Source organism: Urocitellus parryii, chromosome 3, assembly GCF_045843805.1.
Source record: "Urocitellus parryii isolate mUroPar1 chromosome 3, mUroPar1.hap1, whole genome shotgun sequence".
Taxonomy (NCBI): Eukaryota; Metazoa; Chordata; class Mammalia; order Rodentia; family Sciuridae; genus Urocitellus; species Urocitellus parryii.
The window spans coordinates 19,051,046-19,123,134 of NC_135533.1; the positions used below are offsets into that span (position 1 = coordinate 19,051,046).

The 72,089-nt window shown below is 40.8% G+C and overlaps 1 protein-coding gene and 2 pseudogenes across 1 annotated transcript; 1 reads left to right on the top strand and 2 right to left on the bottom strand.

The window, feature by feature from the left end:
• Positions 1 to 15,443: 15,443 nt before the first annotated feature.
• On the top strand, positions 15,444 to 15,948 carry LOC113175599 (protein yippee-like 5; annotated as a pseudogene).
• Positions 15,949 to 30,902: 14,954 nt separating this feature from the next.
• LOC144253979 (dual specificity protein phosphatase 18-like) lies at positions 30,903 to 31,468 on the bottom strand (annotated as a pseudogene).
• Positions 31,469 to 33,684: 2,216 nt separating this feature from the next.
• Akr1b10 (aldo-keto reductase family 1 member B10) lies at positions 33,685 to 45,525 on the bottom strand. Its single transcript, XM_026379918.2, has 10 exons — positions 45,395 to 45,525; positions 43,890 to 44,057; positions 42,573 to 42,689; positions 41,367 to 41,444; positions 38,281 to 38,403; positions 37,934 to 38,040; positions 37,435 to 37,516; positions 36,454 to 36,537; positions 35,548 to 35,630; positions 33,685 to 34,133 (listed from the first exon to the last, which is right to left on the bottom strand). The coding sequence occupies exons 1-10, from the start codon at positions 45,458 to 45,460 to the stop codon at positions 34,091 to 34,093; spliced, it is 951 nt and encodes a 316-aa protein (XP_026235703.2). The 5' UTR covers positions 45,461 to 45,525; the 3' UTR covers positions 33,685 to 34,090.
• Positions 45,526 to 72,089: the final 26,564 nt, after the last annotated feature.

Genomic DNA, 72,089 nt, shown 5'->3' on the forward strand with positions numbered 1-72,089 from the left:
GAATGAACCCAGGGGCACTTGACCACTGAGCCACATCCCCAGCCCTTCTTTGTATTTTACTTAGACACGATCTCATTGAGTCACTTAGGGCCTCACCAAGTTTCTGAGCATAGTTTTGTATTTGCAATCCTCCTGCCTCAGCCTCCTGAGCCACTGGGATCATGCACACGGGCCACCATGTCTGGCTCTGATTTTACAGGTTTTGTTTTCCATTCCATTCCATTTGTAATAGGCTCTTGTTTCATCTAAATTGGATTCTCATTCCCAGTATCTTACTGCCATGCCTTTTCCCATTGCTCTCTCTACTTGGAGAGTCTTCTTTTTCCATACCTTTAGTCATTCCCCTTTCTGGGGGGAGGGTGCTGGGGATTGAACCCAGGGCCTTTGTGCATGCACAGCAAGCACTCTTACAACTGAGCTATATCCCCATCTTTTCTCCATATCTTTAAAAATCATACTCAGCTTGCTCAGATAGTATCTCCCTCATGAAACCTCCTTTGATCAGTAAACCCACCCCACAGGTTCTTTTCCTTCCATGAGCCCCATAGTACATAACTAAAACTTTTGTATAGCAAATGTTATTATTTCCCAGTCTCTGACACCAGTTCACAAATTATGGTGTGCAGATTGAACATTTTGTTCTCTGTGTTTATAAGGACGGATTCCTGGTGGTTACACATTGCACAATGTCTTATTTTAACCCATTTCCTAAATGGAAAAAACAAGTTGAAGCTTTGGGAGGCAGTCACATCATTCTGTTCTGCAACACTTGAGCATCTAGTTATTTGAAGTATCTGTGATTGTTAGTGTACAGTGAGAGAAGAGCTTATTTCTCTTCCACTACTGCTTTCAGAGATGCTAATGTCAGCTAGGTGCTGTGGCTCATTCCTGTAATTCCAGTGACTCAGGAGGCTGAGGCAAGAGGTGAGGCCAGCCTCACCAACTTAGCAAGACCCTGTCTCAAAATAAAGAATAATAGGAGCTGGGGATGTAGTAGAGTACCCTGTATCCATTTTCCAGTACCAAAAACAATACTATTGTCTCTCCTTACTCTCTGCCTTGGATCTACCATGGGTAAATCAATCTCTTTTAGGTATTTGAACAGTCTGATTTTTTAGGTACTAAAATCCACTTTCCAGTTTAAAACTTTAAACATAATACATTTCAAAGTGCTCCCGTTCCCTGAATCCAGAACTGACGTGGGGTAAAGAACTTAGCAGAGGGGGGTGTGTGGTCTTTCCTTCACTCTCCTGCTCTTTGCTTTCTCCTTCCCAGCTCGTCCTGCCGAGGACGTCTGCAGTCATTCCTGGTGCACTGCTGGAGTATCTCCTTGGAAATTTGGAAGGAATTAGGCCTACAGTAAGTGATGTGAAGATGCTAGAAATTCTTTGACAGGGATAGGGATCAAGAGGCTTAGAGAGGTAGGCGTGTTAGAACTGACTTACTATGCGACACCAAAGAACTACCGTGTGATGACGTTTCCCAGGAAGACGCAGAGGACCTTTTATTCATTCTTTCATAAGGAATGCATCCATGAGGAGGCAACGGCTTCTGAAGATACTCAGTGTTGTCTGTCCCATGGAGGCCAGTTATTTATTCATTTAATATATTTATTTATTATAACCCAGGAACTTTTTACCGCTAAACTAAGCTACATCCCCAGCCTTTTTTTTAAATTTGAGATAGGTTCTCACTCAAGTGCTTAGTGCCTCACTAAGTTGTTGAGTCTCAACTTGTGCTTCTCTTGCCTCAGCCTCCTGAGACCCTGGACAGACACTGTCACCACCCTTGGCCCATGTAAGCTAGTATTGACAGGAGATAGCCCTGAGCAGCTGGGCTCACTGGAGTCAATAGAGATGATATTTGGAATTAGACACAGGGGCAGCATAAAGTGTCAGAAAGAAGGTTGGTTCTGTGAATGAACTGTCTTAATTGCCACAATAAACCTGAAGGAAGACAGGTGGATGTAAGTATCCTAAGGGACAACAAAACAAGGCCAGAGTGACAACTGTTGGACTTTGACTTCATTAATCTGTGACAAAGGTGAATAAAAAAGTGATATCTTCATAGCAAGATATATGGGTATGCAATAAAGTATTGCTTAATTTATATTAAGATAGAGTGAGTCAGCACCACAAATTAAAATCATGGCCACTTGTCCAGTTTTGATACCTGAGTCAGTTTTCAGATTTAAAATGAACTGATTGAAAGGCCATGTCCCCCTTGAGGAAGTTCCCTGCAGCATCATTGCAAGTAGTTACCGTAACTATTCATGATCCTTCCTCAAAGGGCCAGTTGCCATTTATCCAGAGTAAGTTTACACTGGGAAAAGTGAATACCCAGGCATTTTTAGGGACAAGAATAAGTTATCATGGATACCAAGTGACCCAAAACAGCATCAGTCTCCTAATTTGAGTGGGGATGCTTAGAAATCAAGTGATAAATTGAGTCTTAGCCCAAATCATATGCCTTTGGACTCGTTACAACTGAAAGAATCTTTCCCTGGATTCCAGTGGAAAAAGTTAAGTAGAATCCCCTAAAATGCCTCTCTGATCTCCTTTCCTGGGCAAAGGTAATAAATTTAAGCCATAAAGCATCCTGTTTTGTGTCACCTTCAGAAACTAACAGAATACAAGAATGAAATAGGTCTAGTGGCATACTCTTGTAATCCCAGTGACTCAGGAGGCTGAGGCAGGAGTATCTCAAGTTCAAGGCCAGCCTCAGCAACTTAGCAAGGCCCTGTCTCAAAACAAAAATTAAAAGAGCTGGGGATTTAACTCAGTGGTAAAGCCCTTCTGGGTTCAATCTCTGGTACTAGAAGAAGGAGAAGGAGAAGGAGAAGGAGAAGAAGCAAATACAATTGACTCAATAAGTGAGGTTAAATCTATACTTCTTTAGGACAATGCAGGAGTTCTATTCTCTATGAAAACTCACTCAATTTACCAGGGGTCCTTGCTTAAACTAGGTAGATGATGAACAATGACAGTAGTCCTTGACCACCTGGACATTCTGGCCATTGACTCACTATTTTGATGACACTACTGACCTGGTAGCAGAAAGAGGCTAGAGCTCTGAATGCCAAAGAAAAATGTTTGTACCTCAGATGATGGACACCGACACCCAGATGATGGAGAGAAACCTTACAAAGACTCCGAGACCTGACACATCTATGGAATTTTAAGATATACAAAATCCTAGCCCAGGAGTTGGCAAACTACAGCTCACTGTCTGTTTGTTTGTTTGATCTGCAAGAATAGTTTCTGCATTTCTACATGTTTTAAAAAAATCAAAGGAATACTATTTTGTGACATGAAAATTATTTTAGACCTTACACAATAGGTTAGGTATTACAAATGAAGTCTTGTAACACAGCCCCATTCATTTGTTTACATATGGCTGCATTCGAGTTCCAACAGCAGAGTTGAAGATTGCAACAGAGACCATATGTGGAACTCACATCACAAAATACTGCTGCTCAGTGAGTCGTAACAGCATTTCATATGCCAAGCATATTTGTTTTATTTTCATTTTATTTTATACTAACAGTACATATCCTTCAAGTCAAAACAAGAAAAATAGACTTCATCCAGGTACTGTGGCACACACCTATAATTCCAGCAACTAGGGAGGATAAAGCAAGAAGATCACAAGTTCAAGGCCAGCATGGGCAACTTAGCAAAACCCTGTCTCAAAAATAAAAAGGCTAGAGGTATAGCTCAGTGGTAGAGCACCCCTGAGTTCCTTCCCCAGTACTGAAGAGGAGGAAGTAGGAGGGGAAGAGAAGGAAAAGAAAAAGAGGAGGAAGAGAAGAAGGAAAAGAAAAGTAAACAACTTCAGATGTTGCCGTTTTAACTCACTGTACCATGTGGCTTGTTATTACATTTGATGGGAAAGCATGCATTTATTATATATTGACATTATAACCATGCTAAAACTGTATAATATGTCAACATCACCAGGCTAAGCACTCATTACAGTGTTTCCAACTCACAAGGAAGAACAGGCAGAAAAATTTAAAATGGAAGTTTAAAATGGCATATTTCATTATAGGAGGATTTCTTTACAAGAATTACAAATGTAAATCAGGCATGTAGGTGCACACCTATAATCCCAGTGACTCAAAAGTCTGAGGCAGGAGGATCACAAGTTTGAGGCCAACCTCAGCAACTTAGAGAGACCTCTGTCAAAATAAAAAAGGCTGGGGATGTAGCTCAGTAGTACAGCACATCTGGGTTCAATCGCCAACAATCACCTTCTAGATAGGTTGGTCGACAAAGATATTTTAAGAATCAAAAGGCACCAGGAGCAGTGGCCCACTCCTATAATCCCAGCAGTTTGAGAGGCTGAGGCAGTAGTATCACAAGTTCAATGCCAGCCTCAGCAACTTGGCAAGGCACTCAGAAAGTTAGGGAGAATCTGTCTCAAGGAAAAAAGGGGTAGGGATGTGGCTCAGTGGTTACGTGCCCCTGAGTTCAATATCTGGTACCAAAAGAGAAAAAAAAAAAAAAAGGTGAAAATAGTTGCTTGGCTCAAGAAAAATCAAGTATTTGAAACTATTTCCCATTTAAAAAGTTAGTTAACCCACCAATGTAGTATCAACTTCATCCCTTAAAATCACCATTAGTGAATTTTCAACATTCAAGTCAATTCAACCAATATTTTATAGACAATGTACTGGTAAATGTGAAAAATTTTAAAAATAGTGTTGAAATGTGGCCCTAAAAAAGGGCACTCACCTCTGAGTGGAGAATGTGATGGCCCTTATAACTAGCTGGCCCTGAATTCTTTGACCTTTGACTTTAATGTCCTTCTTCAGTCTTTTTCATGTACACACAGACAGGGCCACTCCTGTGGTATTATTCTCACCCACTACTCCTCCATCACTAACATCTATAATTTTCGAGGGGAAGATGCGTAGTGTCTCACTGAAGGGTTCTTCTGCCCAGAGGAATCTGAGCCACTCCAAATACCCACTTTAAATCTTAATTTTACAAATAATTAATCTGCCCTAAATCTTAATATCTCAAATAATTAACAAATAATAAAACACAACACTCAGAAATATGTTTACAAAAGTGAAGCCCCTCATAGATCTAGTCCACTTGGGTTCTTAAACTAGACAAAGACAAAATGGCTCCGGTGGCTTATTTAAGGGGGTACATCAAAGGCAGGGGTAAGGTTTCAAGAGTGAAGTCTTGCTTTGTGATGTCTTGCATTGACATCTTGGCAGGTCACACCCATCTGGAGTGCTGTGTGGGATATCAGGCAGAGCTTGAAGGGGTGCTACAGGGAGTTCACAATGCCAGATCTGTGATAGTCAAGCCAAAGTGACTCCATTTTGTTTAGTAACTCCATTTTGTAAAACAACCATGCCAAGTGGAAGGGTCATGACCAGGGCAAGATGTTCTTTTCCTTTTGCTATAGAAACCTTTAAGAACACGGAACTACCTAATGGGGCATTGTTTCTGTAACTAGGGTAACAGGGCTCTGTTTCTGTAACTGAGGTGACTGGGCTAACTGTGATTGGCTAAGCGTCCCTCTGCCTGACTGCACTCTCCCGCTTCTCTAACTTGGCTTGCTTGCATTGGCTGGACCCCTAAACGTCCCTGTTGCAGTGAAGCCCCCTTGCAATTGTTCAGGGCTGATCGGGGAACAACTTTATGTTCTGGTCAGCCGCCACAGGTGTGCTTCAATAAAGGCTTGATTTGATTATACGTGAGTGGTCTGGAAGTCAATTTATGAAACCCAGGACGAAGCCTTAACTATAACATCTGGGGGTTCATCCAGGATCCATTTCTTCCCTACCCTCACGTCAAATTTGCCTCCGATGACGGGCCTTTGGACCTAGGCCCCGGAGTAGAGGGGAGCTCCTGAGAGACGTTCCTCAGCCTCGCTCCATGGGTGATTCCAATCCGTCCTAGGACGCTGAGAAGCCTTCTGCTGGCCTGTCAAATCTGATGAGTCAACTCCTCTGGGGACAAGGTCACATTGGACGCAGTTGTGTACACCAAGTACCAAGACAGGACACGACATTGTCTCCCTGGAGGCCTCCCTGTGGGGCCTCATCTGTGGTCTCTGCCCCACTAGAGGTTTCCCTGTGTGACCTCACTGATTGTTTGTCCTGTGTCTGACTTGTTGTTTGCTGTTTGTCATTAATCCAGTGTCTGTCTATCTTGCCGGCTGTGTTCTGTGTCTATCTTGTTTGTCTAGCAGTGTGTTGTGCGGGGGCCTTTCTTGTTTTCATAACCACTCTTCTTTCATCAGGACTCCTTCGCTCCACCGACATTGTGGGACAAGGAAGTTCTACAGAGAACTGGCCTCCCTAGGTCACATCTGACTCTGGTTTCTGTCTTTGTCAGTGTCTTTGTCTGTTGGTTTGTTTTTGTTTGTCCCCTTTGTGTTCTGTGTTAATTTCTACCTCAGTTTGTTTCTAATGTTAATGGTTACAAAGGTTTTAACTGTGCTCACTAAAGCTTGCATTAAAATGTAAAGTGCTGTCAACAGACTAAAAGAATTGTCAAAAGTAAAAGCTAAAGGTAAAAAAGGCATTCCAGAGATTGCCTTCATTTAGGAACTGGGCCAGATGGTCAACAGGGTACATCATGTCAGTTCCTATAGAGGACAGATTAAAACTGAAGTGTTTTATAAAATTATTATTCCTGAATTGTAAAACAAAGCATAATTTTGTCTAGGAAATTTGGCTTTCAGTATTTCAGTATTTTCAGTATTTCTCAGTATTTGCAAGCATGTATTAACTCCCAACTATTAAAAATGGTCTATTTTTCAATGTCAGGCTAAAATTTGGTGACCACTATCCAAGAAACCAGAAAAACCAGTTTGAAATGTAACCTCAACCTGGGGGACTCTCCCAAGGAGACCAATGGAGCTGTGTCTTTGGGAAGTTCTTTCAGGGAAAAATAAGGCCCCTTCATTTGTCTATGTTCCCTTAACACTCTCCAGCTTTGATGAACAGGATGACCTCAGGAAAAAGGTCAGAAAGGCTTTTAAAATTCCATATTTGTTAAATTCATGATTTTGATCTGACATTTTTAGGTTAATATGTTTTTCTGATTACACTCTGCTTTATTCTAAGGCCAATTTAACAAGGGTTAACTCTCAATCTAATATGTTTTTTAAAAAATAAACTACAAGGCTTTTGTTTGTCTGTTTGCTTTGTGTGGATACACTGGTGTACTGTCCATCTATATGTATTGCCATGTCTATATATATTTGGTACCAAAAATTGACATATGAGCTCATAAAAAAATGGATACAAATACTTTTGTTTAATGTGATTTAAAAGGTTCAATTTAAATTAGGAAAAAAATTAAAATAAAAATGTCTTTAAAGTTGTAAGGGTCCAGTGAAGAGACCACACAAGAGACTGGCTTCATGCAATTGTCAAAGGGGATTTATTGATTCAGCATGCTGAGGTTCCAGGCTCACTCAGGAAGATAGAGCAGCCCAGAGCCCAGAGCAGAGGTCAAGCAGAGCTTAAGTACACTTTTTGGGGAGGGCGGGGGGGGGGGGGGGCTTTGCATACATCAGAACAAATCATCATGAGGCGAGGGCAAATTGAACAACAACTCTGAGACAGGATTAGTACATTCATTGGCGGGAACAGATTGGACGGAGGTGATTGGTCACTCCTAAGCGGGGTACACATTCAAACTGATTGGTTTTGGGGCCTGGATGCCTACATGCCGAGCTACTCAGAGCCCTTAGCTATTAAACAACCAGGGAGTCAGTGGAAATATTTACTGGGCAGTTCGGGTATTGTCCTAACAGCTACAGGGATTACAGGTTCTGGGGGTAGCAGAGGAATTTTAACAATACCTAGTCTTTCACTTTTTAACTCAGGCCTTGCAGTTTAGAAACTTTACAATGCCCGGTCTTTTACACTTTAACTCAGGCTTTACAGCTTAGAATCAGCTTAGAAATTTTACCTTTACAAAAGTTACTAATGCACAATTTTGTTTCTAGGTGGTTAAATAGTTCTTAAAATGTTAATGTCTATAAAGTGTCTGATATCCATTGTCTCTAAATTACTAATGCTATTCAATGCACTTGTCTGATACCTTGTTTTTAAAAACGATATGTAAATTACATCTGAATGTTTGTGAAATTAATCATGGATGTGTTTGTTAGAGATATCTGATTGGTTTACAAAGTTAAAATGCTGTTTAATATTATATCAAATACTCTTAATTCCTTAAATTTCATAAGGTAAAATGCTTAAATATTGTTGGCGTTTTCATATATTGGTAAATTAAAAAATTTAAAATTACTTTATGTTATCACGAGAACAAGGTTACTATAAATTAAAAGTCCCAACAGGTATAATTCTACATAAGGAGTCAAGAGGTTTCAACTGCATTTCAATTAAAGTACTGTAAATAACAAAATATTTTATCTTATTAAAATTGATTAATTTATCTAAATTCAGAAATTTATAAGAGTTGTTTTAAAGTTACAAACCGAAAGAAGGTTCAATGGATTAAAAATTATTAAAAGGTTCTAAATATAAAAATATATTTAGTAAAAAAATGTTTCCAGGTTAAAAAGTCTTTATGTGGTAAATTATAATACATCTAAATAAATAATAAAAGGGTCTAATTAAGTAATATAAAGGTCTATAAATAAAAGATAAATATTAAAAGGTTTATATGTAACTAAGTTGGTTATGTATGTAACCCAAATAGTTAAAACTATTCAAGGTTGTTCCCTAAGGACAAATATTAATGTACTGATATATTTATATATTAAAATGACAAAAACTTCTAAAAATATTAATTACACTGTGTCTGTTAAGTTTCATTCTCTAGAGCAACTAATCTTGGAGAAATTAAGGTTTGTACACCTGTGGTTAAACAGCGTTATTTTAAAGTATTGTCCTACATTACAGAGTCTAGATTTTTCTTTAAAAGCTAACCTTGGTTAATATAAAAACATCAATAAAAGTGTGGTACATTACTCTTCTTTACAGATTAAATGTATTCATATCTTTCAGGTATACAAGTCTTTAAGGTAAAAGATCTAAAATAACATTTTATCAAGCTGGTGTTCTCCAAACTAAAGTTGTCTGTAATTGTAATTTTAAACTTATAAGGATAATAGATGTATTGGGGATTTATTTATATTATTTGATGTTTTGTAACCAAACCGTATGTTACCTCTTACATTGGGATATAAAAATTTAAAGGTATTTTAAAAAGTAATGAGAGCCTGATCTATTTAAAGGTTAATATTGTAAAACATTTTTTTGCCACTTTTCCACACAAAAGGAAAGTTAAGAGCTCTCAGCCTTTTCTTGATTCCTGTTTCAGATATATGTCATATTGTGTTAGCTAACATTCATACAGACTCAAAAAACAATATATGTAAACTTTATAAAATGATATCTAAAAAGAGAGATAAAGATCAGCTTCAGAACTGAACACTTCACCTAAGATTTGTAAAAAGCCCTGCCTTACTTGAGATAAGGCTCTGCCTCCTACCTTACAGCATGTCAGAATGACTTCAAAGTAGGCCAGACTTCAGTTGATTTAAAGTTATATTCAAAAGATTGATTTTATTATAAAGATTACTGTTTCTCAAATAGGAAATATAGTGTATAACTCAGCCAAGTTTCAAAATTATATACAAGCTAAATATGTTTTGACTATTGTTAATTTCACATGTATTTTCATTACAACTGAAAGGAAAGTGACCACAACACTTGGAGTGACCAAGAGATATTTACTGTGGCAGTGTCTGATTAACAGGAAAGGAGGAGAAGAGGAAAAGAAAGAGAAAAAAGAGAGGGGGGGTCCAGCAGAAGAGAGTTTTTATAGCCAAAATCAAATGGGGTCTCTGGGTCTGCAAGCTGCCTTGTTGGTGTACAGTGATTGGATCATAGAGTAGTTGCTAAGGATGTCATCTTCTGCTTTCAGGCTGACCGGACAGGGGTCAGATTCGGGATTCCATTGCACCAGACAGATGAAAGTCAAGTGTTCAACCTTGAGTAGGGTTGAGTGTTCAGCCTTGAGTGGGATTGAGTGTTCAACCTTGAGTGGGGTTGAGTGTTTAGACTTGAGGCAAACAAGCAATAAGGAACCAGACAGGTGAGGGTCAAGTGTCCAGGCTACCCTGAAGCTAACATTTGTTCAGCCTGCTCTGCAACTAACAATAACTGATGCCTGTTAACATTTTACAGAGGTAATACTTCATAAACACAACCTAAATTAATTTGAGATATTAAGCCATCATTATGTAGACAGATAATAATTAAAAGGGATTAAATTAACTATAAAGGAGTTAAAGTTATGGCTCAGCAATAGAGTGCTTGCCTTGCATGTGTGAGACACTGAGTTCAATCCTCAGCATTACAAAAATTAATAAATAAAAATATTGTTATATAAAAAAATTAACTGTAAAGTTATAAACATTAAAGTTAAAGTCCAGCATTCTTAGTTTAAGACTGGCAAAACTGACTTGCTGGATGTTTAAGGCTAAGGCTTAACCATTTAGGTTAAAATAAAGGAGCCAAGAAAACCAATATTTGGCTCTTACCCTCTGAGTCAGCCAGAACCCAGGAAAAGGGGAAGAGCTTTGCAACTCCGGGCCACATAACCTCCGGATAAGGGAGATTAATGAGACCATGGAGAACAGAAAGCCAATGGTGTGCATGCTGCAAAAGAGGAAGGTCATTGAAAAGGGGATACATGCCTGATGCTTCCAAGGGAAGCCACATGGTCAGCAAGACCTTGACCCATCCTAATGCAGATGACACTAACAGAGCTAAAATGCTGCTCACAAGTTTCCCAAGAATGTCCTCCAAGGAAACTCAGCTGACTCTTACAACAGATAGAAACAAGGTCAGTTTGACCAGCTTGGTGTTAAACCAAAGCACAGCCATTCCTGGGCATTTAACTTAAAATGTACACTTGTGTTAGCAGCCCCCAAAATAAGTAAGACTGGAGGCAAAAGAAGACAGATTCTTAGGCAAAAATGCCTGATAACTATCAATAAAAACTGCCAGAAGTTTTTAGTCAGCTTAATGCCTACAGATATTTCTAACCTCCTACACAGATAGATGTAATCAGTGTTTATTAATATAATTATCTAGCTCTAAGTAACAAAGGGATCTTTACATTAACTAACTTAACTATTTTTTGTGTCTACATTCCTGATAACTCTGACAATGTTAAAGATTTATGTTCCCTAAAAAAGGGCCTTATTAGGCTTTGTTAGGCCTTGTTATGGGGACAATTTCTCAGGTCTTCCACCTCCTGGTAAACAATTATTAATTTCTATCATTTTCATGATATTCATGGACAGGTTTTCAGATGCTACAACTGCTATTTTTTATTAATCTTATTTCAGTACTCATGTCTTTTTGTTTCTCTCATAGAAGTGCCCACCCCCAGGTGAATTTACAACCTGTTCTTCCTGAACCAGATTTTTACCATGGATTCCTTAACCCACTCAGTTTCTAAAAAGGGACTCAAAACTGCTTGTCCACTGCACATAGCCCCCTCTCAGTTTGAAGCAGCAAGGACAGTCATCGTCCTTGTTTCTTACAGCAGTAGGAGGTCACTATCATTAGAGGGGAAATTATGGTCAGTATAGATGTTCGCCAATATGTCTAGCCCAGGAAGATATACCTGGGGAACTACTCCCAAGATCACTCTGGGTGATCTCCAGCTTTCACAACCCAAATTATAAATGGGACAACTCCCTGTTCACCAAAAATTTTGCTTCTCAGGTCACACTTCAACTATGTATCACAATTCATCTATTTCTTCAAACCTACTATTTTGATGGAGTGAAAGGAAAAGAACACCTGAAGTTATTAGAAGGCCAGGGCCCCCTGATTTACTGACACAAATGGGCTGCCCCCATTTTAGTTCCCCTCCTGGTTGGTTTGGGAATAGTTGGATCTACTGCTTTAGGAACTGCAGCTCTTATTACAAGCTCTAAAAGTTTTAAGTCCCTCAGCTGCCTAATAGATATAGACTTTAAAAAAAAAACTAAAAAGGTCAATCTCCAAACTAGATGTTTCACTAGGCTCTCTGGAAGAATGACCTGATGGGATCTAGATCTTCTCTTTCTAAAATAAGGAGGATTTTGGCCCTAGGAGAAACTTGTTTCTATGCAAACCATTCTGGGATAATAAAAGACAGTTTGGCACTAGTGTTAAACAGGTTAAAGGAAAGAGAGAAAACACAAGAAGCTTCAGGTAATTGGTTTCAAAACCTATTCTCATGATCCCCTTGGTTGAATACCATGATCTCAGCCATGGGCCCCTAGTCCTTCTCCTGATTGGGATTACTGTAGGAACCTGCCTCTTAAAAACCCTCCTAAACCATATATACATAAATGTAGGGAAGGTCAAACTTATGGTCTTGTGAATCCAGTATGGTCCCTTAGAAGAATTGCCACAGTCTGGCTGGGCACAAAATCATGAGCCACTCACAGCCTTGTAGTGTAAGAGGGGTCCGGCGGAGCGTCGTCCGGCGGAGCGTCGGAGGGAGAGACCACACAAGAGACTTACTCCATGCAATTGGCAAAAGGGGATTTATTGGGGATCCATTCCAGAGCGCTGGGGCTCCGTGCTTACTCAAGAAGGGAGAGCAGCCCAGAGCCCAGAGCAAAGGTCAAGCAGAGCTTAAGTACACTTTTTGGAGAGGGCGGTGGGCTTTGCATACATCAGAACAAATCATCATGAGGCGTGGGGAAATTGAACAACAACTCTGAGACGTGATTGGCACAATCATTGGCAGGAACAGGTGGGGCGGGGGTGATTCGTCATTCCTAAGCGGGTTACACATTCAAACTGATTGGTTCGGGCCCTGTGAGGAACTGCACAGGGCCCTAGGCTAACTATCTCAGGAATTCCAAGTTCTGGGTGTAACAGAGGAACTTAATAATACCTAATCTTTTACATTCAAGCTTTCCAGCTTAGAAACTTTACCCTTTCAGTAGATTCAAACAGCAATTCTTTATTCCCGAACTGTCACTGGCCCTCTACACGCACGTTCTGGGAAAATCCCACCTCCACTGGGCTCTGCATCCCAAATACTCTCTGAATCCCGTGAGAACTCAAAGGGAACTCAAGGAGTGGGCGCCTGAGGCAGCAGGATACGCCCTATTCCCAGCAGGATCCACACCCTAAACTTGGAACCGCCCTAAACCCGGATCCGCCCTGGTCCTTGAGCAGGGTCACCTTTCTCAAACATTCATGCAATGTCACTGCAAATGACCTGGGTCCAAGGCAAGCCCATTTCCACAATGGAGAGTCCTCCCTCTAAGCAACATGGAGTAGGCTGACAAGGAAATTGCCATGCGTCATTCCTACTTGGCTATGGCTCTCAGCAAAGAATGGGAAGAAACTGAGGCCTAATGATGTGGGGAATGTGATAGTCAAGCCAAAGTGACTCCATTTTGTTTAGTAACTCCACTTTGTAAAACAACCATGCCAAGTGGAAGGGTCATGATCAGGGCAAGATGTTCTTTTCCTTTTGCTATAGAAACCATTAAGAACGTGGGACTACCTAATGGGACATTGTTTCTGTAACTAGGGTAACGGGGCTCTGTTTCTGTAACTGGGGTGGCTTGGCTAATTGTGATTGGCTAAGCATTCTGCTGCCTGACTCTGCACTCTGCATTGGCTGGACCCCAAAATGTCCCTTTTGGGTTTTCAGGCTTATAAGGAGCGCCCTTGCAATTGTTCGGGGATGATCAGGGTAACAGCTTTACGTTCTGGTTGGTCGCCACCAGTATGCTTCAATAAAGGCTTGATTCAAGTATATGTGAGTGGTCTGGAAGTCAATTTATGACCCCTGGACAAAGCTTTAACTATAACAGATCTATCTCCTCAGGAGGCTACTATGTGAAACAGTCCACACGCAGCCCATAGACAGCTAGTGACATCTAACTCTGAAAGTCTTTTAGGCTATAAACTCTTACTATTCTGTATTTCTTGTGCCTCATTGTTTTTTTTCTTTACCATCATCGTGATCTCTCCAGACCTTTTGAATGCTTGATATCTAAATCTTTTGCTTTTGTCCTTCCTAGCATACACGCAATGGACTAGCAAGGTGACCAAGGACCACTAGGTGGCAACAGAGTCCTAACTAAGCTGTCAGACACTTACACTGGGTCAGGTAAAATAACATTTGTAATGGAAGCCTCATGTTTGAAGGAGCAAGATAAACAAGTGGAATTAAACTGAGAATTAAAAAGCCAGGTTTAGTACTGAGTGCCTGTAGTTCCAGCACTCAGGAGGCAAAAGTGGAAGACCAGCCCAGACATCATAGGAAAACCCTATCTTAAAATGAAAACAAAAAGGTTTCAGCAGGGCATGGTGGCACAGGCCTATAATCCCAGTGGCTCAGGAGGCTGAGGCAGGAGGATCATGAGTTCAGAGTCAGCCTCAGCAACTTAGAGAGGCCCTAAGCAACTCAGCAAGACTCTGTCTCTAAACAAAATACAAAAAAGGGCTGGGGATGTGGCTCAGTGGTTAAGTGCACCTGGGTTCAATCCCGGAACCAAAAATATAAAACAAAGGATTCAGAATACTGGCAGATCAGTCCACCAAGGACAAGCTGAGCTTGAGCCCCAGGCAAGTGTAAACCAGAGAAGTGGCTGTACCTCAGCTGTGGCGGAGATGACATGTGCTCAACTTCATTGTCTATTACCATTTTAGACCTATTCATGAGGTTAGTCTTCCCCAAGATCCTGTCTCAAAATAAAATAAAAAGGACTGGTGATATAGCTCAGTGGTAAAGTTCCCCCAGGTTCAATTCCCAGTACCAAAAATTTTAAAAATAATAAAATATAAAGGGATGGACATGTAGTTCAGTGATAGAGCATCTCTGGATTCAATTCCCAGTACTGGGGGCAGGGGAGTACAGCAGGAGGAGAAGGTGCAGTTTCTTAATGGCAGCAAGCCTCCAGGAATGCTTTGTTCTTAACTCTTTACTAATACCACTGCTTAAAGTCAGTCTTCTTGTCTCTATTTTTAGGCAACCAGGTGCCCCAGCAGAAAATTACAAAAGTCCGCACATTGACTGAGCTCTAAATTCACAATATCTTACTTCAGTGGTGACCACAAGGCTATTCAGCTTTCCTTCTTTTTATCTTTAGTTAACTCCTTGGGGTATTTCCCATAGAAAGCAGTGCTGAACTTCTCCAGTCCCCATAAACCCTTTCTCACATTTCAGCTCCCCCAATCACAGCAGATGGCCTTACATCCTCCCCTCCCTGGAGTGCTGGGACCATCCATCCAGTAGACAGAGCATACTTCTCCACTGTAGACAGAACACAGAAACTACTCAGTCCTACATGGTACACTCTCAAAAGTTGCATGGGAAAGACATCAGAAATTCATTCCAGCTGGAGAGCAAAGAGCTGCAGGCAGCATGGATCTCATCATGGCTCAGGGTTTTTCAGCTATCAAAATGGGCAGAATTCTCCATTGTCATATTGGTGGTACCTGTCTGTTTTCTTGCACATGCTGTGACACAATACTAACTGCTCAGAACTCAGCTTGACTCAGTTCACAGACCTTTTGAATGCTTGATATCCAAATCTTTTGCTTTGTCCTTCCTAGCATACCCGCAATTAACCAAGGACCACTAGGTGGCAACAGAGTCCTAACTAAGCTTACTTACTCACTCAACTTACTCCTCTGAAAGATAAATTACACAGGTGCTACTGCTATTAAGTTTTTCTTTTTAATAAGGTTAACCTGAAGGACAGTGAAGTTCAAGATTTGTCATGCTCACTGGCCACCACATGGTTCAGGATGTGAGCTGCCAAAACTGCAATAGCAAACTGAGATGGATCTGTGAGTTTGCTACTAAAGACAGCCAGCATTATAAGGAAGGCCATGTGATCCTGGGTGGTGCTCTAGTTCAAGAGAGTGAGGGCTTTGAGGAGCATGTGCCATCTGATAACTCTTGAGGAAAGAGATAAATCCATCTTTTCCCAGGTCTCTTTCATTGAAAACAAAAGTCTACTTACATACACTGTCACCTTAGCATCAGAATAAGATTCATGTCCTGAAGAACAAGAGGTTGTGAGGATCTATGATGGAATCTTTCCTTTTTAATTTTTCCATCAAATAGCAGTGTGTAGAGAGAATATCAGGTCATTGCTATTATATTTCCCCCCTTTTTTATATATATCTTGAAGCAGAAGAGTCTTCAGCTCTATGATGGGCTATGTGAGAAAAAAGTCTCAGCCACTAAAGTGAAGACTATGTTTTTTGTAAATTTTGAATGAAGAATAGGTCAAGAGCAGAATTTTAAAAGTATTCGAGCTTCATTTTAAAACTTAAAAAAAAAAACAACAGTTATTTTGTTGCCAAAAGCTCAGTCCTTGTCCCCAATGCCATCCAATAACAAAGTCATGGTTTTGAGAAAAAGGGAAAAGAAGGTTTATTGCTTTGCAAGCAAAGAAGAAACACAGGAGACTCCTGTCCAAGAGGCTGTGATCCTTCCCTTCAGCAGGAACATGGGGCTTTTAAAGAGGTGATTCAAAGGCTATATTCCACCTGTTCCATGTTGCAGTTGTAATTCACTTGTTAATTTGAGAGATGATAATTTCTGAGATCTTCTAGTACCATCCCTAAAGTCTGGATTTCTTTATTCCTATGGTGAGTGTGTGCTAGGATGGGGGAGAAAGGTAATCCTGTTTCCCCTGAGATTTGGGAGAGGGAGAGATTAGGAAGGAGCAAGGAGAGAGAAGAGAAAAAAAAAAAAGTCCATTTTAAAAATAAGTCACAGCAGCAGAGCAGCAAGGGCTATATTCAAAGCATAAAGTGGACCACTGTTACAGTTTCACTTGATTTGCTAAGTTCAGAGAAGAGATCCAAATCTGCCCAGCACTAAAGGCTCAGTGTTAGCCTGGCTTGTGCTGGCTAGTGTGCCATATTCTGGTTGGAGATGAACCGTAGAACCAGAGCCCATTCTTTTTTTTCAGTCTTGACCCAAAGAAGCCACCATTCCTAGTTACTTCTCACCACATAACTGGTGTTAATTGGAAACTTTCTGAAACGGGGCAAAATTTCTTGGTTGCCTTTTTTCCATGTAACTTAAGCATAGAAATATAAGTAAGTAATAGTTGTGTGTGTGTGGGGGGAATTCCACCCTCTTCAATGGAAAGTAATCAAATGGATATTTGATAGCTCCGAATCAACTTACTCCTCTGAAAGATAAATTACACAGGTTAATAATTAGAGTGATTACTAACTCATGGGAATAGGTAGAGTCGTAGCCTTTACAAATCTCATCTGGAAAGACAGTGCTTTCCAACTATTCACGAAGTAATTAACAAAGTAACACAAAATCTACTTTAGCCCATCTATTCCTTTCAGTTTCAACTATCCAATGATATTCATTTTATCCCAGTGATTCATGATTCATTTATTCAATTATTTTAAAAATACTTAACTTCCTTTAGAATCAGGACTGTGGCTACCACACGTACTACCTAATACAGAAATGTGATAGTGGAGGACTCTTAAGCCAGGAACAAATATTGAAGAAAAAGAATCATTCATCCAGAATTTGTCAGAATCTTGCTCCAGGACTACTGGAAGAGAATTCACCAGCCAGCAGGCACATGCCTGTGTGTTCAGTTGGTATGATCAATTCAGATACTAAGTGATTCAGATTAATTACTATTATTATTATTATTATTATTATTATTATTATTACTGTTCTGATTTTCCAATGGTTTTCAAGAGCTGGAGATGTAGCTCAGTAACAAAGTGCTTGTCTAGCATGTGCCAAGCCCTGGGTTCTATTCCCAGTACCACAAAAACAAAACAAAATAACAACAAATAATTTTCAAAAGCTTTGAACAGGTACTGAATGACTAGAAAATACATATATATTCTAGTATGCTTGATGGGTTTATCTCTCTGATGATGTAAATTAGTATTCTAACATTTATCATTTTTTCATAAATTAGATTACAATGGATTATCTTCAAGATCATTCCTGAGTAGCTGAACAAAAATGAATTTTTTAAAATGAACTTTAAACCAGGCACAGTGGCATACACCTGTAATCGCAGCAACTTGGGAAGCTAAGGCAGGAGGATCACAAGTTCAGAGGCAGTTCCAACAACTTAGCAAAGCCCTAAGCAACTTAGCAAGATGATGTCTCAAATAAAAAATAAAAAGTTCTGGGGATGTGGCTCAGTGGTTAAGCCTCTCTGGATTCAATCCCTGTTACAAAAAGAAAGAAAGAAAGAAAGAAAGAAAGAAAGAAAGAAAGAAAGAAAGAAAGGAAGGAAGGAAGGAAGGAAGGAAGGAAGGAAGGAAGGAAGGAAGGAAGGAAGGGAGAAAGGAAGGAAGGAAGGAAGGAAGGAAGGAAGGAAGGAAGGAAGGAAGGAAGGAAGGAAGGAAGGAAGGAAAGAAAGAAAGAAAAAAAGAAAGAAAGAAAAAGAAAAAGAATTTTTAAAAAATTTATAATGCTGTACAATGACCTGTGGTCTCAAAACAACCCCACCTATGTGCTGGCATGCTGTAAGATTCAAATTGAGCCTTTTGTCTCTAAAACTTAGCAGTATTGACTTAAAGACACATCCTCTTTAAATTGTATAGATTGAATTTAATTTACTGAATTGAGTTATCAATTTAATATTAATAAGTTAGTTAAGTTTATTAACAAATTAAACCAATAAACCTGAATTTAATCAGTTGAATTAAATTGTATCCATAAACTGAAGATATTTATCCAAATACAATTAAATACATCATGTACAACCAGAGAAATGAAAAGTTGTGCTCCATTGTGTAGAATGAATCAAAATGCATTCTGCTATCATGTATACCTAGTTAGAACTACCTACCTAAATAAATAAATAATACAATTGAGAATAAAATGACATAGAACAGGTAATATTAACTATATGGTGGGCTTTCAGGAGGAATAGGATAAAACCTGTATTGTGCTGCCTCCACACACAGAATTGGGATTTATAGGTGGAGAATGCAGCAGGGCATATAAATGCAAGATTTCCCAGAGTTGGAAACTGAATTTCTGCTCACTAAAAGTGTCTGAACATTAGCCAGACCGTGACATTTAAGGTATAGAGAAACTCAGTACTCCTAAGCCCCACCACCATTGACAGTTTGTGACTCCAGTCTGTCCAGCACTGGAGTCTGAAGCTCCTAAATTAGCCATATCCTTTCTAGTGCAGCCTAAAACCCTCAATCTATGTTAGCCTCTGAGTTCTACATGACTACCATTACCTTGGCTGCCAGCCCCAGCTCACCTTGAGGACAGAAGCAAAGCAGGCCTTCAATGAGACCAAATAAACCCATCGCTTGTTAGGGCTATCAGGGCTGGTAGAGCTTACAGCTGTGAATGTGCAGCTTTTTTTGCCTTTTTGTTTTTGGCAGTACCAGGGATTGAACCCAGAGCCCTGCCTGTACTGGGCAAGCACTGAATCATTGAGCTAACACCCACAGCCCACACAAGCCATCTTCCCTCTAAGATTCCCCAACGCTTTCCTTGATATGAAAGAGAGTGATAAAAATGTGTCCTGTACATTCAGGAAGTGAAAGTCCAAAGACAGAATGCAAAGTCATGGTGTAGGAACTCAGCAGACAAGCACACACTTGATTAAGATTTTATCTGGAAGCGGTAGTGCAAAGTGCAGAGAACTAACTATGCAAAAGTCAATAGAGTTTAGTCCAAAAGTGGAACCAAGCTGGGCCTGGTGGTGCTCGCCTATAATCCCAGTAACTGGGAAGGCTGAGGCAGGAAGACAGCAAGTTCAAGATCAGTCTGAGCAATTTAGCAAGACCCAAACTCAAAATAAAAATATTTTTTAAATGTTGGGGGCAAGTTGTAGCTCAGTAGTAGAGCACTTCTAGGTTCAATCCCCAGTACAGAAAGAAAAAAAAGTGGAACCTCACAAATGTCTCAAATAATATATAGAGATTAAAGTTTATAATGTTAACCTACACAATAAAAATAAACAAGTAATTGCTATATAAAGGAAGGTCATTGTATTTCTTTCTTTCTTTTTTATTTGTACTGGGGATTGATGCAGGGGTGCTTTAACACTGAGCTATATCCCCAGGACTTTTTATTTTTTTATTTTAAGATAGGATCTCCCTAAATTGCCCAGAGTGGCCTTGAACTTGTGATCCTCCTGCCTCAGCTTCCTGAATCCCTGGGATTACAGGTGTGTGCCACAGGCACCAAGTTTCCCTCTGTATACTTTTGAAAACATTAGTTGTCTTCGTCTTCCTCCTCCTCCTCCTCCTCCTCCTTCTTCTCCTTCTCCTTCTCCTTCTTTTAATTTTTAGATGTAGACGGATGCAATACCTTTATTTTATTTATTTATGTGGTGCTGAGGATTGAACCCAGTGCTCTATGCAAGAACTCTACCACTGAGCCACAACCCTAGCCCATTAACTATCTTCTTAAAGCATGAGAGAAACCAATACTCTGTTTCTCAGTCCTCTGATTTCTGCTTTGCCATTTTGATGTATGAATTGCCTAAGAATCAATTCGAATTCAGTTACATCTTTCAAATAACATTTTTTCCCACTTTTAGAAACTGATAGCATAAAGGAGGAGTTTTAAAATATTTGGTGACTTTTATTGTTGTTGTTGTTGTTGTTTGGTACTGGGAATTGAACCCGGGGCATTTAACCACTGAACTACATTGCCAGCCCTTTTTTATATTTTATTTAGAGATAGGCTTTTGCTGAACTCAGGATCCTCTGGCCTCAGCTTCCCAAGCCACTGGGATTATAGGTCCTTGCTTAACATCTGGACAGCCATCTTAACTGACAATCAACATTTTAAGGATAAAGTTTCACTTCCTGCCCAAAGGTCTATCTGAGAAAGGCTCACTACTGCCTCATACCCACCCAACCCTTAACTGCCAGCATTAGGACCCACTCAGCTCTGATTCCTGAGCCTCCCCCATAAAAGTCCCAGAACTCAAGCCTGACTTGCCTCTCTCTCCTATTGAGAGATGGCCTTTATTTGTCAGTTCTGACAAGTAAACGCTCATGTGTATCACTGCCTGGTCTCCGTCTTTCCTGTCTCACCCGTCTCTCCTGTGCTTTCCCTTCATTAATATTAATTGATTGCTCAATTAAGGTGGTATGGTAGCCAGAATGTTAAGATGGCCCTATGACCTTGGCTAGTATGTGTTACCTTTATGTTTATGTTGTTTTATAGTGAAAGGGTAATTACCCAGGTGGGACAACTCTAAATAAATCAGTCATTTAAAAGCAGACAGCTGAGTGTAGCTCAGAGATAGAGCATTTGCCTAGCATGTGCAAGGCCCTAGGTTCAATCCCCAGCACCACAAAAAAAAAAAAAAAAAAAGCAGAGAGCTTTCCCTGGTCAACAGTAGAAGAAAAGCCAGAGTGTTAAGTGTGTGGCAGTGACAACATGCCTGTAATCCCCGGGACTTGGGCAGCTGAGGAAGGAGGATTGCAAATTCAAGTTAGTCTCATACACTTAGCTAGACTCTGAGCAACTTAGTGAGATCCTGTCTCAAAATTAAAAAAAAAAAAAAAAGTTAAGAAGGGCTGGAGGATGTGGCTCACCTGGTTAAGCCCCTCAGGCTCAGTCCCTGGTACCTAAATAAATCAATGCATAAATACAGTGTGCCAGGGGGTCTCCGACTTGTTGAGATGAAGACCTAAGTCAAGAAACTAATTGCTTCAAGAGTTGGAGCATATCCACCAGCTGACAGCTAGCAAAGAAATGGGCCCTGGGCCCTAAGGCCACAGGGAACTGAATTCTGTTAGCCCGAAGGAGGTTGGAAGATGGATTCTTCCCCACAGCTTCCAAACAAGAATCCAGCCCAACCAGCACCTTGATTTCAGCCTTGTGAGACCCTGAGTAGAGAATACAGTTAAACCCACCTGGACTACTGACTTTGAAAACTGTTTTTGTTTGTTTGTTTTCCAGCCTTTTGTTTTTTGTTTTCTGTACTTTATTTATTTTTTTTTTTGAGGGGGGGCGGTTACCAGGGATTGAACTCAGGGGCACTCAGCCACTAAGCCACATCCCCAGCCCTATTTTGTATTTTATTGAGAGACAGGGTCTCACTGAGTTGCTGCTTAGTGCCTTACTTTTGCTGATGCTGGCTTTGAATTTTCGATCCTCCTGCCTCAGCCTCCAGAGCTGCTAGGATTATAGGCATATACCAACGTGCCTGGCTATATATTTTTTTTTTTTGAGACAGATTTTATTAAGTTATTTAGGGCCTCCCTAAGTTGCTAGGGCTAGCCTGGAACTTGCAATCCTTTTGTCTCAGCCTCCCAAATCAATAAGACTACAGACAAGCACCACTGTGCCCTGTTAGAGAACTGTTTTTACTGGAATCAAATGTTCAGTACTCAGGAAGCTAGGTATTGGGAAAGAATCAGGAAAATAGTGGGAAGGAATCAGTTTATTTAAGGCCAGCCCTGAAGGTGATAGAGGGGCTGGCTCCTCAAAGCTCTAACTTCCCAGGCTCTGGACTCAGGGTTTTTGTGGGGATTAAGGGGAGAGTGAGGCTGCAGTGAGGGAGCAGTCTTGGTGAGGGTGTATCTTCTCCAACACATCACAATGGATTTGGTGCTATTTAGCAAGGCAGTGTCTCACAAACGCCAACTGGGATTTGTGAATAATCTAAGGGATTAAAGAATTAGGGTTAATTTCTGAGTGGAACTTCTGCTAAAGGATTAGGGAAGGACAAAAGGAAAAAAGGGAACCAAGAAAAATCTCACCAGGCCCCTGGTTAACACAATGAGATCATGAATGTTTCAAGCTGCTGAGTTTGTGGAAACTTGTTATGCAGCAATAGAAAACTAATACAGTGGTTTAACTTAACTTTCTATCAAGTTTACCCATTGTTGGGTAACCCTTCCTTTTAGTAGCTAATAGGCACTTAGTAAAGACATACTTTGGATTAAGCAAATACTCTCTTGCTCATCAAATATTTACTAGTTTAAACATCCATTAATCTTTCTTGAATAAATTGTGATTGCCTAAATGATGAATTTCTAATCCCATTAATTTTTCTAGATTTATTAATTGATTGTATACTTGAGCAAAAAGTTTTCTGTTTTCCTTATGTATTTATTCATTTTAATGTGGTCTCATGAATTCCTGTTTCAGTCAGTGGGCTATTATCCACTAATGTCATTAATTTTTTGCTCTAATTCACTAATTGAGCAGGACTGCATCATTTATTGAGCACTTCCTCACTTTCTGGTGGAAAAAGCTTACTCAAGGTCATCTTTTCCTGATTTGCTTCTGTAATAGCTATTTCTCCAAGTAAACTTAGTTTCTCTTTAATGGAGAATGTACACATAAATCTAAAGTTACATGAATCTTTTTTTTCTTTTGGCAGTAATGGGGATTGAACCTTGGGACCCCCTACCACTGAGCTATCCCCCTAGCCTTTTTAAAAATTTGAGACGGGGTCACCCCGACTTGCCCAGGCTGGCCTCAAATTTTCTATCCTCCTGCCTCAGACTTCAAAGTCACTGCAGTTATAGGCATGCACCATTATTACCAGTAAACATGCACTACTTTGGGCTTACTAATGAGTAAAGATGTACCAAAAGGAAAAGGAAATATATTCTTCCCTATATTTCCCTTTCTTCTGCAAACCATTTAACTATCAGTTTAAATGGTTAACTCATAAACATAAGTAACTCAAGTAAGGGTTATCTCATGAACAAAGTAACACAATTAAGCCAGACCCACCAGTGATCTCCATAGTTTAAAGTTAACTGATTAGGATATTTATTACAAATGCAAACTCCCACTTTTTTATAATTTTTTATAATTTCACATAATTGTGTGAGTACAATCTTATCATATTCACAGATTCTGTGTACACTCAAGGGAAGGAGGGATGAGGGCTATTGAGGTTATTAGATTTCTGCTTATGATGGGATAGAAAAGGGCTAGGGATCCCGTGAAGGCTGCATGGCCCGCTGGGCTTGGCTATAAAAAGTAAAATGTCTGTGTCAAATGGATAAAGTCCCAGTACACTCCTCCAGGCTTATCAGGCAATTTGGGTTCTTTCATGGGGGCAACAAATGTCAATTGTGTGACTAAACTGCATGGAGCATGAATTCCATGCCAAAGAACAAGGAGCGCAGATGCAAGGTCATGGTGATGGGGAAGCTGCCAACACTGTAGACACAACTAAACACACTTCACATTGAATACAACACTTGAATCGAGGGAGCCAAAAGGAATACAGAAACAAATAGACTACTGAGAAAAGTGGGACCTAATTATGTTTCAGATAATATCAAGAAATACTATGTTAGCTACTTGGATAATAAATTCAAAAATCAAGTTCTAATTTTTATTTATTTATTTATTTAAAAAAAATTTTATAATATTGGAATGTTTGTTTGAAAACTATCTTCTGTGTAAATTTGATCTTAGAAAACTAGAGTATGGCCACTGATGGATGTGGGTTGTTTGGGGCCTGTAGGGTTCCTAGAGCACCATTTGAAGGCCACTTATCCAGTAGGCTGGCACTTACTGTGAAAAGTTCAGGGGGGAGTGCCTGCAAGCTAGGCGAACCTGCAAGCCACGGGCGGGCGGGTCAGGCCCAGCAACCAGCCAAGTGACAGCAGCTACACGCGCCGGCGGGGAACGCGGACCGGACCCACTAGGACAGGTCCGGCGGACGGCTGAGGGCTAGGCCCGTCCCCTCCCCCAGTGCCTGCAGGTAGGCGGGACTGTGAACACCAGCAGAGCGGGCCCAAAGCCTGCTGAGGGGCGGAACCAGCCCCTCCCCCAGTGCCTGCAAGCTAGGCGAACCTGCAACCCATCGGGAGGTTAGGCCCAGCAACCTATGGAGTGACACAGGTGCCCCTGGCGCCTGCTGGGTAGGTGGACCTTTGACCGACCAGCAAAGCAGACCTAGGGCCTGCCAGCATGGTAGACGGATCACACTAATTGGAGGAGGATCACAGCCACTACCTGCCCTGCAAGGGTGATTTTTCAACAATACAAGAGCAATATAAATAAATAGAGGGGGAAAATATCAAAGACACAACAATTTCACCAAGCAGAAAGAAACGCCAGCAGTATGAAACGACAAGGAAAGAAAGGACCACAGGCAATGCAGGTCAACTCAACTTTAGAAGAGGTAATAGCTGTAACAGATGGAATGTCAGATAGAGAGCTCAGGACATACATGCTTCAGATGATCTGGAGTCTCAAGGAAGACATGAGACAGCAAAATCAGACAATGAAAGATCACATTGACAAACAAATCCAGGAAGTAAAAGATCAATTTCACAGGGAGATAGAGGTAATAAAAAACAAACAAATAGAAATACTAGAAATGCAGGAAACAATAAACCAACTTAAAAACTCAATTGAGAATACTACCAGCAGAGTGGATCACTTAGAAGATAGAACATCAGACAATGAAGACAGAGTATTTCAACTTGAAAAGAACATAGATAGCTCAGCAAGTCTACTAAGAAACCATGAGCAGAACATTCAAGAGCTATGGGATAATATCAAAAGACCAAACTTAAGAGTCATTGGGATACAGGAAGGCACAGAGCTCCAAACCAAAGGATTAAGCAATCTATTCAGTGAAATAATACAAGAAAACTTCCCAAACTTGAAGAATGAGACAGAATCCCAAATCCTAGAAGCCTACAGGACGCCGAATGTGCAAAATCATAAGAGATCCACACCTAGACACATTATAATGAAGATGTCCAACATACAGAATAAGGAGAGAATTTTAAAAGCTACAAGGGAAAGGAAGCAGATTACATTTAGGGGTAAACCAATCAGAATAACAGCTGATCTCTCAACACAGACTCTAAAAGCTAGAAGATCCTGGAATAACATATTTCAAACGCTTAAAGAAAATGGATTCCAACCAAGAATCTTGTATCCGGCGAAATTAAGCTTCAGGTTAGAAGATGAAATTAAAACCTTCCACTATAAACAAAAGTTAAAAGAATTCGCAGCTAGAAAACCATCTCTTCAAAAAATCCTTGGCAAAACATTACAGGAAGAGGAAATGGAAAATAACATTGATAACCAACAATGGGAGGTAGGACAGTAAAGGGGGGAAAGTAGTCAAAGAGGATAACAAATCAGGTTTAGTAACATCAATAAACAAATATGGATAGAAGAACAAACCATATCTCAATAATAACCCTAAATGTTAATGGCTTAAACTCACCAATTAAGAGACACAGGCTAGTAGAATGGATCACAAAACAAGACCCAACAATATGCTGTCTACAGGAGACGCATTTGATAGGAAAAGATGTACATAGACTGAAGGTGAAAGGTTGGGAAAAATCATATCACTCATATGGACCACGGAAACAAGCAGGAGTGTCCATACTCATATCTAATAAAATAGATTTCAAGCCAAAGCTAATCAAAAGGGATAAAGAAGGACACTTCATACTGCTCAAGGGAACCATACACCAACAAGACATAACAATCATAAATATATATGCCCCAAATAATGGTGCAGCCGTGTTCATCAAGCAAACTCTTCTCAAGTTCAAGAGTCTAATAGACCACCATACAGTAATCATGGGAGACTTCAACACACCTCTCTCACCACTGGACAGATCTTCCAAACAAAAGTTAAATAAGGAAACTATAGAACTCAATAACACAATTAACAACCTAGACTTAATTGACATATATAGACTATACCACCCAACATCAAGTAGCTACACTTTTTTCTCAGCAGCACATGGAACCTTCTCAAAAATAGACCATATACTATGTCACAGGGCAACTCTTAGACAATACAAAGAGGTAGAGATAATACCATGCATCTTGTCTGATCATAATGGAATGAAACTGAAAATCAATGATAAAAGAAGAAAGGAAAAATCAAACATCACCTGGAGAATGAACAATAGGTTGCTGAGTGATCAATGGGTTTTAGAAGACATCAAGGAGGAAATTAAAAAATTCCTAGAGTTAAATGAAAACACAGACACAACATATCGGAATCTATGGGACACATTGAAAGCAGTTCTAAGAGGAAAATTCATTGCTTGGAGTTCATTCCTCAAAAAAAGAAAAAACCAACAAATAAATGATCTCATACTTCATCTCAAAATCCTAGAAAAAGAAGAGCAAAACAACAGCAAAAGAAGTAGAAGGCAAGAAATAATTAAAATCAGAGCTGAAATTAATGAAATTGAAACAAAAGAAACAATTGAAAAAATTGACAAAACTAAAAGCTGGTTCTTTGAAAAAATAAATAAAATTGACAGACCCTTAGCCATGCTAATGAAGAGAAGAAGAGAGAGAACCCAAATTACTAGCATACGGGATGAAAAAGGCAATATCACAACAGACACTTCAGAAATACAGAAGATAATAAGAAAGTACTTTGAATCCTTATACTCCAATAAAATAGAAGATAGTGAAGGCATAGATAAATTCCTTGAGTCTTATGATCTGCCCAGATTGAGCCAGGAGGATATAGACAACCTAAACAGACCAATAACAATAGAGGAAATAGAAGAAACCATCAAAAGACTACCAACTAAGAAAAGCCCAGGACCGGATGGGTATACAGCAGAGTTTTACAAAACCTTTAAAGAGGAACTAACACCAATACTTTTCAAGCTATTTCAGGAAATAGAAAAAGAGGGAGAACTTCCAAATTCGTTCTACGAGGCCAACATCACCCTGATTCCGAAACCAGACAAAGACACTTCAAAGAAAGAAAACTACAGACCAATATCTCTAATGAACCTTGATGCAAAAATCCTCAATAAAATTCTGGCGAATCGGATTCAAATACATATCAAAAAAATTATACACCATGATCAAGTAGGATTCATCCCTGGTATGCAAGGTTGGTTCAATATACGGAAATCAATAAATGTTATCCACCACATCAATAGACTTAAAAATAAGAACCATATGATCATCTCGATAGATGCAGAAAAAGCTTTCGACAAAGTACAGCATCCCTTTATGTTCAAAACTCTAGAAAAATTAGGGATAACTGGATCATACCTCAACATCGTAAAAGCAATCTATGATAAGCCACAGGCCAGCATCATTCTGAATGGAGAAAAATTGAAGGCATTCCCTCTAAGATCTGGTACAAGACAGGGATGCCCTCTCTCACCACTTCTGTTCAACATAGTCCTCGAAACACTGGCCAGAGCAATTAGGCAGACGAAAGAAATTAAAGGCATAAAAATAGGAAAAGAAGAACTTAAATTATCACTATTTGCAGATGATATGATTCTATACCTAGCAGACCCAAAAGGGTCTACAAAGAAGCTATTAGAGCTAATAAACGAATTCAGCAAAGTGGCAGGATATAAGATCAACACGCATAAATCAAAGGCATTCCTGTATCTCAGCGACAAATCCTCTGAAACGGAAATGAGGACAACTACTCCATTCACAATATCCCCCCAAAAAATAAAATACTTGGGAATCAACCTAACAAAAGAGGTGAAAGATTTATACAATGAAAATTACAGAACCCTAAAGAAAGACATAGAAGAAGACCTTAGAAGATGGAAAAATATACCCTGCTCATGGATAGGCAGAACTAACATCATCAAAATGGCGATATTACCAAAAGTCCTATATAAGTTCAATGCAATGCCAATCAAAATCCCAACAGCATATCTTGTAGAAATCGATAAAAGAATCATGAAATTCATATGGAATAATAAAAGACCCAGAATAGCAAAAACAATACTAAGCAGGAAGTGTGAATCAGGCGGTATAGCGATACCAGACTTCAAACTATACTACAGAGCAATAGTAACAAAAACAGCATGGTACTGGTACCAAAACAGGCGGGTGGACCAATGGTACAGAATAGAGGACACAGTAACCAATCCACAAAACTACAACTATCTTATTTTTGATAAAGGGGCTAAAAGCATGCAATGGAGGAAGGATAGCATCTTCAACAAATGGTGCTGGGAAAACTGGAAATCCATTTGCACCAAAATGAATCTGAATCCCTATCTCTCGCCGTGCACAAAAGTTAACTCAAAATGGATCAAGGAGCTTGATATTAAATCAGAGACATGGCATCTGATAGAAGAAAAAGTTGGTTATGATCTACACGCTGTGGGATCGGGCTCCAAATTCCTCAATAGGACACCCATAGCGCTAGAGTTAACAAATAGAATCAACAAATGGGACTTACTCAAACTAAAAAGTTTTTTCTCAGCAAAAGAAACAATAAGAGAGATAAACAGGGAGCCTACATCCTGGGAACAAATCTTTACTCCACACACTTCAGATAGAGCCCTAATAACCAGAATATACAAAGAACTCAAAAAATTAGACAATAAGATAACAAATAACCCAATCAATAAATGGGCCAAGGACCTGAACAGACACTTCTCAGAGGAGGACATACAATCAATCAACAAGTACATGAAAAAATGCTCACCATCTCTAGCAGTCAGAGAAATGCAAATCAAAACTACCCTAAGATACCATCTCACTCCAGTAAGACTGGCAGCCATTAGGAAGTCAAACAACAATAAGTGCTGGAGAGGATGCGGGGAAAAGGGCACTCTTGTTCATTGCTGGTGGGACTGCAAATTGGTGCAGCCAATTTGGAAAGCAGTATGGAGATTTCTTGGAAAGCTGGGAATGGAACCACCATTTGACCCAGCTATTCCCCTTCTCGGTCTATTCCCTAAAGCCCTAACAAGAGCATGCTACAGGGACACTGCTACATCGATGTTCATAGCAGCTCAATTCACGATAGCAAGACTGTGGAACCAGCCTAGATGCCCTTCAATAGATGAATGGATAAAAAAATGTGGCATTTATATACTATGGAGTATTACTCTGCATTAAAAAATGACAAAATCATAGAATTTGGAGGGAAATGGATGGCATTAGAGCAGATTATGCTAAGTGAAGCTAGTCAATCTTTAAAAAACAAATACCAAATGACTCCTTTGATATAAGGGGAGTAAACAAGGACAGGGTAGGGACGAAGAGCTTGAGAAGAAGATTTACATTAAACAGGGATGAGAGGTGGGAGGGAAAGGGAGTGAGAAGGGAAATTGCATGGAAATGGAAGGCGATCCTCAGGGTTATACAAAATGTCATATAAGAGGAAAGGAGGGGCAAGACAAGATAATACAAATGGAAGAAATGATTTACAGTAGAAGGGGTAGAGAGAGAAAAGGGGAGGGGAGGGGAGGGGAGGGGAGGGGGGATAGTAGAGAATAGGACAGACAGCAGAATACATCAGACACTAGAAAGGCAATATGTCAATCAATGGAAGGGAAACTGATGTGATACAGCAATTTGTATACGGGGTAAAAGCGGGAGTTCATAATCCACGTGAATCAACCGTGTAATATGATGTATTAAGAACTATGTAATGTTATGAACGACCAATAAAATAAAAAAATAAATAAAATAAATAAATAAATAAAAAAAATAAATAAATGTATGTTAGAATTTAAAAAAAAAAAAAAAAGTTCAGGGGGGTGCCATGATGCTTAAGGCTCTGGTTTTGGGTTTGAAGGAACAAAGTAGGATTGTGGCAGTCTCATTTATGAGTTGTTCAGTCTAGCGAAGGGCAACAGGATTCCAGGCACTGGTGCTCTGGTCTCTCTCCAGTGTACCACCTGCCTTATTTCACCCTCTGGCCAGCAGCCATGGCCTGCCACTCATAGGGTAGAAAATTTATCTTCACCTCTAACAATCAAGTTTAATCTTTAAAGATATAGGTTACAAAGTTGAAAGCTGTAGTATCACTTTCTTTTTCTTTTTTTTTTTTCCCTTATAAAAGGTATCATCTGGTGCATTCCTGTATCAACAAAGATCCTTCAAGTTCAGATCCTGATATAGGATCAATAATAGGTCTGTACTTGGACCCAAAGCAGAGGCCTAGGAGATGATTTACAGTGGAATCATCAAACAGACATCCTTCTCATAGATGTCAGGGATCATTCCCATTGGGGAGCTGACCATGTGTATAGTATTCTTGCCAAACAGCTGGAACTTATAATGGATGAGTTGCTCTCAAAGCCAGCACTGGGTCAGATGATGGGCTGGCATGACTTGGTCCATGTGTGGGCATCCAGCAGGGACATGGCATGGTACTTCATGAGGTAGGCAAGGCACAAAGTGGCTGAGCGGCTCACGCCAGCGGCACAGTGTAGCAGTGTACGGCCCTGCTTCATTTCCACACTGTGGATGTGGTCGGCAATGGGGTCAAAGAAGTCATAGAGCTTGGAGATGGGTGCGTCAGCCACAGGCACCTGTGTATACTGGATATCCTCATAGATGGTATTTACAACCTCTACTGAGACATTGATGACTGAAGTGATCTGGTTGCTGGACAGCAAGAGCTTGTTGTTGGCAGCTACACCATTGCTGATGTACAGGCTTCTGGTGATCTGTGAGAGGCCGCTGATTGAGGGCTGCCGGAACTGAACTGGGAAGGTGCACAGGGGTGCTGTCATCAAGGTGGTGGGTCAGCAGTTGGTGGCCTGCATTTTTCTAAGCTGTGTCCCTGGAAAACTCTCTCCAGTAGGAGTACAAGGGGGTTCATTCATGAAGAAGTGGCACCGATTATCCCCAGCCAAGGTTCTCAAAGAGAGAGAACCACAATCCCTGCCGGCCCAGCAATCTGATTTCCATAATAATGGTTTCTCCTGGGGGGGGGGAGACGTCTGCCCAAGTTCTAATTTTTAAAATGTGCATAAAGCTGGGCACAATGGCACACACCTGTAATCCCAGCAACTCAAGTTCAAGGCCAGCCTTAGCAACTTAATGAAGACCCTCAGCAATTTAGTGAGATCCCGTCTCCTAAGAAAAACAGACAAACAAACTGGGGATGTAGCTTAGTGGTAAAGTGCTCCTGGGTACAATCTCCAGTACCAAAAACAACAACAACAACAAATAGAACTATCACTGGACTCTGGTTTTAAATTGCTTCATATGTATAATGTTCCTACATCTTTATATACCTCCAAATAATCTCATGAATTATTTGTGGGGTTGTGTGCATAAATAATAATGTGTAAAAATGTGGATGAAAAAATGCATCAGTTAAGGGTCCAGCCAGGATAGGAACTGCACTAATTTTAATTTTTTTTTTAATAGTACTAGGGATGAAACCAGGGCCTCACACATGCTAGGCAAGCACTCTATCACTGACCTACACCCCAGTCCAACACTGATTTTTGAACATTGGATATTAATTCAAATTGTCTGCACAAGTGAGGGAAGAACTGGGATGAGAGACAGGATGAGTTAGCAATAGCAGGAAAAAACACTGCCCCTAGGGATAGAGGACATAGAAGGAAGCAGTGTTTCCTAATCTCTGAAGCTGTGTCATGCGGTAGGAGATAGAATCATGGTGGAGGCTGCCAGGCATGGGACCACAAGAAAAATAGAGGAAATCTAACTTCTAATGGAGAGACCTCTCAAAGAGAAAACATTGGGCTTTTCCCTTCCCCCAGCCCTCTAATCTCCTAACAGTACACCCCATTTAAGCAATCCCAGAGGAAACCATCTGACTAGGAAGTCTGGAAATCCAGGTGTTGACCTCCTCTCCCCACCATCCTGCAGAATGGAAGAAGGTAAGACTAGGAAGTTGATCTGTAAGTAAGTAGGCACAGAACAAACAGAGGATGAGGTGACTCAGGAATCTGAGGATGGACATTAATTCTGGGGAGTCAAGAAAATGAGAAGAGAAGTGGTCCTCAACTTTATTAGTAACCACTTATTTCTTTATGCTTTCTTTTCATTTTTAAGCTGGAGACTTGATTCAGTAGTACAGCACTTGCTTAGCATGCATGAGGCCCTGGGTTTGGTCCCCAAAGTCTCAAAAAAATTTTTTTTAATTTGAAGTAAGTCAGATGCTCACTATGTTATCTTCGGGACATACTATATAACTGGAATTTTTCATAAGTGTTGAGAGCCACAGCCGAAGGGGCCCCAGCAAACTTCCAGCTGCCAGCAAACTTCTAGCTGCCAACTGATTGGCTCCTCTGCGGTGATGCTCATTGGGCTGTTTCCCCGCCCTTTCAGACCAGGGAGCTGCTCATCGGGGGACTTTTTTTGGCTCCGCCCACATGACCCAGCCAATCAGCCTCAAGAGCAGGAGGAGTAGGGGAGGTTAAGAGGCTTGTGGGAAGCCGGTGGTGGCAGTTGGGCTCTGAGGTTTTTCCTGAGGAGCTGTGTGGTTTGGTGTGAGAGTTCTAAAAATAAAGTTCGTTTCTTTTGACAAGTGGCTCCTGAATTGTGTCTAGCCAGACTGTGGCACATAAGGAAAAATACTATAGAACCAGGCCTAGCAGCACATGCCTGAAATCCTAGGGAGACTTAGGAGGCTGAAGCAGGAGGAATGCAAGTTTGAGGTCAGCCTTGGCAACTTAGTGAGTCTGTCTCAAAACAAAAAGGGCTGGAGATATAGCTCTTTGGTAGAGTGCCCCCTGAGTTCAATCCCCTGTGCTAGGGGTAAAAAGGAAACTTGGTTCAGCCACTTACTCCCCGGTTTACCTTGAGCAGGTTCCCAGACCTCCCTGAGCCTCCATTTCCTCTTCTGAAAAACTGGAGTGATGAAAGTTGAATTCAGTGAGCTCACAGAGAGGAAAAGCACTTCAAGGTGTATGGGTGCACAGTGAACTTTCAGTACACATTGATTACTTTCATTATTTTTTTATTATTTTTATTTTTGCATCCTCAATGGTAGCAGAGCCCTGTTGTTTAACAAACATTTGTTCAGATCAAATAAGTGGAAGAAATAGTCATTTGCTCATCTGAGTCATACTTCCCTGTGATAAGCCTTTCCTTGGTTCAACATATGGATCTAAATAAAACCTTGCTTAGGGGGAGGGAGGAGAAGGAAAGAAGGTTCCGGGAAGGAGATTGAGCAACTAATATTGCGTGCATGGACCATTATGTACAATTATAATCCACTAATAAACTATTTTTTTCTAATTTTGCCTAGATTCTGACAAGATCAAGCACAATATAATTTCATATAAATTTAGTTAAAATGGACCTCAGGGAGAGCAAATTCTTTCTCTTCAGTGAAGAGAAAGAATCCACCAGGTGTCTCATCAGGAGATTCAGCTTCAGTAATCGGCATTGAAGGGGTAGTCCGGCAAATTAGCCTGGCTGCAGAAACAAGCAGAGAGAATGTGTTCCACAAAAGCAGCAACTGTGGTCTAACAAACCAGTCTTCTCTGATGCTCCCTCAGCCACCTTCCCCCAAGACTCTGTGAGGACTAAGTAGGGAGCTCATACCTTGACCTTCCTTCAAATCAGTGGGAGAGGTATTTAAGAAAAGCAGGCAGGCAAGTAAGTAGTGACCAGGGCACCAGAATGAAATCATAATTCAATGGCTTCCACCAGGCCTGGCACCTTACAAGTGTTGTCAATTCATTCTCACAACACTGAGAGTTGGGAATAACAGTGGAATTGATGCTTGACTTAACAACACAGGTAAAGGACTCAGGATTCCCGGTACATTCTGAGCCAACATTCCATAGATGTTTGCTGTAATTACTACTACCCTCCGTATTTTGTAGATACAGAAGCCAACTTGATGAAGTTACCACACAGCTGGTAAGTAAACGGTGGGGCTGGGAGGAGAAGCCAGGTAGGTTTACTCCTGAATCCTCCAGTCCAACTCTGTATTTGACATTCCCTCTTAGATGTCTAATGGCATCATAAACATGTTAAGTCAAATCCTGCCAGCCCTCGGTTCAAAATCCTCCAATGGTTTCTCAGCTCAGAGCTAAAATGAAAGTCCCTCTCATGGTTTACGCCCTCTGTGTCTGCTCTGAGCCTGGACACCTCTCTCCAGCCTCATCCCTCCTACTCTTCCTGTCATCCATTCCACTCCAGCCTCACTGCCCTCTCTATTCAAATGCTCCAAACACATTCTCACCTCAAGGCCCTTGAAATTGCTGCTTTCACTGCCCAAAACACTCTTCTTCCCCAAATCCACATGGATTATTTTTTACTTTCTTCAGGTTTCTGCTCAACTGTCACCTTATCAGCAAAACCTTCCCTCACCTACTCAATATTAAGTCCCAACCTCCCCAGGACCCACCTCTTCCTATCCCCTTTACCCTTCTTTATTTTCCTGTATAATTTGTTACTATCTGACATATATATTTTGAGTTACTTTTGTTCTCCCTAACTAGAATTTAAGACTGTGGCAGCAGGAACTTTGTACAAAGTGTGATCTCCCAAACACCTAGAAAATGCCTGGCACATTGTAGATGACCAGTAAACTGCTGAGTGAATGAATGAATGGAAACTTCTGCCTCCTACAGAGCAATGACACCTCTTCTCTTGAAATTCTAGCTCTACATTCAGAAGTTCAGATAATGAGCAGCAATTAGGAATATGTCTTTCCAGAATGATTCCCCAGGACTCCAATAGGGGTACTCAAAAACAACAAGAAAATAGTACTAAAAGACAAATATAGATGCGGCTGCCTTCCAATCTTTCCAGCTAATCCTCTACCTCTTCAAAACAAACAAAACCCCATGATCTTTCTTATTAACCCATTGACACTTACTCAGTCAGGTTACAGATCCTCCAGTTTCTGTTGAAGCTGAGTAAGGTCGCCATCTCCTCATCACTCAATTTGAAGTCAAAGACCTGGAAAGGAAAAGAATTCCAAAACATCCTTGGCAAGACAATTCCTGGGATTTGAGATCTCCAGTTATTTTAGCAGGGAGTAAGCTCATATCTGTAGCACAAACTGGCCACAGGAGTCCAGATGTCCTTTGTATGTCAAGTGGATATAAATTTTTCTCTAAATTGGGCCCCACACAAAGACTGTAGTATTTAGCTAGATGTGGTGGTATGTGCCATAATTCTAGCTACCTGGGAGACTGAAACAGGAGGAAACCAAGTTTAAGGTCAGCCTGGGCAATTTAGCAAGACCCCCCCCCCTTAAAAAAGTGAGGGAGGCTGGGGATATAGCTCAGTGATAAAGTGTCCTTGGCTTAGATCCCCAGTCTCTTTTTCTGCCCCACCCCCATTTCTCCCTTCCCCCCCACACCAGACTCTGCAGTATTTATAGGGTGTAATGTGCCCAAAGGAGGGATAGCAGACTTGTAGGTATTAAACCTCAGTTTATACGGCATCCTGTTCACATAGGTTCTTCTAGAAGGACAGTTCTTCAAGTACAGTCCATCTCTCATCTGCTGCTAGGCGGTCTCTCGGGTGGCCCATGACCTGACTGCTCAAGGGCAACTAGGAACCTTCTCAGTGGGCTCAGATCTGACAGGGCTTCTCTGTCACTGCCCTAGCACATCCTGTGATCATTTCTCTCAGCTCTGAGGCCAGATTCCTGACTTAAGAGTGGAGAAGATGGTGGGAGCCACTAATACACAGGGATGAGATGAAAAACCTGGAGAGAGAGTCCCCCTTGCCGCCTCCTCCACTGGGGAATAGCAGGTGATCAGATAGATCTCACCTGAAAGTTCTCGAGAATACGTTCTGGGGTCACAGACTTGGGGATCACCACCACATTCCTCTGGATATGCAACCGGATCAGAACCTGTAAAGAAAGAGGACTTCATATTTCTACTTGTCCACAAGGACCCCCCTCTCCCAGAAAAAGGAAAAATAAAATATCTCTGTAGCTCACTGAGGCTTTAGCTACAACAGTGAATGTTGGACCAAGTGCTTAACCATTAGAGACACTGGCCAGTTCTCCCCTTCCCTCCCTAACTAGCAGGTTATGGGAAAACCCTATGGTTTTCCTTGTTTAGAAACGAAGGTGTCCTTAGAGGTCATAAGGCTGACATGTGGTACAGACGGCATATGAACCCCAAACCATTCTCTGTGGTTCAGCTAGACAACTTGGTAGGAAGCCAATAGACAGAGGCCATACTTGTGTTAGAGTTTGGACCTGGAATACCCCCAAAGGCTCATGGATTGAAGGCTCGGTCCCCAAGTGTGGCACTATTTGGAGGTGGTGGAAACTTCAGAGAGCTGTGAACCTAGTTGGAAGTAGGTCACTGGCCTTTGTTTGAAGGGTCTCTCTTTCTCTTTCTCTCCCTCTCTCTCATTCCCCCCCCGGCCCCGCACCTATGATGTCAGCACCTTTGCTCCACCACACCTGGCCCATACATGGCTCACCAAGGCCCAAAGTGATGAGGCCAAATGACCACAGACTGAAATATTGAAACCCTGAGCCAAAATAAATCTTTTCTCCTTTCCGTTGATTTTCTCAACAACAGAAAGCTGACTAATAAACCTTGTTTCATTGACACCCACTGTATTTCCTGGGGGTCCTAACAAGACTTCCAAGAAGGCACATGAGTGTGCTTCACTTCCTGTTTCCCTCCCCTCTAATGAGTCAAATGAAGACAATACAAGGAATAAAACAGAAGACTGTAGAATGAATGGATTGCTGGATAAAGAGAAAAAGCAAAAAAACCCCACATTGTACCTGGGCCGGGGATTTTTTGTGCCTTGCAGCAATCTCCTTGATCTTAGGGTCCTCCAATAGTGAAGGGTCTTCGGGTTTAGCCCTAGAAGCAGAAAGTTAGCTGTTATGAATAATCACCATGGTTACCAAATGCATAAGCACATCACTCCAATGTCAATCTCGAGGCTAGGCATCAGAGCCTTCTCCATTTGAGACACCAACAGGAGAAACCCAGAAGCTCTGTGTCTTTCCCATGAGCCAGTCCATCCACGGGCTCTGGAGCCTCAGCATTTCACCAAGCCTGGTCTAGCACTGGAGTATTCTCAGAGGGTCAGAAGTGTTGCACTTTCTTTTTAAACTCCCATTCTTTCCCACCATAATCCCATTTGGAGGGGTTAAGCACATTGCCTTAGACACATTTTTCTTTCTGGTGACTTACAGATTCATACCAAACTCAACTAGTTATAAAGTAATGTTTTTAAGAGTACTAAGACAAAGACCCACCACTCAGAAGCCTCACCAAGGTCTATCTGGAGAGCCCAGGGGGCTGTAGGCTGTAACAGTGATGCCCTTAGAATGGCAATATTGGATCAGTTTCTCCTGGGTGAGGTATGGGTGGCACTCGACCTGCAAGTATGAACAATCTCCATCATTAGGAAAGTTTGCTTGCATTTTGAATGGTTCACAGAACGTTCTACACACAATATATTGACAGACTTACTAAACCAGACCCTGAGATCTGTCTTCCACCACCCTGAAAGCATCATTACCACTGATCCCTGAGACTAGACTCAGTATATAGCATTGGACTTGCCTCCTAATGTTAAGTAGTAATAGGGCAGGACCCTTTCGTTGAATAGAATTTACCTGGTTAGTCACTGGTTTATATTTGAGTCCAGGCTTATTCAAGATCTTTTCAATCTGGAAGTGGTTGAAGTTGGAAACACCAAGAGCTTTCACCAACCCCTCATCCACCAGCTCCTCCATGACCTGCAATGAAAAGGAATAGTGAATACATATGACAAAGTTGACCTATCAAATTAATGCACTCAATTTAATGCAAAAACGAATGCTGAAATCTCAAGCTATTTTGTGAGTCTTGCCAAAATTTTCATTTTGAGCCCATTCACATAAACCACTATATTGTTCATTATATCATTAAACCTGAAAACTTCCTCAAACAGAATGTGACTTGTGGCAAGAAAATAAATATGTTGATATTTTTCTAAGTTAACTAGAATTCAAATTTCTTTTTATGGCCACAATTTTGTCATTAGCAAAGAGAAAATAGTATCTATTCTTGAAGTTTCAGGCTTAATAAGTATATTTTAGTGACTACATCAAACAAGTATTTAGACTATGTGGCTGGATAATGCCTTGAAAGGTCACTAAAGAAAAATACAACACTTATAATCCCAATGACTCCAGAAGCTGAGGCAGGAGGTTTGCAGGTTCAAGGCCAGCCTCAGCAGTTTAGCAGGATCTTCAGCAACTTAGCAATACCCTGTCTAAAAATAAAAAATTAAAAGGTCTGGGCATGGTGGTGCATACCTGTAATCCCAGCAGCTCAGGAAGCTGACATAGGAGGATCCCAAATTCAAAGCCAGCCTTAGCAACTTAGCAAGGTCCTAGGCAACTTAGTAAGACCCTGTCTCTAAATAAAATGCAGAAAAGGGCTGGTGATGTGGATCAGTGGTTAAACAACTCTGGGTTGAATCCCCAGTACCATAAATAAATAAAGGACTAGGGATGTAGCTAAGTAGTAAAGTGCCCCTGGGTTCCAGCTCACAGCTTGTATATTCATGGTGTTCTTCCACTTGGTACATAGATTTATATTTAATTATAGAAGAAGGTTGGATATTATGACAAATTGACATCTTCCTAAGATAAAGTATTTGATTTACTTCTATATATAGTCTCACGCTTCTGAGATATTATTATATGTTTTCTGGTACTGGGTAAAGCTCAGGAGTACTTAATCACCAAGCAACGTCCCCAGTCCTTTTTATTTTATTTTGAGACAGAGTCTCACTAAGTTGCTTATGGCCTCACTAAATTGCTAAGGCTGGCTTCCAATTTGCAATCCTCCTTCCTCAACCCCCTGAGTCACTGTTATTAACAGGCATGTCCAGCCCTGAGATATGAGACTTTCAATAATTTGGCATGGCTCTTAATTATATAAAGCATTGCTTCTTTTATCATTTTGACTTGCAGAACTTAACTATAAATGGCATATCCCTGCTGAGAAAATCCATTGGCAATACTACAGGTGGCAACAACCAATAGTTTTGGGTTTTTTTTTTTCTTTTTCTTTTCATGTACAACTCAGAGAGGTTGAGGACAGTCTTTAAAACCCACCCATAGAAATTCAGATAGTTTCTTCCCATACTTCCAAGTATCAAGCTTTCTGCTGTTAGCAGGCAAATTTAATGATTTACTTGCCAAAGATAATTCCTTTCAAGTGTATTTCCAGGATTGCCAACCTTGTCATTATAAAGTGATTGTTTTCCTGCTTCATTATACTTTTCCTGATATCACATCATTTTTGCTATCTAAATTTTCTTATTGCTGGTTGCTGAGGTTCAAAGCAAGAAAGCTGTGCTCATGGGTAAACATTTCTGAACAAACTTAGTGAGACTCTGTCTCAAAATAAAATAAAAACTTTGCATTTAATTTTTCATATCAATTCCAGGCTAGGACAGTTTTAACCTATTTTAAGTGGTAAAAAACAACACAAACTCAGGAAATGTGTCCCACTCAGATGATAGAACAATATGATCCCTGAAACCCTTTGTCACTATTCATTTATGACTTGTTCATTCACTTGTTTTCTGCTGGCATTTTGCAAGAGCACATGATCGTTTCAAAAAAATAAAAAAACTTCAGAAAACCTTTCATGCCTTAATTTAATTTTAGACACAAATTATGTGAATGAGGTCATATTGGATCTAGGAAGAGGGGCACTCCTTTTCCCTTATGTTTGAATGATGTGTGTTCACTTTTTGCCAAGCGCTCTGCTAAAGACCAATGCAGTTGAACTTCTTAGACAAACTTGAGTCCTGAGTCAACCCCAGCTCTGCCACACACTTGCTCCATGACCCGACAAGTTAACAACTTTTCTAGGTCTCAATCATATAATTTGTAAGTGGGAAAAGTAACTCTCCCTAGTAGCACTCCCTCTTATGGTTAGATGATTAAATTGACCATGATTAAAGTTCTTAGCATGTTGGCTACCTTAATCTTTACCATATCTTGAGGACAAATATCAGTGTGTACACACAGAGAGAGAGATTAAACCAGGGGTGCTTTACCACTGAGCTACATCCCCAGTCCTTTTTATTTTATTTAATTAAGGAATTTATTTATTTATTTATTGGTACTGGGAATTGAACCCAGGGGCACTTGACCACTGATCCACATCTCAAGCTCTGTTTTATTTTTTTATTTTGCAACAGGGTCTCTCTAAATTGCTTAGGGTCTTGCGAATTTTCTGAGGCTAGCCTTGAACTTGCCATCATCCTGCCTTAACCTCCTGAGTTTCGAGGATTACAGGAGTGTGCCACTGTACCCACCTATCTATAGTATTTTTAAAAAATAAGAAACTGAATATTTCAGGAGTTAAATAACTGATCCAAGGTTACTCAGCTAACACCTACAAACTCAAGTCAAAATGCCTTTTTAAAATTTCCTCCCATGGCTTTGGAATAGCATGTGTATCCCCCAAATTAGGGTACATTATATCTATAATCTCATTTGAGAACACAGTTTTAGCCTTGAAAATGTAAATCATGTCAGATGGACTCTGAGTCCAAAGGTGATAAGGAAGGAGTGAGAAAAACTGGAGGATAACAGTGGTGGAGTTAGACACAACGCCTCCTTCATGGAGTTTCATCCATGACCGAGGGAAATTTTTTTTTTTTCTCCCAACACACTTAGAAGAAACTGGAACCTACCTCCCAGGCATCCAAGAATGTTTCTTTACTGATGAGGTTGTTGCCTTTATCATCTTTGGGGAATAAGTCCTTCCCAGCCTGTAAAAGGAGAATAAAAAGCTTATTGTAATATGCATCTGGATACGTGGTCCTGTTGAACAAGGTTTCCAGATCCTGATTTCTACTTTTTTGGCGGGGGTGGGGTGGGCAGGGTACTGGAGTACTCAGGGGCCCTCAATCACTGAGCCACATCCCCAGCCCTATTTTGTATTTTATTTAGAGACAGGGTCTTTCTGAGTTGCTTAGCACCTCACTTTTGTGGAGACTGACTTTGAACTCATGATCTTCCCACCTCAGCCTCTTGAGCCAGTGGGATTACAGGCATGCACCACTGTGCCTGGCTCTGATTCCCATTTTTATACCCACATATGCACACTATTTTTATCAAGCTCTGGAGAACACACTTGTAGATAGTGAGTTTCAATAAAATCTCCATATCAGTCTATTGTGGCATGGAAATTCTTACATTTTATAAACTACTGGATTGATTTTACAATCCATCATTAGAATATTCTAGAAGCCATCATTATCACCATGGACATTAACTTTATATTATCAGACCCCGGATAAACTTGGAGGTAAACATTAATTTCAAGGTCAATATACAAAGGTTGAATCTCAAGGTATGGTTTTCCTAGGGAAGATGTTAACTCACTTCTGTCCTCACAGCTTCTAGGAGCCTGGGTGGCCTACCACATCACCTAGCTGACCATGAGGGAAGAGGCTGGGAATTCATGTCCCTCTCACCTCCAGGAGCAGGGCAGAAGCAGAGTCTATTTATTTAGTGAGAAATGGCTACCTTTCGGTATCACCACACTTGGGCTTTTCTCCAAGATGCCACTCCCAGGGTGTGCTTTGATTAACAGGAGTGTTGAGCCCTGAGATAATGTTATGCAAGAGTATCCCAAGAGTTCTCCTGGGAGGCACACAATCAAGACAAAGTCCACATGGCAGTTGCAGCTTATTTGGGTTGCCAGAAATCACTCTCTCTCTCAGATGCAACTGCAAGAAAACTTAAGCACGTGCCTACCTCAGTGGCCACGTGTCATCTAGGCCTCTCTTCCAGACCAGCACCTTCCTGCTCTGCACAAGAACTCCTGTCCATTGGATACCCCCATCCTGGCACAGTTATTTTCTGGCATCTATCTGCTCAGGAGTAGTTCAAACCTGAAATCCCTGGGGCCAATGAATAAGATAGACATCCAGATAGTCCAGTTTCAGATCCTTGAGGGTCTTCCGACAAGCTTCCTTCACAAGCTTCCTCTCAAAGAAGGTGCACCACAACTGCAGGGGGAGACAGCAAGGCCTGAGGACTGGGGAGAGAGAGGCTGTACCACACTCACTCTCCCTGCTTTGTGATTTGCATGATCCATCCTGAGAACAGGTCGTTTATAACTAAGGTGGTTAAGACAGTGACCCAGCACACAAAGTCCTCAGCCAAGTCTGTATTTCCTGAGATGAGCGCAATTTATTTATTTTGGTAGTGGGGATTGAACCCAGGGATGCTGTACCATTGAGCTACCCAGCCCTTTTTATACTTTATTTTGAGACAGGATCTGGCTAAACTGATGAGGCTGGCCTTGAATTTGTGATCCTTCTGCTTCAGCCTCCTAAGTCTCTGGAATTTCGGGCCTAGACACTGTGATATCAGGCCAATTTATTTTTTCACACTCTCAACATTCTGTTTCTGACGTTGGTTAAAATATTTGGCCACTAATTAAATATTTTTGTAGCTGTGTTATTCCCTTCCTTGGCTCTCAGCTGAGGGTAGGAATTGTGATTAGCTTTTACATTTCAAGCACATGTTCCCTTATTCTATACACCCGTATCTTCAAGTCTATCAGGCCCCAACTGATGATTTGATAAGGAATTTTTTCAGATGGGGCCCTGCCTACAGCTACTCTATTTATCCTACCAGAAGCACTTTCCAAGGACCTGGAACTACAGATTTTTTAGCGAATTGCTTCTAATATGGATCCAGCAGGTTTCAACTCCTTCATGTAACAATTATCCCTTTCCTTCTTTGTTATACACTTTATAACACAGTTTTTACTGGCTTGAAATAAAAAGAAATCTCTAAATGATAATAAAAAATGCTCCCACCATTTTCCAAAACCCTCTGACTAAGAACCTCAGTGCAACATCCATTGAGACCACAGTGCTGAAGGTCTGGCGTCAGGATCCATCACTGTTTGCACCCTTAGCCTCTGATCGTCACTGGGCAGAGGGATCCCATTGATAGAAAACAGGGAAGACAGGGCACTGGAGCCAGCCCCACTCAGGTGGGTGGGACTATGGCAGTATCTTTCACATGTCAGTACTCATGTGGATGTTGTATTGAGGGACGTACTAAAGGCCCACATGAAGAGAGCTGGGTTAACATGGACATAGAGGAAAGGCTGGGAGGGTTCTTGGCACTGACCACATCCACCTACTTCTGCCTGCCTTGAAGTCCAGTCCTCCCACCAAATGGGCCATACGTACCTTGCTCACAATAAAGAGGTCCTCCCGCTTCACCACCTTCTCCTGGATCTTCTCTTGGATGGCTTCTCCCACCTCATTCTCATTCTGATAGACGTAGGCACAGTCTATGTGGCGATAGCCTGCATCAATGGCCACCTTCACGGCTTCTTTGACTTTGTTCGGGGGAGACTAAAAGGCACAGAAAAGGCCATCAGTTCCTTTTCCTCCAAATCTAGGTCCCATTTGCCAGGGGAAAACAGGGAATAAAACTCACTTTGGAAAACTTTTCAAAAGAAAAACAAATTAATTAATTTTATGATTGTGACCTGGAGCCCTATCCTACCTAAAAGCCAATTCATTCCTCTGTAATTCAGGTAAGTCCTGAAGTATCTCCAGTTGCTGGAAAATATGGATAGCTTCCACTTCAGTGTTCTCAAAGCCAGGCTGAAAACTAGACCTGAAGTAACTCAGGAGGTCAGGTGTGATGGCGCACACCTGTAATCCCAGTGAGCCAGGAGGTGACCCGGGAGGCAGGGGCAGGAAGAGCACAAGTTCAAGGCTAACCTCAGCAACTTACTTAGCAAGACCTTATCTCAAAATAAAAAGTCAAAATGGCTGGGGATATAGACCAGTGGTAGAATGACCTGAGTATAAAAAAAAAAAAAAAAAAAAAAAAAGAAAAGAGAGAAAAGAGAGAGAGACACAGAGGAATGACTCAGCAAGATGAGCCATGAGGAGAGAAGGGTTCCAAAGATGGATCTTGGAAACTAGCTAAGGTGATGTCAGCATTGAGGGAAATGGTAAAAAAAAAAAAAAAAAAAAAAAAAAAAAAAGGGCAAGAGTTAAAATTCCAAGAGAGGCCAGTGAATCTGCTTCCTGAGGCCCGGGAGGTGCCTTTAGCATTTTGCCTGCTGACAATAACACAGCCAGAGTGGGACCTTCGCTCCTGACTCTGTGATGACCCAGGCTGTCTGTGATCCCAGTACTTCTCAGAGTTTAATGAGCATGACAACCACTGGGGATCTCAGTAAAGCAAATATTGATTCTGTAGCCTGGGTTGGGTCAGAGTTGTTTTGTTAAGTTACTGGGTATTGAACTCAGGGCGCTCTACCACTGTACTACACCCCGAGCCCTCCTTATTAGAGCTCTGGATCCTCACAATCACTCAGCCATCACCAAACCCAAGGCCAAGAAATGCTGAGCCCCTCTCTGCATGTCCCAGAACTAAGCAGTGTTTTAGAAGAAAAAGACTGCAGAGAGTAGCTGCCCTGTACTTTTTGTTTCTCTTTCTTCCCCTCTTTCTTTTTTTAGAAAGTCCAACTTGTGCTGGAAACTTGATACTCGCTAGTGAAGCACTCACCCTGCCCAGAAAAGCCAGTCTGTAACTTTCCAGCCTCCATCAGCCCAGAGAAATTCAGCTCTAGAGCTGAATTTCACCTCTTTAAGCCCCTGCCCCAACTGACTACAGAGAAAAGTATTCAGACAACCCTGGAGGGAAGCAGGCCTCCTAAAATTTGCATATTTACCTTCCAGGTGCCCAGACCCAAAATGGGCATCTTGGCTTTGGTGCTGAGCTCCACGAAGGTGGCCATGGTTGGTGCAGAAATGGCTTTGAGAGAGCAAATAGATGTCTGGTGTCCTGGTAATGAGGCTCACAGTCCCTTTAAATCCTGGTTAGGGAGGCTGGCCCTGGCCCAAGAGGAGGAGCCAGAGCCAAGCGCAGACACTAGAACAGGAAGTTCTTTTGTAAAATTAATTGCTGGTGCTGGGGACAAACCTCAGAGGCAGAGTGCGTGCCTGGGTTTGCATGTAGTCCTGGGTTCAACTTCCAGAATTGAGGGAAAAAAATTATTTTTATTTATTATTTTATTTATTTATATTGGTACTAGGGATTGAACCCAGAGGCGCTTAACCACGGAGCCACATCCCCAGTCCTTTTCATTTGAGACAGGATCTCCCTTAATTGCTTAGGGACTCCCTAAATTGCTGAAACTGGCTTTGAACTTGGGATTCTCAGCCTCCAGAGTGGCTGGGATTACAGGAGAGTGCCACGATGCCTGGCAAAAGAAAAAGGTTCTTGTAGTAAACCTGATTGCTGTAAATTACAGATTAACAACTCCTGCAAAATGTTCCTAGTTAAAAAAAAAAAAAAAAGTTATGAATGACTTTGTGACTGACACTTAATGGTTTGTTAACCCTTAAGTGTCACACACAATGGAAGATTCTCCAAAGATCTATTGACTTTGGCGGGGATGGACATAGTTTGTTGAGGCAAGGGAAAGTCTCTCTCTCTGGTACTGAGAATTTAATCCAGGGGCATTCAACCCCCCAAGCCACATCCCTATCCTGTTTCTATATTTTATTTAAAGACAGGGTCTCACTGAGTTGATTAGGGCCTCACTAAATTGCTGATTAGGCTCTCATTAACTTTTAGAAATACATTTACATTTATCCAACTGTAAAAAGTAACCTAAGGTTTAGGTTTGGTTAAAAAACAATTAATGATATAACTAAATCCCCAATAAAATCTGTTATCCTTATAAGTCGAAACGACCATTACAGTCAACTTTAGTTTGGAGAACACCAGCTTGATAAAATGCTTCTTTAAACCTTTTTCTTTAAAGACTTTTATACCTGGAAGATATGAGCATATTTAATATGCAAAGAAGAGTAATAATGTCATAATTATATTTATGTTTTATATTATCCAAGTCTAGATCTTAAAGAAAAATTTAGACTTTGTAATATAGTACAGTCCCCTAAAATATCAGTTGTTGTTTAACCAGTTGTACAAACCTTAATTTCTTAAGACTAGTTGTTCTAGAAAATAAAACTTAACAGACACAATATTAAGAATAAATTAATGCTTTAAGAAATCCTTGTCATTTTAAATTAAAGATTAAAATGATTTATATTAGTACATTAATATTTGATGTACATAATTAGTACATTAATATTTGACTTTAGGGAACAAACTTGAATAGTTTTAACTGATCATATTACTTCTTTTTAACCAACTTAGTGTAAGGATAGCCTTAGACTTTAGCCTAAGCAACTCCATTTTAAAAACTCCACTTTGAAACCTGCAGTCTCACCAGGCACACCTACAGAGTCCTCCAGTATGGCCCTCAGGCGTAAACAAGTCACTTCTCCCCACCCTGACAAACTCTGAGTGAAGTCTCTGGCATTGCTCTTGCCCTGATAAAAAATGAGAAGCAAGAAAATCAGGGTTTGGACCAGGAGAACAGATGCTTTAACCTCAGAACGAACGACGTCACTGAGAAATCCGGTAGCAGCTGATAGGGATTGAAAGGGTAGTCAGAAGCCCCAAAATTTAGTGTAAATGAAGGAGCAAATGAACAGACATTCAGCCAGCCAACACTGATGCACACAAGTCTGAGAGCTTGATGAGGACCTGGACTGACATCCCAACTCTTCTCATCTGCCTGATCCTCTGTGTTGTTCTCACCGCTCTCAAACTCTACAGCAGCCTCTTGACCCTGGTGAGAAAAGGACTTCTCTCTTTGACCACCTCCTCAGCCAGCCGTCAGCTCCACCCCAGGAGAAGCCTATCTTGGTTCCTGATCTGATCACCACCGTCTGAGTGCCTGTGCATCTGCTGGACCCTAAGGCTTGAGACTTTAGACCTAGCACTTGAGCTTAGCGCACAGAGGGAATGACTGTCACAAGCCTGTCATGATTAAGCATGTTTGCAGTGCTCAGAATGAATCTAGAATTGTTTGCTGTGAATTGATTATATCTATCGCAGTGCCTAGCATTAAGGATTGTCATTTTCTGGAATCCATAGAGTGGAATTGTAATCAGTGATTTGAGTGAATAAAGCATTGAAAAGGGCAGAAGCGCATGAACATTCTTCATTTCTCCCCCTCAACTGCATAAGTCGCACTTTTCGCCTATTGCAACACTTAGTTACACGCAAATCTTTTAAAATTTACCCTTTATTTATATAGATCTTTTTGTCACTTAATTAGACCCTCTATTGTTTACTTAGATGCATTATAACTTTGCCACATGAAGACTTTCTTACCTAGAAACATTTTTTATATTTAGAATCTTTAAACTTTTTTCCTATCATTTGACCCCCTTTTAAAAATTTACACTCTGAAGCAACCCTTGTAAATTTCTGAATTTAGACAAATTACTCTATTTGAAACCTGCAGGAGAAATACTTTATGATATTTACAGTACTCTATTTGAAACGCAGTTATAGAATTATACCTTTTGGTACATTTAACTCTTAATAACCAAGTTTTTAGTAATGACACAGAGCAATTTTTACCGATTTATGAAAACACCAGTAATGTTTAAGTATGTTAATTTATAGAATTGAAGGAGTTAAGAATACTTGATGTTATATTTAACAGTTAGTGCTTTCATTCTGTAAACCAATTAGATATCTCTAACAAACACATCCATGATCAATCCCACGTATGTCAAATCTAATTTACTTATTTTTAAAACCAAGACATCAGACAAGTGTATTGAATAGCATCAGCCATCTCTTTCTTGATGAAGAAAAATCCTAGAAAAAAAATGGATATTAGACATTTTATAGACATTGACATTTTATTAATTGTTTGACCACGTGAACCAAAGGTATTTGGATCACTTGTACATCTTTAGGCTTTACAATCAAGCACTTTACACACCCCCAGAGGAGAGCCCCTGATACACTTCTAAAGATTTACAGTTAGGCACTAGGAACCTCCACTGCTTTACAATCTTACAATCGACTCAAATGGAAAGAATAAATGAGGTACCTCCCAACATTATGCAGATCTGTCCTCCTTTAAAGCCACTGGATTACAGATGTGAGTCATATCAGAGCTTCTATGGGTGGGCTCCAGTTGGTCACCACAGGAGGTCCAGACCCTCACAAAGCAGAGAGCTCCCACAGCTAGAGAGGGGAGGGCACCTCTCTGCGTCAGAGGATCTGGGACACCTGTGCGCCAGAGAGCCACAGCCTTCACTGCAGTGATCATCTTGCTGGGGCCTCCAAAATGTTATGGCGAGATTAGGATAAATCACCAAGTCAATCTTAAAGCAGGAGACAGAACCATCTTTATTCACCAGCTGGAGGGCCAAGGAGCGGCCTGCAAGTCTATACCCTTCAACTCCCTGCAAGGCTGAGAGCGCACCTTTATAGTCCCAAATCACATTAATCATAAGTGGCTGTTGCTATGATTCAAAGCCATAAACAAACATCATGAGACCTAAAATCAGAAGCAGAAGGTGAAGGGAGTCAAAACGACCTTAGTTGGGTACACGTTAAAGAATGGTTACTAACGTCTAGACAACCATTCTCTGACAGGGTACACTGTCCAAGAAAAATGGGAACCAAAAAGAGAACAATTTTGCATTGTGTAAGAACAGAAACATTTGCGTTTCTAAGCAGGGTGTGCTAAGCAGGATCAGGATGGCAGAGGTGGAGTTTTCTCATGGGAGAAGCATTTCTTACATGACATGGGGTCTCAGGGTAAAATGGAGTCTGTTTGGTCATTGCCCATATGGCCTAGCCCATAACACCACTTAGTTGCTTAGAATCTTGCTAATTTGCTGAGACTTGAATGTATGATTCTCCTGCCTCAATCTCCAGGATTACAGGTATGTGCCATTGCCCCTGCTTCAACTTTCACTTTGGTACCAGGGATTGAACTCAGGGATGCTTAACCACTGAGCCACATCCCCAGCGCTTTTTGTTTGTTTCTTTGTTTGTTTGTTTTTGGAGGCAGGGTCTTGCTAAGTTGCTTTGGGCCTAGCTAACTTGCCAATGTTGGCTTTGAATTAGTGATTCTCCTGCCTCAGCCTCCTGAGCAGCTGGGATTACAAGCATGCTCCACCATGCCCAGCTTCAGCTTTCACTTTTTATCATTACAAAAGCAATATATGCTCTTTGTAAAAAGGAAAATAAAAGATTATGTAAGAAAATAAGAACCATCGATAATCTCATGGTAGAGATGATTAAGAAAACGGGAGTACCTCTGGGGATATCCAGTTGAGTTGGGAAGTCCCAGAAAGATCTGCACCCCCACTTCCCAGGGTGAAGGTAGGACAAAGGCTTGGAGTCCTGCAGGGAAGCCCTAGACCCTAGGACAATCACAATGACAACAGGAGGCATCCAGGTGTGCAGGTCCCAGGGCAGCCTCAGGATGCCCCATGAGCCTCTGCACATGGTAGGAAGAGAAGCTCCATGGTGCATGTCTACTGTGGGAGCTGGATGGAAGGAAGAGAGCCAGCCAGGCCCCAGAGACCTCATAGTTGGGATTGTAAAGTCTGTAAAGTACACAGACTGCTCATCACATTGAGAAGAGATGAGTTTCAGGTTAGGGCAGGGGCTCTATGGCTTGGGATTTGATGGTGATATGGACATCTTGGATGCCTGTAGACAGGGTTGACCACATCTAAGGGCCAGATAGACAAGTCACATTTCAGGGGGAGCCAACCCACAGATGGCAGACACAGCCCAGCCCCACTTCCATCCTGCAACATTCTATGTGTACCCCAAGCCCCACTGACACCTAGAGAGAAGAAATAATAAATGTAGTGGATTTGAATCCTGAATTAAATAGAAGTCAAAATGAAATAAAGGAGAAGGCAAGTGTCAGCAGAAAATTTTCCAAAGTCGATGTAATCTACCAGAAGCCATTGCACCCAGCCCGCTTCTCTTCATGCCATCAATAATTAATTTTAATTTCATTTAGTTGAAAATAAAGTTTTATTTCCTTGATGAACTGAGGAATCTCCTAGCTTTGAATTTCTCTCAAGAGAAGAAGGATCTAAGCATATAACTTACCCAGATTAAAAGAAACAAAAAAGTCTTAGCAGGGCATGGTGGTACATTTAAAATCCCAGGATTGCAAGTTCAAACCCAGACTGGGCAATCTAGCTAGACCCTGTCTCAAAATTTAAATAAATAAATAAATAAATAAAAAGGGCTGGGGATGTGTCTCAGTGGTAGAGCACCCCTGAGTTCCATCCCAGTGTGGGGCAGCGGGAGGTGGCTTACTTAGAGGAGGAGAGGGGTTGTAGGGCCCTTGATAACTCCAAGGATGCCGTCATTCTTGTAAGACCCATCAAAACTGGAGCTGGGAAGTAATGAGAAGCGAGGCCCACGCCTGTCTGTCTAAGATAAGTACTCTTCCAAAAACTTTAAAGTCCCCCAAGAAAGAGATATCTTCTTGTTCTATGCCACACCCATGCTTTATGAGTCTCGTGTACAGATTTTTTTTTCTTTTTTCACTTTTCAGTCCTGTATATTGAATTCAGAGCCTTGGAGTGCTAGGCAAGCACTCAACCACTGAACTACACTTCTAGCCTCTCCCCTACCCCTGTCACCCTTTAATTTTTTTTTTCTTTTGAGATAAGGTCTTGCTAAATTGAAGAGGCTGGCCTTGAACTTGTGATCCTCCTGTCTCAGCCTCCTGAATAGCTGTGTCATGCCCAGCTGAGATACTTTAAAATTTTTTAATAAAATTGTGTAACTCATAAAAGCACTTTTGTTGCATTGTTTCTCTCTGGGGCTGACAGAATATGTTTCACTTACTCATATAAATGGAGAGGCATGGGATGGATGTAAGTCCAGCTAACAGTCTCTTAGAAGTGACAGAAGAAAACGAGGTGCAATGGCACATGCCTATAACCCAGTGACTCAGGAGGCTGAGGCAGGAGGATGGAAAGTTTGAAGCCAGCTTGGGCAATTTAGGAAGACGCTGTCTCATCTGCCATGAGATGATAAGCTTCAACCCTTGAAAAAGGGTTGGGGATATAAATCAGTGACATGTTTCTAGGTTCAATCCCAGGGAGTACTAAGTACTACTACTACTACTAATAATAATAATAATAAAGAAGAGGGGGAGGAGGAAGAAAGAGAAGGAGAAATGGAACATACCGAAGCTTTCTGCCAGAACTATTTCCTATTTCTTTTCCTACCACTGGGCTCCATGCCCAGCCCTTCCTGAGTCGTTGCAAAACAGGAACACCGTAAGTGCTTTCTAAGACTGCTCAGTTTGCACCCAGCCAGAGCAGAGACTCTCCTTTTGGCATCCCCGTGCCTCAGGACACTTGTCCCTTGGCCTTGGCCTTGGCCTACAGGAATCCATCTGTGCCGGGTCTAGCTGTTCCCTGTATAGGGAGACCCAAGTCCTCAGTTCCTCTGATCCCAGCTTCCCATTCAAATTAGAAAACACCCTGGCTTCCCTTCAGCCTTACTCCTGCTCATCCAATTTCTACTTTAAAAAAAATTCTTCTTGGCAGTTTTGTCACCCAAACTTCCTCTGAAATGACTTGCCTTAGACCCCCTCCTTCTTAACCCGCCAGTTTTGTGTAAGCAATTAGGTCCTTCCCAACGGACCCTTAGGCAGGGTGCAGGTCTGTACTCAAGTTTGCAGGGCAGTGTGTCTTACAGCTGGGTAGGACATTGGTGGGCTCTAGAACTTCTTCCTTTATGGGCTCTGCTATCATTTGAATAGGGAATGTCCCCCAGAGGCCCAGGTGTTCAAGGCGTGGTCCTCAGTGTAGCACAACGGAAATGTGATGGAAACCTTTAAGAGGTAGGGCCTCATGGGAAGCTTTGGGTCCTATGAGGGCATACCCCTGAAGGGGATGTGGGGACCCTGGCCTCTTCTCTTTCTCTTTGCTTTGCTTTCTGGCTGCCATGAGATGATAAGCTTCACCCACCTCATGTGCCCGCCATGATGTGCTGCCTGATCATAGGCCCAAAAGCAATGGAACCAACCGTGACCTGAAGCCTCCAAAATTATGAGCCAGAATAAGGCTTTCTTCTTTGTAAGTTGGTTATTTCAGATTTTGTTACAGTAAACAGGCTCCTTTTTCCATTAAAGAAATTATGTATATTTATTATATATATTTTATAAGTCTATTGGTATAAAAACTGGATTCGTGTTTTATGTGCATGTACAAATATGTAACAGCAAATCCTATCAATGTATACAAATATAATGCACCAATAAAAATGTGGAAAAAAACCTTGTATTCATTATTATGTATTCATTACTATTACTATGTGCGTGTTTTTCTTCTGAATTAATTAATTTGGTTTTTTATTTATTTTTGCTATTGAGGATTAAACCCAGGCACACTTTATCACTGAACCACAGAACCACATACCCAGCCCTTTTTACCTTTTATGTATTTATTTATTTGGTACCAGGGATTGAATCTAGGGACACTTAATCACTGAAGCCCATCCCTAGCCTTTTTTTGTATTTTATTTTGAGACAGGATTTCGCTGAGTTGCTTAGGTCCTCACTAAATTGCTTAGGCTGGCTTTGAACTCATGATCCTCCTGCTTCAGCCATCAGAGTTACTGGGATTACAGGTGTGTGCCACCATGCCTTGCTTGGGTCTTTGTTTTGTTTAGAGACAGAGTCTCTCTATGTTGCCCAGGCTTGTCTTGAATTCTCCAGCTCCAGTAATCTATCCAGTTGGCCCTCCCAAGTACTGGGAGTATAGGAATGGGACACTACACCTGGTTAGCCTCCTTCTTTCCTTGTTTATTTAATAGACTTCATTTGGGGAGGAAGCTTTGTTGTTGTTGTTTTTGGTACTGGGGATTGATCCCCCAGGGTGCTTTACCACTTAGCTATATTCTCAGCCCTTTTTATTTTGAGACAAGTTCTCACTAAATTGCTGAGACTGGCCTCAAACTCACAATCCTCCTACCTCAGCCTCCCGAGTCATTAAGATTACAGGTCTGTACTACCACTCCTGGCTGAGTGACAGTTTTAAGTTTACAGGATATATTAATACAATATTATGAAATGAAGTCCATGCATACACTAGGGCTCACTTTTTTATGTTGTGTACTCCAAGGGTTTTGTTTTGTTTTTGAAAAGCATAGAAGGAACTTTAATCAGCATAGCTACAATATTACATATTGATAGAATTTGCTGTTACATATTGGCACATGCACATAAAATATCCTTAGCCTTGTCTTCCAGGGACTGACAATGACTTTGAGGTTTTACAGAAAGAGGAATGAGGGCAAGTGTTGGGGTCTGCATAGAAGATGAGCTTGATCAGGTGTGGTCCATCGTTATCTCAGGATTGGTCAGGAGATAACTTGGAAGATAAGAAAGTTGCTGTTGTCTGGGATGGGGGGCCTCCTTACAAGATGTCAAACCTTGTTCCTAGAATCTAAGGTGACTCCAAGCAAAGGAGTCAAATGGAGGCAGAGTCTTGGATACTGGGGATTAAACCAAGGGGTGTTATACCACTGAGCTACATCCCAGACCTTTTTTGAAAAATTTTTTGAGACAGGGTTTCGATAAGTTGCCAAGTCTGGCTTTGAACTTTTGATCCTCTTGCCTCATCCTCCAGAGTTACTGGGATTACAGGCATGTGCCACAGCACCCTGAAGAGATGCTGCAAGTCTTTTATTCTTCTTTTGGCCACCTCATAGGACATTTGCAGGTGAAAGTGAAGAGTCTAAGTCCTTATTTTAATTCCCCCATCTTTTGTTTCCAGGTATTAAACCCAGGGTGCTTAGGGCCTTGCTAAGCTGCTGAAACTGCTCTCAAACTTGTGATCCTCCCACATCAGCATCCCAAATCTCTGGAATTAGAGGCATGCACCCCATGCTCCGCTTTTGCTGGATCTTGAGAGAATTAGAATGTCAGCCTATCTGGTGTTGCAGGTTTCTTGGCCTGGAGGTGTAGTCATTTTTTTTTTTTAAATGGCTGAAGCATATTAGCAAAAATTGTCAGATGCTTAAGTCTAAACACAGAAGTACCATTATAAATTACAAAATAATATAAAAGGGAATCAAATTCATAAGATGTCCAACTAAACAAATCATGTAGCGGGGGTCCTGTATTCTTTTAAATAGCTTCATGAGTATAGACCACGCACACACACAAAAAATTTGCCATGAGAAAATAAGTCATTTTCTTATTTCTGTCTAAATAGAGAGCCTATAGTTGGTTGATGAGGGTCACAACCAAGTTAAGATGGTGCCTGGCAGTATGCTAGGAGGAGTGGTTTGTGAGCCGACGCCAGGGAGCCATTAAGATGATGAGGGGGCTGGGGATGTGGCTCAAGCAGTAGCGCGCTCACCTTAAAATTAAAAAAAAAGATGATGAGGATTCCTTAATGAATGACTGACTGCTGTGTCTAGATGATGTCAATTAAGTTAAGCTGTGTGTAATTAGTTGGGTATATGTACCTCTGCGGTCCGGAAGACAAGCGGCTCCTGCTACCTTGGGTGTCCGCTACTTTGAGTTCTCAGTTCCTGCTGAGATCACTCGCAATAAAGTAGTTTCTGCTTCAACCTTCAAGTTGCTTGCCCCCTCTTGGTTATTTTGCCCAGCTGGACTTAGGCAGCCCAGCCAGACTACGGTAGTTGGTCATGGTGCCACTAGGATTATAATCCTAGTGATTTGAGAAGCTAAGGGAGGAAAATTGCAAGTTTGAGATCAGCTTGGACAACTCAGTGAGACCCTGTCTCAAAAATAAAAATAAAAAGGACTGGGAAAGTAGCTCAATGGTAAAGCACCCCTATGTTCAATCCCCAGTACTATGAAAAGTGTAAGTAAAAATAAGAACATAAATATAGCTCTCAACATATAGATATAAATATAAAAGGACCACTGTCAATAGCTAAACTGGGGAACCAACGTAGATGCCCTTCAGTAGATGAACAGATAAAGAAAATGTGGTATACATATACAATGGAATATTATTCAGCATAAAAGGGAATAAATTCATGGAATTGGCAGGTAAATGGATGGAATTGGAGAGTATAATGGTAAGTGAAGTTAGCCCATCCCAAAAAACCAGATGCTGGATTAAGGATGATTTAAGGATTGATTTAAGGATGCTGATTCATAATGTGGTTGGGGGCGTGGGAGGTATAGAGGAACTCTAGATAGGGCAAAGGGGAGGGAGGAGAAGGGAGGGGCCATGGGGGTAGGAAAGACAGTGGAATGAGATAGACATCATTACCCTAAGTACATGTATGAAGACATGAAGGATATGACTCTATGTACAACCACAGATATGAAAAACTGTGCTCTATATGTGTAATATGAATTGTTGTGCATTCTGCTGTCGTATATAACAAATTAAATTTTTAAAAAAGGGGGAGCCATTGTCTTTTCCTTTTAATTATCTGCCATGACATGCAACTAGATCATTCAAGGTCATTCCAGGTGAATTTGGGTTGGCACAAATAGTCACACACACAGACAGAAAGTACCTTTTTCTTAGGCTCCGGTGATGGTTCTTGACCTTAGGGGTCCGTGGGAAAGAGACTGACCCAAATGAATTCTTTACTCTTATATGGGGGGGGGGGACACACAAAGAGAGGATTAATGGACTGTTCTTCCCAAATAAGATGAAGGGTCAAGCTTCCGGGGATTGAGTCTAGCTTTGTGATGTCTTGTGGTCAGCAGACTGATTGACATCTTGACAAGTCACACCCATCTCAGGTCCTGTGTGGGATCAAAAGGCAGAGTTAGCAAAAAGGACACATACGTGCACAGCCCAGACAGAGCAGCAACGTGAGTCCAGTCTGCTTGTGCGCTCAAAGTGCTCACAGCTCACACACACAGCCCATGGCTGGCCCATGACAATTACCTGTGCATCGCCTGGCAGCGTGGTGCAGGCCTGTAATCCCAGGGACTCTAGAGGCTAAGGCAGGAGGATCGAAAGTTCAAGGCCAGGATTAATAACAGTGTGAACCCTGTCTCAAAACAAAAAATTAAAGGAGCTGGAGATGTAGCTCAGTGGTAGAGCACTCCAGGTTCAGTCCCCAGTGACACACACACACACACACACACACACACACACACACACACACACACAAATATTCATGTATGACCCTCATATCAACACATTTGTCTTTGGTCATACTTCCCTACTGGGTGTCCAAGATCAAGTAGGTGACCTGTAAGGTGGTCAAAAAGTTAACCTCTTTCCTTCATTCTGCAAAGATCATCCAAGACTCCTCAGGAGTTAAATTAGGAACCTGTGAGGAACTGCCTCCCACCTCCATTCTTTTTTCTCTACCAGTTATTCCATATGCAGGGAACAGGTCAGGGTCTTCTTGACCACGTGACTTCCCTTGGTATCTTTAGGGATGCTTCCCTCTCCAATGACCCTCCTCTTGAGAGAATTAATGATGCACACTGATTGGCTTCCTTTCTTTAAGGTCCTCATGATCAGGAGGTCAGGTGATTCACCAAAGTTGTAGGGCACTTAGGTGGGTCCCATTGTTCCCTGTATTCTGGCTGAATTTGAAAGACAAGGGTCAAAATATTGGCTATTCATTCTTAGCCCTTTTAATTCCCTTGACTTTGGTCTCCAAGTGGGAGGTAGATTTAATTTTTAATTTCTGTAATTTTTACAATTATGATTTTCATTTAATTGATGACAATATTAGTAAATAGTAGGAATCAGTGTCATATCCTATGTTTGCTATAGGTGGTGGTTTGTTATCTCAAATTAACTCAGGGTATTCTGTTAATGTTAAGTTGTCCTTCTGCAAAACACTAACAGGCAAGAGTTATAAATTTTTACATGGAAAATACAAAATAAAATTAGCAAGGCCAAATGTATATTCTGTTTGTTTAATAGTTCTAAACCAAGAAAAATAATTTTTAGCCGGGCTTGATGATGCATGCTTGTAATCCCAGCTACTCAGGAGGTCAAAGAGGATGGCAAATTTAAGGTCAGCCTGGGCAGTTTAGCAAGAATCTGTCTCAAAATAAAAAATGAAAATGGCTGGTGATATAGCTCAGTGGTAGAGAGGATTCTATCCCCAGGACTGCAAAATTAATTAACTAATTAATTAAATTCCCATCTTAGAATAAAGAATATCATAAATTCTCTATATATAACTTATTGATAACAGGTTACTTTTATCCTGTTACAAAATATTAAGTGACAAAATAAATTCCCACCTAAATTGACTATTTTTATCTAAGCCTGAAAAAGGCTATCACTACTAAAATTTTAGTTCAGAGGACACCAGCTTAGTAAAGTGTTCTCCTAATCTTTGCATTTTGGTGTATTAGTATTAGTATCATTATTGGTGGTACTGGGAATTGAACCTAACGATGCTTGGTCACTGAGCTATACCCTCAGCCTTTTAAAAAATTTTATTTTGAAACAGGGTCTCACTAATTTGCCCAGGCTGACCTTGAACTTTTGATCCTCCTGCCTCAACCTCCCAAGTAGATAGGATTAAAGGCCTGCACCTGTAATACATATATTTAGTTTTACCTTTTGAACAAAATTCAGAATCCATGGCTCCGTAGGATAACTATAATTACAGGTCTACATAGCAGCACTGATTAAAAAAAAATCAAAACAGAGTTTTAGACTTCTAATAAGTTTAGGAAACAATGCTAAGGAATATAAATAAATTTATTATCTTATGTATAAATGGATCTCTCATATACAATAACAAATGCTTACTTAGTCAAAGCAAATAGATGCAGACCAAATACAAGTAGCAGAAATACCCAAAGTTTCATTGACCATTTTATGTATTTAATGTCCAGATACAGTGTGTTTTGTATAGAAGACAGCATTCCAAAAGAAGCAGCAGCAGCCAGGTGCAGTGGCCCATGCCTGTAATCCCAGAGGCTCAGGAGGCTGAGACAGGAGGATCATGAGATCAAAGCCAGCCTCAGCAACTTAGTGAGGCTCTAAGCAATTTGCAAGATCCTGCCTATAAATAAATAAATAAACAAACAAATAAATAAATAAGGGCTGGTGAGATTTACAGATGTAGACATAGCTCAGTGGTACAGTGCTTGCCTAGCCTCTAGCATGCACATGGCCCTGGGTTCAATCCCCAGCACCACCAACAAAACAAAACATTGTAGCGGCACCCCCTTTCTCCACAGAAAAGTCTTACCTGGGCTTCTCCAGAGATCTTCACCATGGCTAATTTTAGAGCTGTCAGCAAAAGAGTTTCTACCAGAGTTCAACGTAGATAAACTTCCAATTTCCGCATTGACCTGTTTTACTTGGCCACTGGCCCAGAATAAAGAGGGTACTGGACACCCTCTTATTAGTTTTAAACAAACATGTATCCATGTTTATAAAAATGTGTAAACAAGGCCTCTGGCCTTGAGCTGGGCTTCACAGAGATGTCTAGAAGTTAACAGTTGGGCTCCCTGGTAACAGCTGGAGGGGGAGGAAAGAGAGGGGAGAAGAAGCTCTCCCCTTCTCAGGTGTTGTCCTTGAAGGGTTAACTTGCCCAAAACAGTGAAAGAAAAAGCTGCTTTTATGTGAACTTCTGCAGTCTGTGAACTTCTGAGCCCCTCCCCTTACATGCTGGGTATAAAATTCTGAAACTGCCTGAACTCGGGGTTCAGGGGATTGATTGATTACAGCAAAAGCAGTGTCCTCTGAACCTGGCTGCAGCCAAATAAAACTGTCCTGCTGTCTTCGGTGCCTTGCCTCCTCTGACCCTACAACAACACAACCAGAAGAAGAAGAAGAAGAATGAGGAGGAGGAGGAGGAGGAGGAGGAGGAGGAGGAGGAGGAGGACGATGAGGACAGCACTTACTGAACCACGTTGCCTGTATTAAAACCACTTTTGCATAACAATTTTTTTTTCAGTATTGGGGATTGAACTCAGGGAGCTCTACCACTGAGCTACATTCCCAGTACTTATTAATTTTTATTTTGAAGCAGGGCCTCATTATATTGCCCAGTCTACCCTGGAACTTGGATCCTTCAGAGTTGCTGGTATAACAGGAGTGCACCACTGCAACAGTCTTGCCTAACAAAGCTCAGATAAACATATTTATCCCTCATATTCATACATGTGTATGTCATAGATATACAGTTATATATATCATAATAACCTAAAATAATATTTGTTTAATTAGAGTTATAAATCAATCACTTAAAAGACTTTAAAACAGAGGTATTAAACAAACTGATTTTTTTAAGTCTTAGTTTCCCAAAGTAAAGAAAACCTAATAAAGACAAGAAATTATCTTGTAGCTGGGCACAGTGGCATATGCCTCTAATCCAGTGACTTGGAAGGCTGAGGCAGGAGGATTACAAGTTCAAAGCCAGCCTCAACAACTTAGTGAGAGCCTGTCTCAAATTTAAAAATAAAAAGGACTAGGAATGTTTGGGAATGTACTTCATGGTAGAGTTCCATGAGTTCAATCTCCAGTACTGAAAAAAAAAAAAAAAATCCAAACAGATCAATGTTCTAAGAAAACCTTGTTGCTTTAGTCATAGAGGATTAGATTCTTATTTTATATTCATATATTAAAATTTGACCTTAGAAAAGCCCCAAATAACCTTAACTGTCTGTATTATTTATAACCAACTTAATCACACATATGAATTTCCTAAGATTTATTTTCTACAAAGTTTCTGCGATTTGCTTAAGCACTTTTTCTTTTCAATCCTGGGGATTAAACCTAGAAGCCCTTTACCATTGAACTCCACTGTCCTTCTCCCCTGTTCTGTCCTTTTTCGTTTTTAATTTGAGACAGGATCTCACAAAGTTGCTGAGGTTGGCCATGAACTGGTGACAAGCCATGTTGCATTTGCTGACTCACGATGAACAGGAAATGATGAGTTGTTCATAGTCACCCAAGCTTAGAAGCAACCACAATGACCTACAATTGGCAAACAGATAAGCAAACTGTGGTACAGACAGTGGAATAATGATTCACCATAAAAATAGATGATCGATCAAGTTATGAAAAGACATGGAGGAACTCTTTTGTGCCATGAACTGGTGACAAGCCGCCCCCAGGACCCCCAGCACCTCCCAGCACCCCCACTTCTCTTGGATTACAGGTGTGCAGCAGCACAGTCTTCAGTTAAATCTCTACAACTTGTTTGCATTTCTTTATTTCTTTTTTTTTTAAAGTATTTATTTTTTGTTGTAGTTGGATACAATAGCTTTCATTAATTAATTTATTTCACGTGGTGCCTCGCCCATCATAGGCAAGCGCTCTACCGCTGAGCCACAACTGTAGTCCCTGCATTTCTCTTTTTCCCATTTTGGACTTTAGGTCCCCAAACAAACAAACAAAAACAACAACCACAAAAACTACTTAGCCATATAAAATTATTTTTTAATTGAAAACCATTTTCCAAAAACACGTCCTCATACTCACAACCTTCTTCTTCTTCTTCTTTTTTTTTTTTTCTCCTACTTGCTGATTCTTTTCTTCCTTTAATTACAATTGAAGTCAGGTATAGTGGCACCTGCGATCCGTGACTCAGGAAAGTGAGGCTGGAGAAGCAAAAGTTCAAGGCCAGCCTCAGCACTTTAGTGGGGCCCTAAGCAATTTAGCAAGACCCTGTCTCAAAAGAAAAAAAAATTTTAAAAGCGGGGAACTCGAAATGTGGCTCAGTGGTAAAGCCCCATGGGTTCAATCCTCAGTATCGCCCCCCCCCCAAAAAAAAGAAAGGGTTCCTCCATTGTCTTTTCGTGACTTGATTGATCATTTACTTTTACACTGAATCATTATTCCATTATCTGGTTATACTGAAGCCAGATTTAAAGTTAGGTAGTCAGTGTAGTTAGGTAAATCTGGTCTAATATCAGTGAAATCCAAAATGGAGGCCATGCTGAGAATGAATTCCAGGAAATGCAGGACAACTCATGCAATGTTAATGAAGTCCCAAGAAAAGCCCTAGACCCAAAGTCCATCCCAAAGGGATGTTAATGAACAGCCCCAGCAGATTGGAAGATAGCCCATCCCAAAGAAGGGTTAATGAAGTCCTTCCTGCTCAGACTACTTCTTTGGCCCACCTGTGTCCCACCCCTCGGGCCTTCCCACCTACATCCCATCACCAAAACTATAAAAAGGGGAGACAACCGCACTTCCACGGATTCCACCTCTTGGGTCCCCTTCTTCCTCCGGGAGAAGTCTTTTCTGCTGTCCTTTAATAAACTTCTAATTTATACTCTGACCTTGCCTCAGCGTGCTTCTCTGGTGTTATTCTTCAACATTGGGGAAGCAAGGACTCGTCACCGGTCAACAGTGGTAACATATTGGAGGTCCCACTGAGATTCTACACCGAGGTAAGTGCACACACCCCATGTCTGTTTGAGGTGCATCTTTCTCTCTCTTTCTTTCTGGAGGGTAAGGTGGGCACCTGACGGCTACTTAAACGCAATTAGTGCAGCTGCCACTCTTCAAGACTCAGGTGAGAGGTTTCCCGGCCTAGGCAGCTCTCAATCACCTGTTCAATACAGAGCAGGCATGTTGGGTTCTGCCAAAGCTACTTCCAACTTTTCTGTCTGGGCCTGGAGAGCAATTGGCGTGAGTACACAGTGTCTCGAATCCTGATCTGCCTCGGATGCGTGGAGGTGGAGGAAGGAGTTTGGAACAACTGCGGAATTCCGGTCTGGGCTACACTCAGACATATTCCTAAGGTTCCTTTCTCTTGAGCCCCCTCCCGACAGCCCTCAGGGGTATCTAGGGTGATCGGTAGATGAATGGCACTGAGGGAAAGCCCCCTCCTTATGGGCTATGCAACACTCCCAACCTCGCATCCATTCCTCCTGGATGCTCCCCTTCCTTCGCAGGTCAGAAATGTTAGCAATTCAGGTTGTAGGACTGAGAGAAAGGCATGGGATAATTAGTAAAATCTGCCCAGGTTCCCTAAGGTGCAGAAGTAACTTTCACTAGTTTGTTTTACCGCCCCAATGTTTAAAATGAGCTGTGTTCTTTAAGCTACTAGAGAGGCATTTTTAGAATCAGCTCCTCTGGTAATCTGCTACCTTACAACCAGTACATATCCCTTAATACTTAGGCAGCTCTTTTAGTCTACAGAGCAAAGGCAACAAAAGAGCGCATGTTTCTCTTTTGCAATGGGTTTTTAGTGGCCGGGAGGAAAGCAATAAGGCCCTTAAATCTGAATCCTCCCAGGGTCTCTGGCACAGGGCAAACTGAGACCCTAGTACTTTGCTAAAGGGGACCAGAAACACCCTTGGCAAAGCCAGGTGAGAGACAGGTTTTCTGGACCGTTTAGGAAGCTCAAGCTTAGGGAGACGTCCCTAATGAGAACAGTTTCTCAGGCGCAGCGCGGGCGCCTGAATCCTGTTTTCTTCTCACTCAGATGGGAGCTTCTCTCTCTCCAATACCCCAGGTGCACCACTAGCCTGCGTATTGAAAAATTGGGATAGATTTGACCCTCAGGTACTCAAGAAAAAGCGCCTTATTTTCTTGGCCTGGCCTCAATACAAACTCTCTGGAAAAACCTGGCCACCAGAGGAAAATATCAATTTTAATACAATTTTACAGTTTGATAAAATTTACAAAAAAGGAAATGGTGTGAGGTGCTGTATGTTCAGATTTTCTTTGCTCTAAGGGAAAATCCTAAATTATGCCAACAGTGTAAAGTAGACTTAGCTATGATATCTGCCATGAAGAGAAAAAAATCTTGGACTCACTGAGGAAAAAGAATCAAGAGAAAAATTTGGGCCGATCAAAGTACATACCCCCTTCCCCCTTCAAGACCTAAGGCAGATAAAAACTGACTCTACTGGAAGGTTAGGAGATATGCCAGATTGCCTGGGATTGGATCTATCCAACGGAGCTAATCCTGTAAGTAAAAGGGGAGACTGAGGGACTCCCAGCAGCTGTCAAATCCATTTTCGCTTTGGGGAAATTCCTCATTCCTTCCCTGCACTGTAAGGATTACTCCACCTGAATGCAGTAAAGTCAGTCACACTGAGACCCTTGATTTTACACCTATAGTTGCCCCTATGTGAAAACATCTGGTCCACTCATGGGGAAATCTATGGTGCCACTGATAGGAGTCATAATTAAATGGAAGTTCAAAACCTGGAGAGTTTTTTTCTTATCTGGTCTGTTTTAAAGGTTATTATAGATTGTTTCTTGGGGATAATCTAGGTTAAATGTGTATCTAAAAGATGATGTTTTAGTGTAACAATCTGGTATCTAAATGAGTTTGAAGCATTGCACAATCTTGCAGTTAAAAGTTGGGTTTAGGTAATTGTTTAGTTCATGATTTCAGATAATTCATGCCAGAGAACTTAAATACTTAGGATAAAAAATTAAAAGAACTCTACTTCCAAGTTGGCAAGTAACTCCCAATCATTTATTTTTATTTTTTTTCATCAATTTTTGAACTGGGTAACCTAAGGAGATTTCACTAGGTGTACCAGTGCATTGATTTGGGCAAGGATAGTAAATTATGATTTGGTATCTGTTTCTCTCAGTGTGTAAGATTTAGGAAAAAACTGTTGAATTAAAACGTTGGTCTGACTTATTAAAATGACATTAAATAGCAACAGTCTTGGAAATTTTTTAAAGCTTAATTTTAGATATACATGGTAGTGTGTGGTTCTTTTAAAAATTTTTTCAGGCGATTTAATGTAACTTAATACTACTTTAGGAACTTCAGAACAAAGGAAGTGACTTAATGATCCTAAAGAAATTTCTTCTGTGGTAGCTTTTATATTATTAAGATCCTATTTTCAGTTTTGTATGAGCAAGTTTTTCTAGTGTAGGGAAGATATAAAGATATGAAATTTTGTAAATTGTATCTTAAACTGTATCATAAGCTTCAACATCCAAACCTAAGAATTGTGACTTATGATGAAAATGCCTTAGGCATGAGGTTTCTGCTCAGAATTCCCGTTTTCCCAGTTCCTTCCAGACCTCAGCCAGGACTTAAGTTGATATGCAAATAGAAGAAGCCTGGAGCTCAGTAGGAGACAGATCTGAGGCCCAAGGGAAAAAAAGGGGGTAAAAGTGTCTTTTTATGGGAACTCAAACTAGATTAAAACAAAGAGTAAATTGTATAGCATTTACTAATTACTGGCCGGTCAATTTTTTCTAGGACTTTTGCCTTTTCTTAGATTCTGTATTTTTTTTTTTTTTTTGAGCTCATGATTTTGATTCTACAGACAAGAATGTTTTTCTGATAAGTTCTATTTTTGATCAACTGGACTTTTTTTTAAACATTGCAATGAGATTTCACCTGAGAAAGCTACAAGGCCTTTACTATTGTGTTGTGTTACACTTGTGTTACGTGTTATATGTCGGTATATCTGTATGTGTATATGTCCATATATCTTGCAGTGATATGACAATTGACAGATGAGTGCTCATGAAAAATTTTTTAAAAAATGGATCCAAATATCTTTGATTCACATAATTTAAATGGCTCAATTTAAATTTGGTAAATAGATGAAAGAAAAGATGTCTTTAAAATTAAGCTTATAAGTTTTTCTAGGTGTTCAAAAATAAAACCTAATAAAATGTTGATGTCTATAAAATTTACAAGTATTGTTTCAAAATGTGAACAGAAGGAGGTTAACAGATGAAAAAGAGAAACTAAAAGTTTCTAGATATGGATTTAATAGAGGGAAAGTGTGTTTCTGGATAAGAGACTATATGATTAAGTAATTAAGAGGGTTTAAGTAAGTGATATAAAGAAGGTCTGTGTGAGTTTTTGAACAAGTAATCTTAAAAAATTAAACAGCTGGTTAAACAAGTGCTGTTGTTTTAGAGAATTGTTCTATGTTATTTCTTTAAAAGCTAAACTTGGTTAATATAAAAACATCAATGTAATTGGTGCTATTAATGTGTTCATATCTTCCAGGTATACAAGTCTGTAAGGTAGAAGCTTTAGAAAGAGCATTATATCAAGCTGTGATCTAAAGTTGTATGGTAATTTTAGGCTTAACATGAAAAACATGTTGGAGATTTATTTATATCATTTGTGTTCTATAACTGGACTTGTTATCAATAAGTTATGTAAAGTTCCATGTTAATTTTTACACTGAGATACAATTTAAATGTATTTTTAAGTTAATGAGAGCCTAATCTATGTAAAGGTTTTATTGCAAAACACAAAAGTACTTTGCTATTTTTCTACAAAAGGTTAAAAGCTTTCAGCTTTTCTTTAATTCATGTTTTAGGTGTGATATTATATTGTGTTAGCTAATATTCATGTGAACTTGAACAACAATTTATGTAGGCTTTATAAAATGATGTCTAAAAAACAAAGATCAGCTTCAGAGCTATAGTATTAAGATTCATGAGGAACCCTGCCTTACCTGAGATAAGTAAGGCTCTATTTCCCATCTCACTACATGTGAGAATGACTACGAAAGAAGTAGGCCAGATTTCAGTACATTTAAAGTTGTGTCCAAAAGTTGTTTTTTGTCAAGATTACTAGGATCCCAAACAGGGGATATAATGAATAACTCCACCAAAATTCAAGGTAGCTATTATATGAACTAAATATGTTTTTACTCTTGATAATTTTATTTTGTAGTTTTCTTATAAATGGTCTAAAGATTGCCCATTTTGCAGAGGTACTGCTTTAAGAACTGACAACCTGGGTTAACTTAAGATAAGGAGTTATCACCTACAGGATAGAGAGATAGACATTAAAGCCCAGTACTCTTAGTATAAGGCTGTTGAAATTTATTTGCTAGATGTTTAAGTTTAAAAATTAGTTAAATTAAAAGGGCCAAGAAAACTAATATTTGGCTCTTGCCCTCTGAGTCAGTCTGAATCAGGGAATAGGGGACTTCTCCAAAGAGCTTTGCAACTCTGGGCCACATAACCTCCTGATCAAGGAGATTAATGAGACCAGTGGAGGACAGAAAGCCAATCAGTGCATTGGCTGTGAAGAGGAGGGTCATCAAAAAAGGGAGACATCCCTGATGCTTCCGAGGGAAGCCACATGGTCAAGCAAGGCCTGGACTCATCCTAGTGCAAATGGCACTAGCAGAACTGAGAAGCTGCTGTAAAGTTCCCCGAGGACTCCCAGGGAAACTCAGATGACTGTTAACAATAGATAGAAACAAAAGTCAGTTTGACTTGCTTCATCTTAAACACTTAGCAAAGACAGTCAAAGCCAAAACACAACTATTCCTGGCATTTTAAATGCTAATAATAGTAACTTCCAAGAACAAGTAAACTGGAGGCTACAAAAGAGATTCTTAGACAGGTCTATCAAAAGGAACTGCCAGAGTAGTTTTTAGTTTAAGGCCTTTATCTCTAACCTACACAGGTAGGCTTAATGTTTGCTAGTATGGTTATCCAGCCCTAAGTAACAGAATTAAAGATTTCTCTATTAGACACAGAAGTCATACTAGTAAAAGAATTTTGCAAGATCAGATGACATTAAATTATTAAACTGTATCTTAAGGAAAAGGACATCTGTAACCCTAAAAGTTAAATGTTGTGTTTACATCCCTGACATTTCTGGCAATGTGACAAATATCTTTAAAGATTTACATGCTCAGATAGAAGCCATGTCCTCAGCAACTTTGTCATGGAAACAATATCTTAGCTCCTGGTTCTTAGTACTTCCTAGTGGAAAACATTGTTAGTCTTTGTCTTTGCCATCATACTCATTGGCATATTCCTGTGCTATGGAATTTATTGCTGCATCAATATGGTTCCAGTACTAATGAATTCTTGTTTCTCTTATAGACCACCCATCACTCAAATGGCCCTCCAGCCTATTACTTCTCAATCGGACTTTTATCATGGACCACTCGATAGACCCGATTTTTAAAGGGGGACTCCAAACTGCTTGCCCCACACAGTCCCTTTTCAGCCTGAAGAAGCCAGAAAGCTCTTCTTCGCCCCGCTTCCTTACAGCAGTAAGGAGTTCCCAAATCAGAGGGGGGAATAAAGCCAGATTTAAAGTTAGGTAGTCAGTGTAGTTAGGTAAATCGGGTCTAATATCAGTGAAATCTAAAATGGAGGCCATGCTGAGAACGAATTCCAGGAAATGCAGGACAACTCATGGAATGTTAATGAAGTCACAAGAAAAGCCCTAGGCCCAAGGTCCATCCCAAAGGAATGTTAATGAACAGCCCCAGCAGATTTGAAGATAGCCCATCCCAAAGAAGTGTCTGAAGTCCTTCCTGCTCAGACTACTTCTTTGGCCCACCTGTGTCCTACCCCTCAGGCCTTCCCACCTGTAACAATACTACAGTTTGCTTCTCTGTTTGCCAATTGTAGGTCATTGTGGTTGCTTCTAAGCCTGGTGGACTCATAGTTTTCTATTCATCATGAGTCATCAAATTCAACATAGCTGAAAGTTGAAAGCTGGACTTCTTTTTTTTTTTTTTTTTTTTTTTTTTTAAGAGAGAGTGAGAGAGGGGGGAGAGAGAGAGAGAGAGAGAGAATTTTTAATATTTATTTTTTAGTTCTCGGCGGACACAACATCTTTGTTGGTATGTGGTGCTGAGGATCGAACCCGGGCCGCACGCATGCCAGGCGAGCGCGCTACCGCTGAGCCACATCTCCAGCCCACTGGACTTCTTTTGTATGAATAGGAACTCAGTTAGAGAAGGAAAGAAAGGAAGAATGGGGCCTTCCTCCCATGATGGTTTCCTCTGTGAAATGAGGTACAGAGGAGGATCGGATAGCAGTGACTGGGTTTCAAAGCTTACAAGTCCAGATTCAGTTCAGCCATGGTCAAATCCTGACCTGATTACAGTTAGCTGATATGGTTGGGTAACGAGCAATCCAAAGGACAGGACATTGACCCCTGGCATGGCATGGCATCCATTTAAGCCCACTGCTACTTGTTAGACCAGGACGCAAGAAAAGACCATTGACTCCAATTAAAATCAAATTAAAGCAAGCTTATTATTTCGATCTGCCGGGCTGCCTCTCCCACCCAAAACCATGGGAACAAGACAGCAGCCCCAGCTTTCTTGCAACCCAGCCCAGAAAGTTACACAAAGGGGGGTTACAGATAACAAAACTCTGAGGAGCATAACACTAATGGTAGTTTACATTTTTGCTGGCCCGACATCAGAATTTATGAAGGTCATTAGAGCCTCAGAGAGGGTCGTTCTCTGGCCAGGGAAGGCCAAGATTTGGGAGGTGTCACTAAAGTTTCAGAGAGGGCTGCTATCTGGTCAGAGAGCCAGGCATGGGTGAGTTCAAGGCACGGGCAGGCATTCTAAGCAGGTTCAGAATTTGCAGTAATTTATAGTAAAGCCGAAATTATCTTTTCATGGCTTTGTGGTGAGATGGCTCCCAATTTTAAGAAAAGATCAGGTTGGGTCTATCAGTACTGAGTTTTTCTGCTTTAATATGTTGTCACTTGTTGGTTAATTGGCTTTGGTTGCATCTTGAGGTGGAATTAATCTCCAGGCTGTGGATGACACAGCTCATGAAGGTCAATTAGCATGATACTTTGTACTTTCATAAGCAAAATCTTAACACACTTTTTTAAGTGTTATTTTTAAGTGTTCTTAGGTTATTTACTTGATTAATAATACGTGCCTGTCTCATAATCATGTGGCTGCCAGGTGGGATTATTAAAAAAAAATCTCACGAATCTACCCATGGGGCATCTTATTGTCTCTGAGCATATTGGAGTGCAAGTATTATTGAAATAAGAAATCTTTTTGTGACTCACAGAATAAAGAAAGATGTATTAACCTTGATCAGATTTATTCCAGAAACACTGAAACTATGACTTGCAAGAAGGAAGTTTATTAGGTTATTGAGACTAAATGGTTAGTGTAATGAGTCAGCTCCTTAGAACAACCATCATTTATTTGCTTCTGATTTTGTGGGTTGGCAGTTTGGACAGGAACCTGTTGGCAAGCTACTCTCTACTCCTCATGGTATCCATAGGGATGGATGGTATCCACACAAAAGAAGAAAAAGAGTAAATTAGGGGTATGACCATTTTTTTTACAATCTTAAATAATAATTTTATTTTTTAATTAGTTAAAAATGACATCAGAATGCATTACAATTCTTATTACACATATATATACCATAATTTTTCATATCTCTATATATAAAGTATGTTGACACGCAATTTGTGTCTTCATACATGTACTTTGGATAATGATGTCCATCACATTCCACCATCCTTCCTAATCCCCTGCCCACTCCCTTTCCCTCCCACCCCTCTTCCCTATCTAGAATTCATCTATTCCTCCCATGCTCCCCCTCCCTACCCCTACCTATGAGTCAGCCTCCTTATACCAGAGAAAGAAGTATGACCATTTTTTATCTTCGTCACATTCAGGCTTTCTCCCAGGTGTCTCACCACCCAAGAGGCTATCTGGACTTGTTCACAAGGCATTAGCATTCTAGCAGACCTACTGTTGGAATATGTGCAAGGGGACTTCTGCCACATCCTGTTGGTCAAGGTCAGGTACAAGACCCTTGCAAAGTCTAAGAGTAGGGGAAAAAAATCACCTCTTTTTTTTCTCTCTTTGGAACTGGGGATTCAACCCAGAGGCATTTAACCACTGAGCCACATCCCCACCCCTTTTTATTTTTATTTTTTATTTTGAGACAGAGTCTCACTAAGTTGCTTTAGAGCCTTGTTAAATTGCTGAAGCTGGCCTTGAACTTGCAATCCTCCCTGGCTGCCGGCATTACAGGCATGTGCCACTGTATCTGTGTGCTTTACCACTAAGCTAAATTTCCAGGCCCGCCCCCCACTCTTTTTGTTTTCTGTGTATTCTTCCCCCCCCATCTTTTGTTGGTACATTATAATTGTACATAATCTTGGGCATTGTTGTTACATATTCATACATGTACACAACATAGCTATAACTTGGCTAATTTCACTCCCCAGCACTAACCCCTTCCTCCCTGCCTCAGACTTTTTTTATTTTTTATTTTGAGAAAGCATCTTGCTAAATTGATGAGGCTGGCCTTGATTGTGAGATCCTCTTGCCTCAGCCTCCTGAGTTGCAGGGATCATAGGTGTGAATCACTGTGCCCAGATAATTTGGTTTATACTTCTAAGAAACTATATAATTTTTCTTTTTAAAAGTGAGATATAAGAATATCCAGGCCAGGCACAGTGGCACATGCCTGTAATCGCAGCAATTTAAGAGGCTGAGGCAGGAGGATCACAAGTTCGAGGCCAGCCTGGTCAACTAGGTGAGACCCTCAGCAACTTAGGGAGACCCTGGCTCAAAATTAAAAATAAAAATAAAAAAAGGGCTGAGAATATACTTCAGCAGTTGAGCACCTGTGGGTTCAATCCCTAGTACCACAAACAGAAAAGAGAAAAAGAGTAAATTAGGGACATGGCCATTTTTTATTTCCACTAACAGTCCCACTTCAATTTATCCAATAGAGAAAGGAAGCAGCAACTATTGTATTTGGTGAAACAGAGGAAAAGAAACTGATTGTTTGATCTTGCATCATCATTTTTCCTTTAATCTATAAATAATCTACTAATATTATTAATAATACTAATGCAAATTCTTATATCACAATACTCTTTGATTCCTAGTGGTTACCAGTGGAGGGTCTGGGAAGAATGACCGTGTCCCAGGACAAGACTTGAAGCCCTAAGAGGACACACAGTATTACATAGGGAAGAGGCAGTAGCCCTCTCAAACTGGCTGTCAAAGTAGGGAACTCTAGCCTGGGAGAAGCAAGGTAACTCCAAGCCTAGATGCCTGTGGCCTGAGGCTGTTGGTGTGTTCCACAGAAAACCTGCCCCTCCGACAGCATGAACACAGGAACCAGGTGGTGCTGAGGGCACTGGTCAGAGGCAGCCTCAACAGGCACAGGTGAGTGGCTAGAGAAATTCAGCAGGTAGAACAACAGCACAAAGAGCATTTGACTTGAAGAGTCGGTTCTGCAATAGTCATGGATCCTAGTCACGCATGGTGGTACAGGGCTGTAATCCAAGCCACTGGGGAGGCTGAGGCAAGAGGATTCCAAGTTTGAGACCAGCCTGGGCCTCATAGCAAGACCCTGTTGCAAAATAAAATATATAAAGGACTGGGGCTGGGCACAGTGGTGCACACCTATAATTCCAGCAGCTCTGGAGTCTGAGGCAGGAGGATGGCAAGTTTGAAGACAGCCTCAGCAATTTAGCAAGGCCCTAAAAAATTAGCAAGATCCTATCTCAAAATTAAAAAAAAATTAAAAAAGTCTGGGAATAAGGCTCCGATGTAAAGTGGCCCTGGGTTCAATCATCAGTAGCAATAAAAAAAAAAAGATGGGTCCCAGAAAGGTAGCACCCCCTACCCCCTACATCTCTGGTAACAAACAAGCCATTCCTCTGCTAAGTATCTGAGTTCGATTAAGAAAAGTCTAATCTCAAAGTAAGTAAATAGAGCATTTAGAACAGAGACCAACCCTTGGAAGATGCCAGTCACTTTGCCCGATTTACAAATAGTTCCCACTTTATAATAATATAGAACCATAGTGGACCGCTGACTGGAACTTTCTAGAACAATTGCT

Bases quoted from the DNA above. Each gene is read 5' to 3' on its own strand.
- Akr1b10 (XM_026379918.2), bottom strand. From the start codon at position 45,460: ATGGCCACCTTCGTGGAGCTCAGCACCAAAGCCAAGATGCCCATTTTG. The intron at 44,058-45,394 runs GTAAATATGCAA...TGTGCCTTTTAG, and splicing joins TGGGTCTGGGCACCTGGAAG to TCTCCCCCGAACAAAGTCAA. The intron at 34,134-35,547 runs GTAAGTGTCAAT...TTGTTTCTGCAG, and splicing joins AGGATCTGTAACCTGACTGA to CCAGGCTAATTTGCCGGACT.